Source organism: Engraulis encrasicolus, chromosome 21 (assembly GCF_034702125.1).
Source record: "Engraulis encrasicolus isolate BLACKSEA-1 chromosome 21, IST_EnEncr_1.0, whole genome shotgun sequence".
NCBI classification, from domain to species: domain Eukaryota; kingdom Metazoa; phylum Chordata; class Actinopteri; order Clupeiformes; family Engraulidae; genus Engraulis; species Engraulis encrasicolus.
Genome location: NC_085877.1, coordinates 37,638,928 through 37,707,594, shown reverse-complemented (window position 1 = coordinate 37,707,594; position 68,667 = coordinate 37,638,928). Strand labels below are relative to the sequence as shown.

Genomic DNA, 68,667 nt, shown 5'->3' with positions numbered 1-68,667 from the left:
TGTATGTGTGTGTGTGAGGGAGAGAGAGGGGGTGGTGTTAGAATATGAGTTAGGCTATAAATTGACATTATTTTCGTAAAACCGTAGGCTGAGTGATGCGCAAAACTGACCGCAACGCATTCGTATTGCCATTCCTCAAAGCCACCCAGTCTATAAAACAGTAGCCTAACAGCTTTATGGTAGGCCAACTCACTAATGGTTTGGATGGCTATGGGTTGTCATAAACTCTCCTCGTAAGAGTGTTAGTGTGTCGCTTGTAGCCTAAAGTCCCAATATAGCCTACATTTTAAAAGAATGGATAGGCCCACTTATTGCCAAATCTACCTGTCAACTGGAAAGTGTGTTTTACAGTAGCCTACATTTAGGCCTATTTGAAAACATATACTCATGAACTGCGTGGAAATTATGGGCAACATATTTGCATTGACCAATTGCTTATTCAAACTTCAGAACCAACCTGGACCACTTACGGAGAACACCATTTTGGAGGGAACATGCCGGTGCTATGAAAGTCGGCAATAGCGCATTTTGATTCATGGACGTGGACGTGGACGTGGGCTGGACATGGAACTTTCAATGAATTAGACTAGGCCAACATAACAACATCGAACTCATCAAACATATTTCACTAATCACATTTCCACCTTTGCCCTGTCTTTTTCAGTGACCGGAGAGCAGGTGTGAAGACATGTTGTCCACTCTGAAACTCAGTGGGTAGAGAAAAGATGGCAAGATGTTGGCATAGCTGATGTGATGTGGGACCTGCTATGCCTCCATATTGCCCTCCTTTGCTTCCCTTAGCTGCTCAGACGCGGGAACAAGGCCTCTCACTGTCGTTACACGACCCGACGGACGGAGGAACGACCCGTCAGTAGGCTAACCATGCGGCATTCTTACCTTGAACTTGGTCAATGTGGGAGAATTTGTGACCGTGGACATGGTTGAAAAAAGTGTCTTGTTTTCGTCATATATTTGTCTACACGGAGGTGCCAAACACATGGAAGGATATGGTAGGCCTATGCTAATCTATATTGCACTATGCATACGGTTTATGGTTTACTGTTTATCTACCTGTCGAATGCATAGGCTACCGGTGTCGGTGTGCATCACACTGGGCACTACATGTAGGCCACGGAGATAACGCGCGGGATATTACATAGTCGCCCGCAGGTGAACGTATCAAGTGGTGGGGTAACTGCAGTTCAAAAAGGCTGCTTATCATTAAAAAGCCATTCTTTCCTTTTTCTTTGAAAACTTCTCGTCCGATGTTTTTTTTAATTGGAAATGGCAATAGGATAGCCTACGCGTAACCAGCGGCAGCGCGTTTTCAGAGTTTAAGCCTAATAGGCCTACATTTTTCAGGAAAAGACGTAGTAGGCCTATATAAGAATATTAAAAAGTATAATATTAACGCAATTGACCAATAGGCCTTCCTTTACCATGACTTCATGGATAACATCTAGGAAAATAGCTTAGTGTATAATTGTTGAGTGTCTTCTAATTTACGCATTTGATCATCTTTTCATGAGCCTGGATAATGCATTTACAGTAATTCACTACAGGCTTATAGCAATAGCAACAGATTTTGTATAGCACATTGGCCCAATAGGCCTATTCAATGTGCTAAGATAAAATAAAGATAAGAGAGAAAAGAATTATTATAGAAAGTAGATAGCCTAGGCTGCCTAACTATGACCAAAGGCAGATGGAAAGAAATCTGTTTGTGTGAGCGGTAGTGAAAGATTAGTCTAATGATAAATTTCCAATTGATCAAATTTCAAATTAGCCTAGTTTTTATTTCAGTGATATTCATTCACACTTTCTTGTTTTCTAGCTGTTGACTTAGGGCCTAAAAGCAAGGTGGAGAAACACCAATGACATGAGTTAAGAGGTTGCAAATTAATTGATTAATAATAAAAAAAAGTTCAATGGAAAAATTGTGACGCCAATCTAACCTACGTTAGGGAGCATGTGCATTTGACGTCAATGACGCAATACAACATTCCAGACGCTATCCATCAGAATGCAAAAGGAACAAATAGCTGAAGAATTCGTGTGGGTGGAGAGGAGACCCTGTTCAAGTAGCCTACGAATTAAAACCCAATTGTAGATTAATTATAGGTTATTTATTACTGTATAATTAAAGACTCTAATTCAGAAACAGGTAGGGCTGCACAGCTGATTATATTTTCTGTAATGCTGACATAGAGACTAGTTTTGAGTGTTTTTTGTTCGAAATCAACACATGAAAAATATCTTAACAGAATTGAAATTTCCAGGTGAAATAGTTGTGACGTATCTTAGTGAATTGTGGCCTAATAAACATGATTAATATAAACAAATGTGGCTCTGATGCACTATTTTTATTTTTGATTACGATTTTATCGTTTATGGTTTTATTATCATCATCATGATCATAATAATAATAAGAATGCTAATAATAATAATAATATTATTATTATTATTATTATTATTATTATTATTATTATTATTGAAATTATCAATGGGATTATGATTATGATTATGATTATGGTTATGATTATTATTATTGCTATTATTACTATACTAAAAGGCCTGATGCATAAATTATACTGTTTAATTTAAGTTTTTAATTCTGGTTTTGTGTTTCTAAAAGTGCTTGGCTTCGCTCTGTGTGTGTGTGTGTGTGTGTGTGTGTGTGTGTGTGTGTGTGTGTGTGTGTGTGTGTGTGTGTGTGTGTGTGTGTGTGTGTGTGTTTTAGGATTAATAGTGTTTGTCTCTAGGCCTACTGTGTTCTATGAATATTGTGTGTGTGTGTGTGTGTGTGTGTGTGTGTGTGTGTGTGTGTGTGTGTGTGTGTGTGTGTGTGTGTGTGTGTGTGTGTGTGTCTGTCTGTCTGTGTCTGTGTGTGTGTGTGTGTGTGTGTGAAATGTTGGCATGTCAAATTAGGTTTGATAAACTTTTTTTTTTTTAATGGGTGTAATGTTTAACTCATTCAATTGAAGATCCTCTTGTAGGGTCTAAGGCTTTAGTCACTGTCATATGGCACTCAGTGCAGTAAGTTGTTAGCATATTGTTTTCAGCATAAGGCTGAGGGGATGTTGGTTTGTAACCAGGGCTCTAAATTAACTTTTTTCATCACTAGCCAAAATGGCTAGTAGATGCTAATTTACTAGCCAAACACTCATGGGTCAAAGTGGCTGGTAAGTTGGTCTTTTCTACCAGCCAAACTGAAATTTTACCATCATTTGGCAGGTTGGCTGGTGTTAGTTTAGAGCCCTGTTTAACCATGTGCCCATATTATGTCCAATTGGTCCTCCGATTGATATAAAAAAGGTAGGCCTATCTGTCAAAAAAGCAGTTCAGATGACTTTTGCCAGACATGTATTTATGATTAAAAGCAACACTCTCACCAAGAACCTGGACAGAGGTGTACTGTAAACGTGAAATTTATATAAAAATCATATCAAGAAAAAAAAGAATGCAAAAGATATGAAGGGAAACAAAAAAATTAATGTATATTTGATATCAAAATCATGTGTTTTGTATATTGTGGAACTGGGAAAAACGCAAATAGTGTAAGAAAGCCATCAGACTTTGAACCAAACAAGTCCAGTTTGGACACATCTCACTAGAAATCTGAGTATTGTTACCCATCTGATCAGCCAGAAAAGCATGGAACGTTAATAACTCTTCACAGTGAAAAAACGTGGGTCAATATTTCAGAGAAAACTTATACAGTACCAGATAGAGAATTTACACCACTGTGAAGAGAGTAAAGTTACTAGTCAAAACAAAGTAATTTCTGAATTATAATATTCTTAAACTCTACCGGTCTTACTGTAACATGTACGAGTAGATTTAACGCTGACGTGCTACACTGACCGAAGACTAGAAATAACACTGCGAGTGAGACCAAATGTTATCTGAGATTGAATTCATCTCACCTCTTTAAAGTTATACTGTCCCATTTTTGGAAATAAGCTCATTTTACCCCTCCCCCTGAGTTATATAATGGGGTTTTACTATTCTCCTGTACTTTCAACCGTTCTCTGGGTATGGCAGTGCAAATTTTACCTCCAAGCTAGCAGTTAACATTGAGTCCTATGAGACCAGCTGGCGGCTAACTGGTCTCATAGGAGCCAATGTTAACTGCTAGCTTGGAGGTAAAATTTGCACTGCCGTACTCAGAGAACAGTTAAAAGTACAGGAGACAGGTAAAACTCAATTATTTAACTCAAGGGGAGGTGTAATATGAGCTTATTTCCAAAAATGGGACAGTATCACTTTAAGGGTGCACTGTCTAATTCGTTTTAGTAGTTGCTTTCTAGAATTCATGCTGCCTATTCACAAATGTTACCTTTTCAACGAATACTCTACTCATCAAACTCTTAAGTAGGCCTATTCATTATGGCTGGAAAAATAGCATTGTTCATACCATTGTCTGCCATTTTGAATGTTCAGAAATAAACATTTTCAGCTGCAAAACATTCTAAGCTGTGGTCATACTTGTAAATATTTGTTTATTACTTATATTCATGAAAAGATCAAATTTGACAATAGGCAGCAGTGCACTTTTAAAATCGGACCATGCGAAGTTCCCCCTTTTCATGTATGAAATTTGCGATATTTCCAGTCATAATGAATACTTAGAGTTTGATGGTGGTAGTCAGTATTCATGACAAAGGTAACATTTGTAAATGGACAGCATGAATATGGAAATAAGCTGATAAAGATATTACACAGTAGACATTTAAGAGTTACTATATAACTGTAACACAGTTTTTTTTCTCTTACTGTTTTTAGAAAAAAAACTTCTGATCTACCTTTTGTGCACCAGCCATTCCTTTTTCCTAATTTGGTTTTGGTTTTCGCCCTGAATGTAGGCCCACCTTTTTGCTGATTACTAAAGCCCCTTCTTTTGAATATGATGTTCCTTCATGCAGTGTGGTGATCCGATGGGGTACAACATTATACTTCTAGGTAGAGAAACAGCTGGGTCTGCACCTAAACTAAACTAAACTAAACTAAACTAAACTAAACTAAACTAAACTAAACTATGTTTATATCTTAATGTCATTTCTGAGAAATATTCCAATACATTCTCGTTAGCCTCATACAATTCACCTTGATACTATACAACAAAATGTGTAAGGTGCCTACGACTGAAATTTAAATTGAGCCTGGTAAACCAAGTTGCCTGGCCAGTCGACTTCCACACTGTGCTTTTGAGAGATGTCTACTAAAAACTGTGATCATCTATGCCAATGGTTCTCGTTCCCGTTTCGGCTATCAAGTACCACGCACTGATGAAGGCTTGATAGCCGAAACGCGTTTGCTTTTTGGACATGGTGGTAATATAAATAAATAATGAGACGCAGTTTGTGAGTGCGGATTTTTCTTCCTTAAGTTGATACAATTCATGGCACACCCAAAGACTTTCGTTTTTCCAAGAAGTTGAGCGCGTCCTTTGCCAAAACTTGAGCCAAGGCACCCAACCTCACACTGCACCAGTGAAGATATTATAGGCCTACAATAATGTGTCTGAGTACTGTATACCATGTCGCACCATGACTGTACATCCACCCCATTGCGATCGCCAAATTAGTTGACCTATTTGCTACTCCTAAATGTAATCATTTTAAGTAGGCCTATAGCGACGTGAATGTGGTTATGTGGCAATATACCCAACGTGATCATGATCAAATGCACCCATCTACTGTATTTCATAGCTTGCATGGATTTTTATCCGAAACTACCACGAAAACTATCCATAGATATACTGTATGGGCAGTCATGGGTAAGTGGTTAGGGCGTCAGACTTGTAGCCCAAAGGTTGCTGGTTCGAATCCCGACTCGCCAGGTTGGTGGGGGGAGTAATTAACCAGTGCTCTCCCCCATCCTTCTCCATGACTGAGATACCCTGAGCGTGCTACCGTCCCACTGTACTGCTCCCTTGGGGCACCATTTAGGGCTGCCTCCTTGCAAGGGCAGAAATGCAATTTCGTTGTGTGCAGTGTTCACTTGTGTGCTGTGTCACAATGACCATGGGAGTTGGAGTTGGAGTTTCCCGATGGGCCTTCACTGTAGTGGAATGCAGAGTAACTGTAAGCAAAAACATGTTCAGTCCACTAATTTTAACATTTTCTCATCATGGAATGCTTGGCCTATCTAGGCTACGACACAAACCAGTCTGTACTTGCTCATTTCAAATAAATGCAAATCTGTGTCTGAGGTATGAGTGTGGTTATGAAATTATGCAATAATTTGGCAATCCCACAGCAGGTGGCTTCTCGGACAAAAAAAAAACATAAAATGCTGGTTGATTGTGAGCCGTGGGTGGAGGCAGGCATGTGTTGGTAAATGGCGCCCTCTGCTGGTGAAATGGGGGAACTAAGGAGGATGTATGCTTGTAATGCAATGCCTGACAAAAAGTATGCCAAAAGTGGTGTAGTCTACTTTTTATGGTGGATATATTGTATATTTGAGCATTTTTTGAAGTGGGTATACTGTATATATTTGTGCTATTCAAAACAATGGATCACTCAATTTTAAGTGGGTATACTGATATCTGATATACTATACCTGAAATTTAGAAGTGGGTATACTCCGTATACCTGCTTTCTACTTAGACTACACCACTGATGGTCAAAGAGGTTGGATATATAATAAGAGGAATGGAAACACGCCCACTCAATGCAAAAGCGTGTGCTCAAAATTCGGTCTCCTAAGGGGGCGTTGTCCCTCCTTCTCTTTTCGTGGTGTTTTCACAAGACATCTATAGTGCTAAGGGGACTCTCAACCTCAAGACTCCGAAGGTCTCCTAATCGAAGGTCTCCTAAAGGGGCGTTCACCCGACGTAAAGTGGATACTGGAAAAGAACCCGCCTGCTTTATCTCCCTCTCATATACGATTCTCTGGTATGGTCACCCGCCGTCTTTGAGGATGTCCATTCAGTCGTTTTAAGTTTGTAGAAAAAAGCAGATCACAGACACAACACATTGAAGTCATTTCAAAAGTCAACTGTCTAGATTTAAGAAACACTAAAAGAAATCGAGAAAAACAACTGTTATAGCAAGTAATTGTTACTTTTTAGAGCATATGGGAAAATATGGAATCGCTCAAGTCTGAGCAAAAACAAATGCAATCGTGAAAAACATGGAAAAGAACACTACAAAATCACTTTTTCCTTTTAGAAGAACGCCGGCCTACAATCTCTGAGGCACGGTATTATTAATGAGTGAAAAACATGGTGAAAACGGTAGGCCTACCCTTCATCATTTTTGCACGAACGTTCTCTTAGTTGCCAAATCAGCTACATTGAGTCGCACCTGTGTATGAAGTGCGCTATATAAATAAACTTGCATTGGCTTGCCAGATGTGTCTGATCAAATTCCGCCCAAAAGGTTCTCAAAAAATGCCAAAATGCGCTAAATTCTGCCCAATTTCCACAAATTGTTGATTTCTATGGGCACAAAACTGCAGAAAAAAAAGCCAAATGGCCAATTTTTCCCGTTTTTACCCGCAGACGGCCATCCCTAGTAGCCCACTTGGACAGGTAACCGCCCAACCTGGCAACACTGGCTACAGGTTGCAGCCTTTTAATTTTTTATCACATTTCTACCACAGAGTCTCATTTGCATTAAGGTCCAGACTATGCTGTATGCCATGACGAGACTGACTTTCATGTATAGGACCTATTTTTAATTCAAGGAATGTTTTCACAGATTTTACAGTATGACACGGTATACATTACCATCCCAAGAAAAGACTTCCATCATCCCCAAGAATCCTTCCAATTGACTGGACAAGAAAAATGTTAAAAACGTAAATGTTAATTACCCCCCGGCCCTTTAGCCTCTAGTGGTTTATTACTGCAGGTGCACTGGGCAGCATGCAAATATGACTGGCACTCACCAGGCACACAGGAGAGAGGAGAGGGGGCAAAGAGATAAGAGAGTGTGTGTTTGTTAGAGAAAGAGAAAGAGAGAGAGAGAGAGAGAGAGAGAGAGAGAGAGAGAGAGAGAGAGAGAGAGAGAGATAGGGAGATAGGGAGATAGGGGGGATAGAGAGGGGGCGGGTAACAAATTAACCATGAGAGGTCAGAAATAATACTGCTTTTAATACGACCAGGGCACTAATAATTATATACATTTCATTTGGATTCCAGTGTGCTGTTAGAGTGTCAGCTGTACCTGACAACAGTCCACTGTTACCAGCATTGCTGTAGCCTCTTTGTGATGATGGGCCCAACGACAGGCCCATTCACTCTTTGCTGAACAGACTCAACTACATCATAGCAACATTGCTATGACATTACAGAGACTCTGAAGTAACAGATTGATACTTGATCATTATAATGTTAGTCACAGTTAGGTCATAACATAGGCTCTGCGCTACGGGGTTAAACCACTGACCTATATAGGCCCCTACACCCCCGGCCCTCTAGTGGTGTATTACTGCAGGTGCACTGGGCAGCATGCAAATACGACTGGCACTCACCAGGCACACACAAGAGAGAGAGAGAGAGAGGAGGGGGTAAAGAGAGAGAGAGAGAGAGAGAGAGAGAGTAGGAGAGAGCGAGAGGGGGGGTAAAGAGAGAGAGAGAGAGTAAGAGAGTAAGAGAGAGAGAGAGGGGGGGTAAAGAGAGAGAGAGAGAGAGAGAGAGTAAGAGAGTAAGAGAGAGAGAGAGGGGAGAAGGAGAAAGGGGAGAGGGAAAGCGAGAGACAGAGAGAACAGTACCCTACATGTATCAGGTCCCTTACGGTATGCATATACAGGTGTCTTATACATGAGATGTCTTATACACAGAAGCAGTAGGTCAGGGGTGCTCAACTAGAAACTGAAAAGGTCCACTCGCCAAATTTCGTATGTTTCCAGGGTCCAAAAAAGTCGCTACGGACCGATGCAGAAAATAGCCTCATTCGCTGGCCGCACTGGCCTCTTGATCACTGACTGAGTTGTCATAGTGATGATACTTTTATTTGTCATAAGACTGGCTTCGCAGAAATACAGATCGCATGGCAGCGAAATCTCATGTATAATTTATACATGTTAAATACAGATGGATTTTGTCTTGGTCCGGATGACATTGCGTTTGGGTCCGCATCCGGACCTGGGTCCGCCAGTTGAGCACCCCTGCAGTAGGTGAACCTGTACTGACCTGGGAACAGGAGCATCAGAAGGAGGAAAATCCCCATCTCTGTGGGGACTGGGAAAAAAAATGTGGAAGAGGTCAGAGAAAGGTCAAACCCACATTAAGGATGCGTCACAGCTAATGTGGTGTAATCTTTTATGCACAAATTAAGAGAAATTATGGCCATACTCAAATCATCAGTACACCACAATAGATAATTTGTCCTAATGCCATTACATTGGATTATTTTTTGGGCTATATTTATAAAGCACATGTTGTTGTTTAATGGACATGAAAAGGACTATATAAAAAGTTTACTTGGCTTGGCATGACTTAAATATATAGCTTATGTTCTTCAATATTGTAGTCACTTGACCATTAGTTCATTCTGAGCATCATAAATTCATAATATGTGTTATTTTGCTGATGACCATACAAAACACCACATAATTTAAGCCCTGAAGAGAGCTTGTGCGGAAAAGCGTGGGTCTCTGCTCCCATCCTTTTAAACTTATTAGCCATGTTTCAATAAAGGCTTTTTAATATTTTTCCATAAGAAGAGTGCCTTGAACTCCCTTTTTTGACAAGATATTGTATTTTCCCCAACACCAAAGAGCACCTTCAGATTTTTTTGAACAATTCCCTGAGCACTTCGGATTTTCTCTTCACTTCATGACCACATCATTTAAATGTAACTTTAAGCATTAATAAGTTACCATCTCACCTTAAGAAGTCTGTGGCCAGCTGGAGGTGTGTAGGGATGAGGTCGACCCTGTCAGTTTATGTGTCGCTCCGTCTGACACTTCAACCCAAATGTGCAGCTCTGACGAGCTTTTTGACGTGAAATTCCTCATCGAGGTTACGTCATATATTTATTTTTCCCCTTATCATACAATGTGTGTTCTGTCTGTGTGTAGCTTTGGCCAGAGTGGCATCATATTTCCCATTATATTTGCATAATGCCCAGCAAACCTACTGTAGTCAGACCCCAGTTCTGCAGAAACGCACACGCACATGCACACACAAACACAAACACAAACACACTCTCAGAGACTGGCGTCTGTGACGTATGATGTTTTGGGGAACTGTTTCGTAAAAGCACATCATATGCAAAGGTGCTGCCGTCAATAGCACACAGTGGATTTCTTAGAGTAAATCCAGCATCCAGCATTACCCTTAGCCACAGTAAATCCAGCATTACCCTTCGATAACAATAATCCATGAGAGACCACAGCTAAGGGGGTCCACTTATTATTGTGCCTACCACACCTCCTCCTCCCCCCCCCCTCCCCCTCTCCAGTGGCATGTCCTGCTTCCAGAGAAGGGACGTGAGAACTGTAGCACTGTAACCTGCAGGTGTACTGGGCAGCATGCAAATATGATGAACACTCAGGTCAGACACACAGAGAGAGCGGGAGAGAGAGAGCGGGAGAGAGAGAGAGAGAGAGAGAGAGAGAGAGAGAGAGAGAGAGAGAGAGAAGGAGAGAGAGAGAGGGAGAGAGAGAGAGAGAGAGAGAGAGAGAGAGAGAGAGAGAGAGAGAGAGAGAGAGGGAGAGAGAGAGGGAGGTAGGGCGGAAGTGAGCTGCAACATGAGACTCACAGAATTTCTTGAAATGAACTCTGACCTCTGTGACAAAATCTGTGGCAGTTTCACGGATCTTGCCAATTTGCCGAGATGGGGTCACAGCCCTACAGCTCTATGTCCCCAGAGAGAGAGAGAGAGAGAGAGAGAGAGAGAGACAAAGAGAGAGAGAGAGAGAGAGAGACAAAGAGAGAGGGAGAGAGAGAGAGGTACAGAGACAGAGACAGAGAGCCAAAGAGAGAGAGATTAGTTTAGAGGAAGTGATTCAGGTTGTGCTTGACGTATGTATCTCCGACTGTACAAATGCATTACAGTTCTGGGGAGTGGGGACTGGGGGAGAAATAGGACCCGGGCACTTTTGGCTTAAAGGGGCCCCTCATAATTAGCGGTGCAGAACTGATTCACCGGTGGGCTCCGCACCCTCATGGGCCCCTATTTTCAGAAATGTAAAAAAAATTATGTATATATATTTACATTTCCGAAAATAGGGGCCCATAAGGGTGCAGGGCCCACCGGGAAATGCCCACTATGCCAGATGGCCAGTCCAGCCCTGACACTGGTTACAACAAGGCATTTCATACACAGGTGCAACTCAATGTGCTTCACAAAATTAACAAATGCAAAAATACAACAGAGGCTCTGTGCAGGTTAATATGCTATTGCATATGGATTCCTGCATAGACCCATGGATTCCTGTTCTGGACCGGACTCTAAAGGCGTCTCCATGTTCTGAATATAGGTCTGTATTCCTGTTCTGCGTTTCGGTTCTGCACATTGAGACGCACTGATGAGCTGTGTGTACATTTATAAATACCAATGCTTGAGTGCTTCCGAGACAAGTGCGGTTTGAAACATTTTCGTTATTCAACAATTTCAGAGCTCGCTACATGTAGAACTTGCACATCCTAAAGCTATTCTATTATAATGCAGTAGTATAAGTGCTGCCTGATGCATTTTGCAGGCTTAGCCGTCCTGCACCTGACTCTGACTCCGTGTAGCCTCTCGAGGTATTCAAATGGAGCCCAGACCGCATACGGACACAGCACATCACAGTGTCGGTATAAAGAGGACGTTTGCATAAAGAGCGGGCCTGAGGCCTACTACCAACAAAAGGACACACACACACACACACACACACACACACACACACACACACACACACACACACACACACACACACACACACACACACACACACACACACACACACACACACACACACACACACAGCAACACACAGCAACACACACCTCCTTAAGCATCTTCAACACGACAGGATTTGTCCAAATCAAAATGACTTTATTTAGTAAAAGTGTGAAGAATGTGTGAAAGCAATACAGACCAAATGGAAACATTTAGACTGGAACACCAGTGCAACATGGACCATGGTGTGTGTGTGTGTGTGTGTGTGTGTGTGTGTGTGTGTGTGTGTGTGTGTGTGTGTGTGTGTGTGTGTGTGTGTGTGTGTGTGCGCGCGCGTGCGTGCGTGTGTGTGTTTGAGTGAAAGTAAGAGAAAGTTTGTGTGTGTGTGTGTGTGTGTGTGTGTGTGTGTGTGTGTGTGTGTGTGTGTGTGTGTGTGTGTGTATGTATGTGTGTGTGTGTGTGTGTGTGTATGTGTGTGTGTGTGTGTGTGTGTGTGTGTGTGTGTGTGTGTGTGTGTGTGTGTGTGTGTGTGTGTGTGTTATTGTGTAGTAGAGTAATAATGTCAACGACAACCATTTACAAATAAATGTCAAACACAGCAAACCATGAATTACAAATGCCAAATAACAACAAAACAAAATTTGGACAGCAACAACACCATAATCTGTGGGACGAAAATCTCTATCACAACCAACCGATTAAATCAACAAAAAAAAACCCCACCTCAAACCGTAAAGTTTAAATCCCTACCACATCAAACGTAAAGTTTAAATGCCAAACACATCAAACCGTAAAGTTTAGTGAAGTGAAGTGAAAGCCCAACTGGGAAACTCCAACTCCCATTGTCATTGTGACACAGCACACACATGAACACTGCACACAACAAAATTGCATTTATGCCTCACCCGTGCACGGGGGTAGCCCCCAATGGCACCCAAAAGGGACCAGTGCGGCGGGACGGTACCATGTTCAGGGTACCTTAGTCATGGAGGAGGGTGGGGTAGAGCACTGGTTAATTACTCCCCCCGGTCAGAAGTCGAATCAGCAACCTTTTGGCTACAAGTCTGATGCCATAACCACTTACCAATGACTGCCCAAATCCCTATAGGGCCTATCACACCAAACCACAAAGATAAAATATCAAACACATCAACACAAAAACACATTGAGCCACTTTTCCGAGTTGCCCTCCCCTTTATGTTGCACTTTGTAACACCCTATCACATGGGCGGTGTTGGCTCAGGTGGTAGAGGAGCTGTTCGGCAACGCGGAAGTTGCAGGTACGAGCCCTGCTCTGTCTGACCCCATTGATGTATCCTTAAGCAAGATACTTAACCCCAAGTTGCTCCTGGTGGCAGGACGGGACCCTGCATGGCAGCCACTGCCACCGGTGTGTGAATGCTCGAAGGAGTGGAAAGACGATATATAAATGCAGTCTATTTACCAGTCCATTCACATCAAACAATAAGTAGTTTAATTCTCTATCGCATCAAACCGCAAAGTTTAAATATCAAACACATTACATTACAATGAATTTGGATGCTTGTTAACCAAAGCGACTTACAATCAAGAACATAATCAGATACAAAGCAGATACAAAGTGCACAGTGTTGTGATTATGTCCTTGGTCGTAAGTCGATTTGGTTAAAAAGCGTCTGCCAAATGCAATGTAATGTGTTTGATATTTAATCAAACACATCACCCCTATCACATAAAACCATAAAGATTAAATCACAAACACATCAAACTGTAAAGTTTAAACCACATCACACATGCACAATGTAAGTATCAATTACAATAAACCTTCACTCATGTCAAACACAACAAAGAGTAAAAAGAAATAACATCAAAACAACCGTAATCCATAAACCCTCTTACAACTGTGGGATAAAAATTATGCACAACCCTACTGTTCCTACAAATACAGTACTAAGATTCTACAAGACCTTAATGCCATAACCCATAATTAATGTTTCTGCAATCACTTGAATAAAAAGAATCACCCATATAATGAATCTCCCAAAATAAACTGCAACCTATGGTAACCACCACTAAGATCTTTCAACCAAACCTCCAGAAATATCATTAACAATAAGATCAATTCAATCTCATTACTAGGAATCTATTACTAAACCGAGAAAGACTACATGCTTCCGGGTGACTTGCGAACTCTATTGGGGTTATCAACTTCAATCTGATTGGTTGTTTAAACTGGGCCAGGGGAGTAATACAGGGTACATGAACGAAATCAAGTACATGTGGGAGAGAGGTGTGTTTAACTGGAATGAACTCTGGGAGCATTAGGACCCAGAGGACACAGAGTCTCCATCCCTTGCATCAGCACCGACTCCGGAGTCTCCATCCCTCGCATCAGGACCGACTCCAGAGTATACTGATGGGGTTTCTCCAGGACTCAGTTTCACTGCTCTGCATGAGGACAGGAAAAAAAACACACACACAGTTTAAACAAAGTGGGGACAGGCACACACATGTACATATAACCTCATCCTTCCACACATATCTGTACACACATACTTGTAGGCACACATGCACGCACGCACGCACGCACGCACGCACGCACGCACGCACGCACGCACGCACGCACACACACACACACACACACACACACACACACACACACACACACACACACACACACACACACACACACACACACACAGGGTGACAACAGACTCACCTTCCTTGGTGCAGATGAAGTTGAGTTTCCGAGTTTCTTCAAAGCTGCCCCATTTGCCCCCCTCTCTATTCACTGCCCCCACCTTGTGTGTACAGCCCCGATCTCTCTCTTGATTTGAGACCCAGTTGTCATAGTCGCAGATTATCTCTCCACTGACCCAGAACCAGAAGCCCAAGTTGCAGGAGTAGCGCAGGCCCACCCACACGTAGGGAGTTGAAGCTTCTTTGGCCCACCCCGCCACCCAGCGCTGGATCTTCTCAGAGGGCACAGACACCAGGTCCTCATGGTGCTGTCTGCAGTACTCCAGAGCCTCCTTCCAGGTCTTTTGCTCCTCCACCAGCACCAGCTTGTCTGAGGGGAGGAAAATGGTAAAAAGACATCTTAGTAGACCTCATAAAGATGGTATCGATAACTATAGATGAATAGGAGTGTGGATGAGATGAAATCATTAAACAATAACACACTCACCATTGTTGGTGATGTCAACAGAGCTGCTTACTGAGGATGTCTTTGGGCGATCGTTTCTCTCTCCTCTGCACTGGTACTGATCTGCCTCTAGGGGGAGTGTGATGGTGATGTTCTGGGTGGTCTTACCAGGAGCTGGGTTGTTGTCCTTTAGCCAGACATACTGATGCCAGTCAGAGTACTCTGGTATATCACAGCTGAGGGTGACGACATCTCCAGAGTAAAAGGGACTCTGAGGAGACACCACCTCCACTGTAGCAGCGGGGAAGGCTGAGGAATGAAGACAAACACAGAATGATGACACAAAGAAACAACCAGAAACAACTTGAACAAAACCTTCATGATCTGTTACACTAGCGGTGGCCATAAAAGTGCCCAAAATGGGCATAATACCCTGCCTGTGGTGCTGTGAGTTGCAGGTGTGAATGTGGCCATCCCAACATAACACTGAGTTGAATGGTAGCAATCAGTAGCAATTCACTCTGTTAACAAATGACCATTGATTGAAATATTGACTCACCCTGGTGTATAATGGGCATAGGTGGGCTCGGCTGCGATTGAATTGGGCAACCTTTTCTCCATCCAATACACCGGTACTGGCCTGCGTCTTCTGGGAGTCTGATGTTGATGAACTGACCGGTCTTGTGAGTAATTGGGCGGTAGCTTTTATTCTTATACCAGCCATAAGCCCAGTCTGTAACTGTGCCACAGTAACCCTGTGCTATGTTACACTTCAGAGTGACTTCATCTTCAGCGTAAAATGGACTCTGAGGAGACACCACCTCCACTGTAGCAGCAGGGACATCTGAGGCATGAGGACAAATAAGACAAATACAAAATTCAGAAATGAAGAAGCACTGAAGCATCAGGATGAGTTGTAAACAAAGAGAAACAGCAAAATAAACTTCAATAAAACGTAAATGAAGTGTTGCTGTCAGTAACTATAGGCCTTACCCATAAAGGACACCATAGTTATTTAGCTATTGGCCATAACCAAGACAAGTGTGACATGCCACATGCTTCAGGAACAATTGTTTAATGTTGACTCACCCTGGTATTCAATGGTAACAGGTGTGCTGATGTAGGGTTCCACTGAAGAACCGTCTCTAAGCCTGTGGCACTGGTACCGACCCGCATCCTTTGAGAGTGTGATGGTGCTGGCCTGCATTCCTGGGTATTTCACAGCTGAGGGTGACGACATCTCCATAGTAGAGGGGAGGCAGAGGAGACACCACCTCAACTACAGGGAGAGCTGAGCAATGGAGACCAACACAGAAATCATTTCAGTAAACATGATAAAATTGCACAACAGTGCTGAAATGTATTATCAATAAATACATGGGTGGCAATTACCAGTACAAAAACAACAAACAAATGAATTCTGAAATCAATAACATCATAAATCATCAATAAAAACAGTGCAATTTTCATCATCATCATCATCATCATCATCATCATCATCATCATCATCATCATCATCATCATCATCATCACCATCACCATGAAGAAGAAATGATAGGAAGAGACAGGGAGAGAGAGAGAGAGAGAGAGAGAGAGAGAGGGCTGGGAAATGACCCAGGCCGGATTCGAACCTGGGCATGCAAGCCCATTTGTGACTGAGTGTCTTGGCATGCTGTGCCACAGAACCACCCATATGCTTTTACATGCTGCTGAGCTGCCTGAGGGCTGAAAGACTCACCTTCATAGCAGACAAAGTATCTTTGACTATCACAGGATTTATCATTCCACAGACCAGAGGACCGAATTTCCACACAGAGACCGTGAGAACTGGAGTCGAAGCTGGGTTGATGAGAATCCCAGTGGCGATAGGAGGAGCTGCTGCCATCTGACCACTCCCAGGCATGTCTGAACAGGCCGATCCAGGGAAAGACATTTCCTTTCCCCTTAATTAGGTCTTTGATCTTGTCGTTCTCAGCCTCGTTCTTGATGGTGGCCAGGTCTGTGTGTTTCTCTCTGCAGAATCTCTGAGCATCTTCCCAGGTCTTCTCCTCTTCAACCAGCACATAGGGCTGTGTAGAGCTTGGCCCTGTTGTTATGAACAGTATGTCACTGTATGTGATATGGGTAACTCACGACCCAAGCACAGTCTAATAGTCTGACATAACACGACAAAGGAAGAGGTTTTGTTGCAAAACGGGGTATCCACATTTTTTGACTTTTGCATTTTATTATTGGAAATTACTGTTCAGAAGTCCTGTCACCTATGGTTGAATTCTTGCCATTCAAATATTTTGAGAACATACTTTTTCAGCCTACAAAAAAATGCGTTTTGCAATGCAATGCAATGGAATGCCAAATAAATACAATTTCCCAACATTCTACAAAATGGATATACACCGTTTTGCAACATCACACTTCAAATGCATCTTTATGCATGAGAGAGTAAGGGAATATAGGTGGTGTCTCACCATTGCAAATGAAGTGCCGCCTGTCAGTGCAGTAGTGATCGTGCCACTTCCCCCCCTGGTGAATACACCCACAGTCTTCACCTTCACTGCCTAATTGCTGGCCTCCACCTGTATTCCAATTCCAGAACTCAGCCTCATTGTCTCCATAGAATCCCTCATCAGCCAGAGACCACTGCCACTTAGGACTGTCCCCTCTCTTTAGCCCCATCCAAACCTTCCCCCCCGCCCCAACACTATGGATCCTACTCTTGATCTCCTCCATCTCTGCCATGTTGTCTATGGTGGCCAGGTCAGTGAACTCCTCTCTGCAGTACTGCTGAGCTGCTGTCCAGGTCTTCTCCTCTTTCACCACATGGAACTGACGTGGCACAGAGGAGGAGAGGCCACACACACCTAAAAAGGGAGAGGGAGTATACTTATATATGTGTCATTATTTTGCTATTTTTATGTGTGTGTGCATGTGTGTGTGTGTGTGTGTTTGTGTGTGTGTGTGTGTGTGTGTGTGTGTGTGTGTGTGTGTGTGTGTGTGTGTGTGTGTGTGTGTGATTAAACACAAACAGATACTAAGAAATGCAGCAAGAAACCTAAATAAATAAAACCATACATACATAGGCCTACATTCATACATACATTCATACATACATTCCTACGAGCCCTATCTCACACCTTTCGTAAAGTCTTCACGAAAATAATAGATTAATTTTCACGGTGCATTCACGTTATTGCCCGCCTTTCGTAAAGTCTTCACGAAAATAATAGATTAATTTTCACGCTGCCTATTCACTTGAATTGCCCCACTGCTGCTATGGTTATCCAAACGTCTGCAGGGGCGGGGAGGGAGTGCTGACAGAACACTGCTGATACACTCGGGACTCACTAATTCGACGCCCTTTCGGTACTTATGCCTTATGTCCCCTAAACCTAAACCTAAACCTAAACCTAAACCTAACCCTAACCTTAACCCTACTTAACCCTAAACCTAACCCTAACCCTAACCTTAACCCTAACCTTGACCCTAACCCTAACCCTAAATTGCTTGTTTGAAATGTTTGATTACTATGTGACGGTAGGCTACCGAAAGGGCATCAAACTAGTCTAGGCAACAGTCGGGCAATTCAAGTGAATAGGCAGCGTGAAAATTAATCTATTATTTTCGTGAAGACCTTACGAAAGGCGGGCAATAACGTGAATGCACCACGAAAATTAATCTATTTTTTTCGTGAATACTTCACGAAATGAGTGAGATACGGTTGTTCCTACATACAAACATAGCAGCCTACATAGGCCTACCTGCACATAGGCCTACATAGCCTATATATATAGGCCTGCATACAAACAAACATACATTCATTCACACATACGTACATAGCCTACATTCATACAGTACATAGCCTACATGGATACATACGTAGCATAACACACACACACTGTACCTAGGGTGAGCAGGAGGACACACCACCCGTGAGCCATGTCTGCGAAAAAATGGGAAAAGTACAAAGAAAATCAACGTATTGTCTATATTGCTGCTGTTACACAAAACCTAAAATGTGACTACAGTGTCTTACTAGCCAGCGGCTAAGTCACTCCTTAGTACTGAGGATTAAAATCAGTGTGACCAGATGGAAAATCAGATGGAACATTCCAAAACCTCAAAATGATCATTGTTGGGGGGCTTTTGGGTGGACAATGTCATGCAGAGCCGAATGGTTGTTGGCAACTGAATGAAAGCTCGTACATCATACTTTTTTCCTCATCATTAATTGTTGGCCTACAGGACAACACTATGGTGCAAATAGGCTACAGTAATTATTGCACATTACAGTTTTTGCCTACTGCTTAAACACTATAGGCCGATGCTTAAACCAAGCATATTGTTAAGTTGTTGGTACTATAACTTAAACACATGTTGCTTTACCTTAAACAAAAGTCAAGCATTACACTTTCATACTAGCCTGGGAACTCCCATACTGCCTTTAGTTCTACACAATCGTTTCGATCTGAAAGACAGTCTGGCGAGGATGACTCATGACGTCCAAGATCATGGGCCCTGTGTCATAATGGCCAAGTATTCTGACCTTAACAGTTTCTCTGCCCAATCAGAGAGCAGGGCAGTGTGTCATAATAGCCAAGTATTCTGCCCCCTACGGAATTTACAATAGGCAACTCCCCAGACCTAATCTCACTTGTGATTAGGTCTGGTGTTAACCAGGCAACTTTCATACCAGTTTTGCAAAGCACTTACTCCTTTACGCAACACACAGACTCCAGCTGTCTGCACACCATTTTATACACAAGACACTTCGTTCAAAAGTAAAATCTCAGTGTCATTGTGAAAACACATCTGTTAAAAAAAAAAAAACACACTGATGTATGGCAAGATTTAGACAGAGACACTAAAACACATGCTTTCAAAATTAACTATTCTGCCAGTTACAAAGTTGCATTCTTTATATTACATTGCACTTATTTTATTTTGCATTGATTTGTTTTACTTTGATTGCTTCTATGCTAAATTCACACCTACCTAAATGATGATCTGATTTGTTTTCTCATTTGGTGCTATTGTCTCTCTTTTGACATGAAAGTGAGGTTTTGACAAAAGATTGATGAGTTTTTATGGCAATGTTAAGGTTTTGATACCAGTGTTTCATGTTGGCATATGTGAAGGGTTTATCTCCAAGTGTTGAGAGTAATTGGCTTGTGTGTAGAGTTAACTCTATGAGCCAAATTTTGCTAATTGTGTGCAAGCAGTAGGCAAAAACAGTAATTGAAATGTTACCTTGCTTCTTTAAACTGTGTTGGAGCTCATCTAAAACACTTACTTTGATTGTCTAGTAAGTAGTAACTGTATTATTTTTTTTATTTGTGTTCATCCACTCCATCTGTAATAGGCCTAAACTACACTCTCCCCTCCCCCCTACAAGCTAAACTACTTAACAGTCACACAGCGCTGTCACACACCGGGACCCACTAGTTCCACGCCACCTCGGTACGGCCGTGGGCTGTACAACTTGTGTCTTACGTCTTAGCCTACACTATCTATCAAATTATGATAGGCCTATGCCATACCATGCTGATAAGTTAGCCATTTCATTTTTTCAATATATGCATAAACAGTATGCTTCTAATAGCCTTGATAACGGAAGCCGACTACCAGCAAAGTGGTGACTAATTAGGAGCTGTTATTTTATATATATATATATAAAATATATTGAATAAATTAATATATAATATTATATATAATATATATAATATATTTATATATAATATATAATATATATATATATATATATTATATATAAATAACAGCTATATTATATATTGAATATATATAAATAACAGCTCCTATTTAGTCATTTCTATTTAGTCAGTCTCTATATAATTTATAGCACATTTAAACAATAAGAACTGACCTAAGTGCTGAAGAGTGTTAAACTAAAATACTAAAATTAAACACTAACAAAAATTACATTAAAAGCAAGACAAGGTCAAACAGCAAGAATAAAACACAAGATACAGAAGAAGGCATTCCACAATGTAATAACAAGTAAGTAAGTAAGTTTAGTAAAAAAAAATAAAAAATACTTCAACTGAAAACACGTAGCCTACCGGCTACCAGCATTCATCTGCACCGTGGGATAGCTGTCATTTTGAATGACGTAAGACAAAAGTATAGCCCCCCGTAACGAGGTGGCGTGGAACCCGTCACACAAACACACACACCTTCTCCCTCCCAAAACACACACCCTCTCTCCTCCCAACACACACACCCTCTCCCTCCCAACACACGCACCCTATCTCCTCCCAACAGACACACCCTCTCCCTCCCAAAACACACACCCTCTCTCCCTCCCAAAAAACACACCCTCTCCCTCCCAACACACGCACCCTCTCTCCTCCCAACAGACACACGCCCTCTCTCCTTCCAACACACACGCCCTCTCTCCGCCGAACAAACACCCTCTCCCTCCCAAAACACACACCCTCTCTCCCAACACACACCCTCTCCCTCCCAACACACGCACCCTCTCTCCTCCCAACAGACACACGCCCTCTCTCCTCCGAACAAACACCCTCTCCCTCCCAACACACACACCCTCTCTCCTCCGAACAAACACCCTCTCCCTCTCTCAACACACACCCTCTCTCTACCAAAACACACACACCCTCACCCTCCCAACACACACACGCCCTCTCTCCTCCCAACACACACACCCTCACCCTCCCAACACACACGCCCTCTCTCTCTCCCAAAAGACACACCCTCTCTCCTCCCAACACACACGCCCTCTCTCCTTCCAACACACACGCCCTCTCTCTCTCCCAAAAGACACACCCTCTCTCCTCCCAACACACACGCCCTCTCTCCCAACACACACGTCCTCTCTCTCTCTCATACGCTCTCTATGTCTGTCCGTCTGTCTGTCTCGTATGCACATACCCCCAGGTGTTGACATGTCATAACTTCGCTATGTCTTACTAACCAATAAGCAACTCTGCAGAGCTGAGTCTATACGTAACCTATTGTCACCAAAATGGAAATGACCGAATAGAAGTTTAAATGTCATTTAAAACTCTCAGTAATGTCATAGCGATGGTGTAGTTGTCATAGCGATGCTGTTGTGGTGTAGTTGAGACAGCAAAGAGTGCGTGGGCCCTCTCTAGTCCATGGGAGAAAACACAACAACTTGACATTTGAGTATGTGTAACTAACTAACCAACCAGGTCTCAGTCATTACAACAGCTGGTAATGACACCTAATTTACATTTGACTCAGTGAGACTAACTAACTAGCTCTCAGACATACCCAACAGCTATTAATGCTAATTTAGTTAGTTTGAATTTACATCATTCGTCAAAGTCTTTCTGGAATCGCCCTTACCTGGCCAGGTGGGTAAAGTGTCCTTTATTGGAGAACACCTGCAGTACGATGGAGGGTCTGTGGTCAGTGGAGGATGTTGTTTCCAGGAGAGCTTGCGTGTTAAAGGGTGAGGAGAAGTCTTCTCTTTGCCACCACTGCTACCTACTGTCCTGTGTCCCGTCCCCTCTCTTTGTTTAAAGGCTGATCTTTTCCTGTTGCCCCCCTCCCCCCAAAAAGCTACCTCCCATCCAGCAGGCAGGGGCTTTGACATTGCACGCGATGGTGGAATATGTGATTTGCCTGTCGTCTGCTCTCTGTTTTTTGGGATTTGCATACACATATCAGGCCTGAAGAGCACGTCACCGATGACGAATGCACAACATCATTGGCAACAACAGTTATGAATGCCCCTATACAAACACAAACACATACACACGTACACACGTACACACGTACACACACACACACACACACACACACACACACACACACACACACACACACACACACACACACACACACACACACACACACACACACTCATACAGAGACAGGGATCCCTGTTTGTCATTTTCCAGTGAAACTCATCTACATGTAGGTTGCTGTTACCTGAGTGGGCATCTTTGTTGTTGATATTTTGCATCATTTGGTGTAAACTTCCTTAATTGTGATCTTGAGCCTCCTATGCAAATAGTGTGTGTGCTTCACACACGTCATACACACACAGACACGGCGGCCATTTCTCAATGTCAAGTGTATAAGCCTTGGAAGTGTGTCAGTCTAATTGGCTGTCTAATTCAGTGATTGGATACTCCGCAGAGTTCACCAAAGAGCATCCAATCACTGGACGTAAATATGAAGACTGATACACTTGGAGGGGGGGGGGGGGGGGGGGGGGGGGGTGGGGGGCGGGGGGGGGGGGTGTTGGGTGGGCACTAGACTTTGAGAAATGGCCAGAGTCTCACACACTAGGCTGCTTGGTGCTCCACCCCTTCTCCCCTCTCTCTCTCTCTCTCTCTCTCTCTCTCTCTCTCTCTCTCTCTCTCTCTCTCTCTCTCTCTCTCTCCCCCCCCCAAACACACACACACACACACACACACACACACACACACACACACACACACACACACACACACACACACACAAAGCTTTCACTGGGTCCACGACATGGGGAATCGGTCAGTTCTAGGTCCTCCCTTCTTTGAACCATTATTTTTTTCCAAACGTTCCGTTCCGAACAGAAACGGAATTATAACGTTTCCGGTTATGCGTTCCACCAATAAATTGACGTTCCCAAACCGGTTAGAACAGAAAAATACTGTTCCCGGAACGGTTAATTTCGTTCCTGTCAGCTGATTACTCCCATAGGCCTAACTGACGTTAATTAACCAAGAAAGACGGAAGTGCAAATGAGTCAGCCTACATTCCAAACTGTTTATTCAAGCAGATGAAAAGAATATCCTCCAGAATTTTGTCATTTAGGGACGACCTAAGCGGAGAAGCGGAGAATAAACCTCAATGATGAAAATGCACGCTCCACGCTGACTTGGGTCACGGGGAGCGCTATGATGGACATTGTGAGTTTGTGCATATTTAAAGCGGCCATGGATGCCCAATAACGTCGAACATATGTTGGTGCGCTTTACACGCGCTTCTCTGCAATGTCTTACAATGATGCAATGGAAACTTTGCCCTTTTGTATGACAGTGGTTTCTCTTATTTAAGATGTGGAGTGGAGACTTTGTAGTCCACAGCTCTCTCTCCATTCAGTCAGAGAATGTCTGATGTCACACAGGACGTGAACCTCAGCCGCCATGGTAACATGCGCAGGAAAATAATTACTTTTTTGTTTGTTTGAGGAACGGTATTAACCGGTATTAACCGGTTACCATTATTTTTAAATAAGTGTTCCTGTTCCAGAACATAAAAAATAATAACGTTTCCGGTTTCGTTTCTGTTCCCTGTAAAATACAAAAAGTTCCCGGTTTTCGTTTTCGTTCCTTGAACCGGTTCAAAGCCCTGCCTGGGGACAACTGACCCTTTTGGGCCGGCACAGCCGCGTACACACAGTCCCGAACATAGCTCTCTCCCTCTCTCTCTCTCCCTCTCTCTCTCTCCCTCTCTCTCTCTCCCTCTCTCTCTATCTCTCTCTTTGTCTCTCTCTGACACCATCGATTTGCATCTTTCTATGACAGTGTTATCTGTGTGATGCTTCGAGGAACTAGAACGAATATCATATGCAAAGGTGCTGGCATCAGTAGCACACAAATTACTTCTCTCTCTCTCTCTCTCTCTCTCTCTCTCTCTCTCTCTCTCTCTCTCTCTCTCCCTCTCCCTCTCTCTCTCTCTCTGAAGTTTAAGATATCTTCTCTGTGCTTTAAGGAAGGACACAAGGTCTGTGTTGTCATGCTTTGGTCAGTTCTGCACAGTCAAACACACCTGCAATGATGTCAAATTTGGCCCGTGGAGCAATTTTATTTGGCCCGCCAGATCATTTCAAATGTGTATTACAGTTGCCCGACATACACCATTAATGTATAGCGCAATGACTTGAACATGAAATTTGCTGTGTCACAGGATGTGCAGATACATTTTAACTTACAAACATGATGGGAAAGAGTGTATGTGAAATTTAAACATTAGTATGAAGTGCATGCATGCACTATTTTAGTCAATTTAAAAAAAATAATTGTTGAGTTCGGCCCGCGACTTCGTACCAGATTTTGATTTTGGCCCTCGGTCAATTTGAGTTTGACACCCCTGACTTAGACACACACACATATGGCAGCCTATTTCATTTTAAATATTTATTTAATAGACCAGTGTTTCTCAACCTTTTTTTAGGTGAGGCACCCTTTCAATTCATTTCAAGGTACATTTCAATTTCATTTCAAGGTACCCCAAACCAACAAGCCGTAACATGGCATCGCATCCGATACCACACAAGCTTAGAAAAGTAACACATTTGAAGGAGTCACACGACCTACGTTTGAAGTTGCAGCTGACAGGGGCGACCTATATTCACTTTATTGTGCATAAATGGCAGATGAAAGATTCTACTGACTAGCATTAACTTATCAATTTAGACAAATATGCCTATTGAGAAAAACTGTAATACACAAATGTATGGATCTAACAACAACACTGTCATTGATCAGCATAAACAAATCGATCAAATCATCTCTGTTGTGTTGATATACGTACAGTATCCTCTTCATTAATCAGTGTAATATTAATCATATAGTCAGTATTAATCATATAATCTTTATTGCATTGCTATTACATAGGCCAGAGATGGGCAACTTTTATGATGAGGAGGGCCACATTTTTTCATCGCCACCATCGGAGGGCCACAAGAGCTCACATCTGACTGCCACTCGAGTTTGAGGTGCTGTTGGTTGCTCACTGACTGGTGACAGCCCATATAGTTTGGAGGGAATAGAAATGTACTCTATTTGGCGAACAGTAAAATTACAAAGGATGTCTTATCTACGGGCCGCACTGAGTGGTGATGTGGGCCGCATGTGGCCCTCGGGTCTCCAGCTGCCCATCCCTGACATAGGCTATTTATTCCATCAGCATAAACAAAACTGCCCTCTGTATTAAATCATTCTGAAATTTTAGGACTCAAGTGTAAATCACTCTGAAATCTAAGGCACTCAAGTGCAAATCATTTTGAAATCTAAGGCAAACAAGTTTTAATCATTCTGAAATCTAAGGCACTCAAGTTTTTATCACTCTGAAATCTGAGACACTCAAGTCGTTCTATGATACATTCAGACAAATGCAAACCATAATGCCAATTTAAAAGCAAAAAAACAATGTAACATAGCATATTAGGTAGGATATAGTGCTGCAGTGTACACGTGATTTTAACAGTGTTTATAACTTTATGGAAAGAAAGGCAGGAAGAAAGAGACATGGACGATTGTTTAAACTTCCTGTACATCGTCTCCACTGCCTCCATCATGAAGTATCCTGAAAGAGGAGAAACACACACACACACACACACACACACACACACACACACACACACACACACACACACACACACACACACACACACACACACACACACACACACACACACACACACACACACAGTCTGTCAGGCATTGATACTGTAACCCTATACATTTACACACACCTCACTCACTCACACACACACACACACACACACACACACACACACACACACACACACACACACACACACACACACACACACACACACACACACACACACACACACACACACACACACACACACACACACACACGCACACACACCACTGTTACACAGAAACACACTTACACTCATCTTTGGTGCAGATGAAATTGAGTGCCTGAGTCTCTTCTAGGCTGAACCACTGGCCACCATCTTTGTCGACTGCTGCCACAGTTTTGTCACATCCTGGCATTCTGTCCCCATCTGAGGCAAAGTTGTCGTAGCAGATTGTGTCTCCACTCACCCAGAACCAGAAGCCAAAAGTGCAGGAATGGCGCAGGCCAAGCCACACGTAAGTAGTTGAGGCTCCTTTGGCCCACCCCTCCACCCAGCGCTGGATCTTCTCAGAGGACACAGACACCAGGTCCACATGGTGCTCTCTGCAGTACTGCAGAGCATTCATCCAGGTCATACTCTCATTAACCAGAACCAGCTTGTCTGGGGAGAAAGAGAACAGCCATGATGTCAGTAAACAGCCATAGCTAAACAAGAGTACAAACAACACAAATATTGGGGCAGTCAAGAAGAAAAGACAGGGGGGGGGGATAACAGAAGAAGCAGTAACAACAGACGTTTTTAGATGCGTCCCACGCATCTCTATAAGAGGCTTTGGTGTCCGTCCGTCCGTCCGTCCGCCGTCCGTCCGTCCGCCCTCCCGTGATGCGTTTCTGAATTGTGATTCCCTCTTGTGATTCCCTCTTGTGTCCACAAGGTGGCAGTCGCTCAGTTTTGGCCTGGAGCTCATGCGTGCAAACCAAAACGTCTACCATAATGGTTAGCAAACCGGCTACGCAGCTGATTGATTGCATTATCTGACACAACTGCAGAAGCACAGAAGTCTGTATGCATATTCCATCCATGTGTGCCATGAAATAGGAAGGCATGAGACATTTGCAGATAGCGTTTCCTATGTACACATCTATGGCCAAGAGACCGTGCTCTTTGCCAGTGAGAAAAACATAGCGGCACTTCCTGTTGATTTTCACATGAAAGTTTTGCTTAATTTAAAGTCCCTAAGCGACTATAAATGTTGTGGCTTCCATATATTGATGTAAAAGTGCCCCACGAAGTAATGAAGCACAACAAAGTTACTCCACATTTATTACCATTTGACCACTCGTTTTTCTATGCTAACAGGGTAGCTAATGTAGCATTGTAAATGATCCAGGGAGAAAGGGGGAAATGTTGTGATTTCAGTCCGCCTGAGGCAACGATTTTCGTGGGGAAGATGACCTGCATCTCGGTGGCATTGAACCACGCCCCCGTGCCTTATTTGGCTCGCTCAGCACGTGCGTCCTCAGTCCAATCGCAATGCTTTATTTTCCCCAGACGTTTAATCGCATTTAAGTGAAAGTGCCATGTATACACATCGCAAAATAACTCTTAATCCGATCTATTTAAATCGCATTTATTAAATCGGACTTAAAAACATCATGTACACGTAGCCAATGTCTCATTGATTAGTTTATGGAACTTACGGTTTGTCTGTTACGGTCCACGAAGACAATATCCACGTGAAAACGCAAACGCCTGCAAACCACTGTTTTGACAGAAAGACAGTTCACCTGTCGCCTACTCTGTTTTCTTCCCAAAGCGGCATTTAAAAGTATTCCATGAAATCCAACATCAACGTCACTTCAAATAGCCTAGGTGACAGCATCATGCACACACATGAAATAATACTTCAGTGAGGGGGGGACATCACTGCTGTCATATTAAAGTGAAAAGAGAATTTCACATTTTAGTTTATTTAATGTAGGCCTATGCAAAATTGCAAATAGCCTATTCATTGAAATCTGTCCAGAAAGGGTTGTAATGTTTGCCTGTTTTTTATGTTTGTAATTATTATTTTTTTAAAATAAAAAATCGTGATTAAAAAAAAAAAATAGCCTAACAAAAATAGAGATTTTATGTTAAAAAAAAAATGTGATATGGGATGGACCGATGGCCCCCCTAGCTAAATTCGCCTTAGGTCCCCACATTGCTAAATGTAGTGTAAGGGATTATTTTGAAAAGACAGTAACATGTAATCAGCAATGCATTACAGTTTTTCAGTAAATTGCCCAACACTGTTGAAATCCTATGGTACTTTTTCAAATCCATGCTTATACAGTACATGGTAGGCTTATTGATAAATTGCCTTGACAGGTTATGAGGAGGCCAAGGGGGCGTTTGGGCAAAAAAGGTTCAGAACGGGCATAGACGGACGCATCTGTTGTCCGCCTGTCGGACTTGTTCTTTCAACTTTCAGGATATTAATCACTCACCATTGTTGGTAATGTTAACAGAGCTGCTTATTGAAGATGTGTTTGGGCGATCTCGTCTCTCTCCCTTGCACTGGTATCGACCTGCCTCAAGTGTGATGGTGATGGACTGGCTGGTCTTACCAGGAACTGGGGTGTCGTCCTTCAACCAGACATACTCCCAGTCAGTGTGGTTGGTTATGTCACACCTGAGGGTGACGACATCTCCAGAGTAGAAGGGACCCTGAGGAGACACCACCACCACTGTAGCAGTAGGGAGAGCTAAGGAATGAAGACAAATACACCAACATGATGTGTAGCTTCAGAAGTTGCCATAAGATAGCATCACCACCATTGTAGCAGGGGAACTGAGATCTTTATCATGAAGACAATAACAAAACCAAGGACAAAACAAACAACAACTGGCCAGAGATAAATAAACATGCATTTACAGATATCCACTCATATTATGTAAGGGTTAACGTTCGGCGAGAAGGTCGCTACCGTGGAATAGCAGCACGACAGAGAGAATCTTTAGACCCCGACACGGAGCGGAGGGGTCTTGTTCTCTCTGAAGTGCTGCTATTCCACAAAGCGACCGACTCGCCGAAAGTTAACCCGCTTATTATATGGATATACTTAAATGATTCACACATGGCGGGGACATTTCTTTAGGCCTATTTAATGTTAAGATTGTTGCTGCGCAAAACAAAACAGTGCCGTTGTGGAACACCGCTAGGCAACAGCTAGGTAGCCAGGACAACAGGTGTTGTCTATCACAGCAGCTGATTAGAGTCTTGTTGAAAAGTCGCTTTAGCAGTGAAAAGTCTTGTTGCCATTGACAGCGGTCTGTTATAGACCAACCCGTCCGTTATCGAAAAATAACTGACGTGCGAACGTTGGGAAGCCCCGTTGAAATGAATGGAGCATTCGACCGATGACGTCACAACCATATAATAATCATAATTAATACTGGGTTAACTTCGGCATGGAAGAAGCGTTTTCACAATAGGCCTATAGAAAGCGGAGATTTCTCAGCTTTTAAACAAGCTCAGCTTTTAAACAAATGTGTCTGTAGGTCTAACACAGAATATTCTGTGGCTGTTCAAAAAATGCTTAAAATTGACAAAACTGTAGCGCTGAAATTCCAAACATAGTCTGGGATTCAATGTGTTATATGATCACTGTATTGGTGCAGGCGGGGGGACACGGAGGCATCCAGACCCTCTGAGTGGGGGATGATGGAAAAAGTTTGAGAACCACTGTCCAAACTCTCATTTCATGTCCTACCCTATGCTATCAAACCAAGGCGCAAAAACTCTAAAAGTACCGAAGGCAAAAACTGAAAGAAGAGCCTCTCATTGATTTAAGGCCCAATGACTCACCCTCATAGCAGATAAAGGCATGTGATGTGTCACAGCTATGATCATTCCACTGACCGGAGCGAGATTTAATTTTAACACAGAACTCTTTTGGATTGTCGTCGCCATAGTTGGGCTCTCCATGTTCCCAGTGGCGAAAGGAGGAGTTGCTGCCATCTGACCACTCCCAGGCATCTCTGAAGAGGCCGATCCAGACCTCTCCAGGATTTGGAAATCCTTCGATTTTGGTGATCAGATCGTTCTCTCTCTGGTTCTTCACGCTGGCCAGGTCTGTGTGCTGCTCTCTGCAGTGTCCCTGAGCTTCTGTCCAGTTCTTGGCTTCTTTAACAAGCACAAAGTAGTGTGTGGAGTCTGTCTCTGTAATGCATGCACATTATCACATCACATACTAGAACAGCTCCACAGTCTAAACCAATGAGTCTGTATGGTCTTATAATAATAATAATAATAATAATAATAATAATAATAATAATAATATTAATAATAATATTTTTGTTTAATATAGCGCCTTTCAAAACACCCAACAACATAACAACAACAGTTTATATAGAATCATCAATAGGTTAACAAATGAGATTTTGAATGAATAAAATTAATAAAAATAAAAGAAAATAATTTCTCACCATCGGCATCATAGCAGAGGAAGGGATATGTTCTTTTGCATGGGTCATTGTGCCATTGACCATTCTTATCAATGTAGACACAATCCTCGCCATCCCTCTCATCTTCATTTCCTGATGTTGGCTGGCCTCCAGCCCAGTTCCGGAACTCAGCCTCATTCTCTCCATAGAATCCCTCGTCAGCCAGAGACCACTGCCACCTGCCCTGTGTCAGCCCAATCCAGGCCAAATCTCCAACACCTGTATCATTCATCTTTCTCTTGATCTCATCTATGTCTGCCATATTGTCTATGGTGGCCAGGTCAGTGAACTCCTCTCTGCAGTACTGCTGAGCTTCTGTCCAGTTCTTCAGCTGTTTCACCACATGGAACTGATGTGGCACAGAGGAGGAGAGTCCACACACACCTTGGAAGAGAGAGAAAGAGAGAGAGAGAGAGAGAGAGAGAGAGAGAGAGAGAGAGAGAGAGAGAGAGAGAGAGAGAGAGAGAGAGAGAGAAAGAGAGAGAGATTGAGAAAGAGGTAATAAATCAACCATGAGAGGTCATGAGTAATACTATAATAACTGTATTTGTATTTTGTATAGCACAGTTGGCATGCAGCTCAAAGTCCTTAACAAATAGATAGAGAACACTTAAAACTAAAAATAATGTTGTTATACAACCAGGGGGCAAATAATGATATGTATTTCATCTAGATTTCAATGTACAGTTGGGGTGTAAGCTTTGCCTGACAACAGCCCATTATTATCAGAATTGTGCAGATGGGCCCACCAGCAGGCGAGTTCACTCTTTGCTGAATAAACTCAGCTACATCATAACAGCATTGCTATGACATTACAGAGAGTGAGAGCCTCAAGTAGCAGATTAATACTTGATCATACAGTTTTGGCGACAGTAAGGCTACAAAAGATTCAGTGGGCGCTGGGCAGCATGCAAACACGACTGACACTCACCAAGCACACAGGAGAGAGAGAGAGAGCGAGAGAGAGAGAGAGAGAGAGAGAGAGAGAGAGAGAGAGAGAGAGAGAGAGAGAGAGATTGTGGGGATAGAGAGCGAAAGAGGGGTAGGGGTTAACAAATTAACGCGGTCAGGAGTAATACTGCTTTTAACACAGCCAGGTGACTAATAATTAACATCTCATTTGAATCGGAGTGTCAGCTTTACCTAGCGATAGACCAACATTGTAGCCTAGCTATAGCCTCTTAGTGCAGACGGGCCGGCAAGCCCGTTCACTCTGCTGAAAAGACTCAGATACATTGCTATGCCATTACAGAGCAAGAGCCTTACTTGATCATTGCCGTTTTGGTGACAGTAAGGTAACAACAGAGGCTCTGCACTAAGGGGTTAATTTCCCTGGCCCTCTTGCCTCTAGTGGTTTATTACTGCAGGTGCACTGGGCAGCATGCAAATATGACTGGCACTCACCAGGCACACAGGAGAGAGAGAGAGAGAGAGAGGGGGGGCAGAGAGAGACAGAGAGGGAGGGAGAGAGAAAGTGTGTAAACGAGTGAGAGTGAGAGAGAGAGAGAGAGAGAGAGAGAGAGAGAGAGAGAGAGAGAGAGAGAGAGAGAGAGAGAGAGAGAGAGAGAGAGAGAGAGAGAGAGAGAGAGAGAGAGAATTAGCGGACATGCAGCAGATGTCTTGTGCATTAGGTGTCTTATACAGAAACAGTAAGTGGACCTGCACTGACCTGGGAACAGGAGCATCAGCAGGAGGAAAATCCCCATCTCTGTGGAGGCAGACAAAGGTCAAACACACATTAGGGATATATCACAGCTATGCACAAATGAAAAAATATGGCTAGCTACGCTTAGACCAAGGGAGGGGAACCTATGCCATTTGCGGCCCTTGAGGACTTTTAATCCGGCCCCTGATATAATTTTAATGTTATGCAGCTTCACATGAAATATGACATATTTTGTAAACGAATCTTAGAAATCACATTTGCAATACAATTAAATTATATTCAGGGGATTTAGAGAAGGTGGGATCTGTTTTAAAGCTGCCTTCAATATAAGCCTGAAATGCTCCGGGGAATCTTGGTTTGTGTTCATAGTGCGGCCATCGGAGCACTTTTATGGCCCTCGGATGAATTTGAAGTGGCCCCTCGAATGAAAAAGGTTCCCCACCCCTGGCTTAGGGCCAAAACATACCAAGGCGGAACGGAACGGTCGCGGGACAAACCCGGTCTTTCTGCTTAGTTTCGTTCGGTGTGTTTTTCTCTGCCTTTCACACTGACAGCTTCGGGGTGCGCACCGCGGCCAGTCCTGTTAAAAAAAACCCCACAGCTAAAGCTAGCATGCTACTTTGCCATTCATTTGAATGAGACACCACCGGTCACCAGCGTGAAAAATACGCTCGAGTTCTATTTTCCAAATGCAGCACGGCGCGGAGCAGGCTCCCGCGCCGCTGACGCCCGACTACCGCCGGTTGGTGTGTAAGGACAGATATGTTTCAATGTATTTTCACCGACGCCGATAAAAAAAGCGTTCCGCGACACTTTACCGCCCCGGTGTGTAAGACCCCTTAGACCATGCACATATACAGTACAGTAGACAACAATAGATGATTTGTCTGAATGCCATATTTACATTGGATTATTTTCTCGCTGTCATTTATAAAGCACATTGGGCTACCTTGTTGTGGAATGGACATGAAATGAACTATATAAATGAAGTTGGCTTGACTTGTCATTATTTAAACGTACAGTACAGTATATCCTTCATGACTGTAGCCACTTGACCATTAGCTCATTCTGAACATCATGAATTCATAATATTTCACAAACATCACATAGTTTATAACTTTAAGCATTAATATTAAGTGTTATCATCTCACCTTAAGGAGTCTGTGGCCAGTAGCTGGAGGTGTATGGTGATGAGGTCGACCCTGTCAGTCTGTAGTTACGAGTTCGACCCTGTCAGTCTGTATAGTGATGAAGTCGACCCTGTCAGTCTGTGTAGGGATCAGCTCTGCCGAGCTCTTTGACGTTTAATTCCTCATTGAGGATTAGTCACATTTTTTTCTTCCCCTTTTTATAATGGCGTGTTCTGTCTGTGTGTGGCTCTGGCCTGAGTGGCATTGGTCGGTCATATTTCCGATTTGCCTGCTGCCCAGCACACCTGCAGTTTACAATCCTACTGTAGTCAGACCCCAGTTCTGCAGAAACGCACACACGTACGCACACGTACACTCTCTCTCTCTCTCTCTCTCTCTCTCTCTCTCTCTCTCTCTCTCTCTCTCTGCTCTCTCTCTCTCTCTCTCTCTCTCTCTCTCTCTCTCTCTCTCTCTCTCTCTCTCTCTCTCTCTCTCTCTCTCGTGTACACACACACACACACACACACACAGGCAAGTTAGGAAGTGAAGCTTGAGTCATGGTACCCTATTGTTCCCCATATTCCTCCAGATGCCGTAAAAGCACATCCTATGCAAAGGTGCTGCCGTCAATAGCACACAGTGGATTTCTTAGAGTAAATCCAGCATCCAGCATTACCCTTAGCCACAGTAAATCCAGCATTACCCTTAGCCACAGTAAATCCAGCATTACCCTTAGCCACAGTAAATCCAGCATTACCCTTAACCACAGTAAATCCAGCATCACCCTTAACCACTGTAAATCCAGCATTACCCTTAGCCACAGTAAATCCAGCATTACCCTTAGCCACAGTAAATCCAGCATTACCCTTAGCCACTGTAAATCTAGCATTACCCTTCGATAACAATAATCCATGAGACACCACAGCTAAGGGGATCCAAGTATTATTGTGCCTACAACCCCCCCACCCTCGTTGCCTTGCCACAGTTAACTATCATTAACCTTGCTGCATGGTTTATTGCTTACAGTGAACAGAGGGCAGTGGCATTTATTGCTTATAGAGAAGAGTGGTGAGAACTGTAGCACTGTAACCTGCAGGTGTACTGGGCAGCATGCAAATATGATGAACACTCAGGTCAGACACACAGCAGAGAGAGAGAGAGAGAGAGAGAGAGAGAGAGAGAGAGAGAGAGAGAGAGAGAGAGAGAGAGAGAGAGAGAGAGAGAGAGAGAGAGAGAGAGAGAGAGAGAGAGAGAGAGAGAGAGAGAGGGAGGTAGGGCGGAAGTGAGCTGCAACATGAGACTCACAGAATGTCTTCAAATGAACTTTGACCTCTGTGACAAAATCTGTGGCAGTTTCACGGATTTTGCCAATTTGCAGAGATGGGGTCACAGCCCTACAGCTCTATGTCCCCAGAGAGAGAGAGAGAGATAAAGAGAGAGAGAGAGAGACACAGAGAGAGAGAGAGAGAGAGAGAGAGAGACACAAAGAGAGACACAGAGACAGAGACAGTGAGCCAAAGAGAGAGAGAGATTAGTCTAGAGGAAGTGATTCAGGTTGTGCTTGACGTACTATATCTCTAATTGTATATCTACAAATGCATTACAGTACTGGGGAGTGGGGACTGGGGGAGAAATAGGGCCCGGGCACTTTTGGCTGAAAGGGGCCCCTCATAATTAGCGGTGCAGAACTGATTCACCTGTGGGCTCTGCACCCTCATGGGCCCCTATTTTCAGAAATGTAAAAAAATTATACATATATATTTACATTTCTGGAAAATAGGGCCCCACAAGGGTGCAGGGCCCACCGGGAAATGCCCACTATGCCAGATGGCCAGTCCAGCCCTGACACTGGTTACAACAAGGCAAGGCAAGGCAAGGCAAGTTTATTTGTATAGCGCATTTCATACACAGGTGCAACTCAATGTGCTTCACAAAATTAACAAATGCAAAAATACAACAGAGGCTCTGTGCAGGTTAATATGCTATCGCATATGGATTCCTGCATAGACCCATGGATTCCTGTTCTGGACCAGACTCTAAAGGCGTCTCCATGTTCTGAATATAGGTCTGTATTCCTGTTCTGCGTTTCGGTTCTGCACATTGAGGAGCACTGATGAGCCGTGTGTGCATTTATAAATACCAATGCCTGAGTGCTTCCGAGACAAGTGTGGTTTGAAACATTTTTGTTGGTTAACATTTTCGGAGCTCGCTACCTGTAGAACTTGCACATCCTAAAGCTATTCTATTATAATGTAGTACAAGTGCTGCCTGATGCATTTTGCAGGCTTAGCCGTCCTGCACCTGGTTGTGACTCCGTGTAGCCTCTCGAGGTATTCAAATGGAGCCCAGACCGCATACTGACACAGCACATCACAGTGTCGGTATAAAGAGGCCGTTTGCATAAAGAGCGGGCCTGAGCCCTATTACCAACAAAAGGACACACACACACACACACACACACACACACACACACACACACACACACACACACACACACACACACACACACACACACACACACACACACACACACACACACACACACCTCCTTAAGCACCTCCAACACGACAGGATTTGTCCAAATCAAAATGACTTTATTTAGTAAATGTGTGAAAAATGTGTGAAAGCAATACAGACCAGATGGAAACATTTAGACTGGAACACCAGTGCAACATGGACCATGGTGTGTGTGTGTGTGTGTGTGTGTGTGTGTGTGTGTGTGTGTGTGTGTGTGTGTGTGTGTGTGTGTGCGTGTGTGTGTTTGAGTGAAAGTAAGAGAAAGTGTGTGTGTGTGTGTGTGTGTGTGTGTGTGTGTGTGTGTGTGTGTGTGTGTGTGTGTGTGTGTGTGTGTGTGTGTGTGTGTGTGTGTGTGTTATTGAGAAGTAGAGTAATAATGTCAATAACAACAAACATTTACCCATAAATGTCAAACACAGCAAACCATGAATTGTAAATGCCAAATAACAACAAAACAAAATGTGAACAGCAACAACACCATAATCTGTGAGACAGAAATCTGTATTACATCCAACTGATTAAACCAAACCCTATCACATCAAAACCGTTAAGAGTTAATCCCAAACATATAAAACTGAAAAAAACCCTCAAAAAAAACTGAAAAAACCTCAAACCGTAAAGTTTAAATCCCTACCACATCAAACCGTAAAGATTAAATGCCAAACACATCAAACTGTAAAGTTTAGTGAAGTGAAGTGTAAGCCCAACTGGGACACTCCAACTCCATTGTCATTGTGACACAGCACTCCACAGCACACACATGAACACTGCACACAACAAAATTGCCTTTATGCCTCACCCGTGCAAGGGGGCAGCCCCCAATGGCGCCCGAAAGGGACCAGTGCGGCGGGACGGTACCATGTTCAGGGCACCTCAGTCATGGAGGAGGGTGGGGTAGAGCACTGGTTAATTACTCCCCCCGGTTGGAAGTCGAATCGGCAACCTTTTGGCTAGTCTGATGACATAACCACTTACCAATGACTGCCCAAATCCCTATAGGGCCTATCACACCAAACCATAAAGATTAAATATCAAACACATCACTGAACACAAAAACACATTGAGACGTTTTTTTGAGTTTCTCTCCCCTTTATGCTGCACTTTGTAGCACCCCATCACATGGGCAGTGTTGGCAGAGGAGCCATTCGGCAACGCGGAAGTTGCAGGTACGAGTCCTGCTCTGTCTGAACCCATCGATGTATCCTTGAGCGCGATACTTAACCCCAAGTTGCTCCTGGTGGCAGGATGGGACCCTGCATGGCAGCCACTGCCACCGGTGTGTGAATGCTCGAAGGAGTGGAAAGACGATATATAAATGCAGTGTATTTACCAGTCCATTCACATCAAACAATAAGTAGTTTAATTCTCTATCGCATCAAACCGCAAAGTTTAAGTATCAAACACATTACATTACAATGCATTTCAATCAAGAACATAATCAGATACAAAGCAGATACAAAGTGCACATTGTTGTGATTATGTCCTCGATTGTAAGTCGATTTGGTTAAAAAGGGTCTGCCAAATGCAATGTAATGTGTTTGATATTTAACCAAACCTTTAACTTTGAACCTCTATCATATCAAACCATAAAGATTAAATCACAAACACATCAAACTGTAAAGTTTAAACCACATCACACATGTAAAATGTAAGCATCAAGTACAATAAACCACTCATGTCAAACAAAACAAAGAGTAAAAAGAAATAACATCAAAACAGCCGTAACCCATAAACCCTCTTAAAACTGTGGGATAAAATTAAGCACAACCCTACTGTTCCTAAAACACAGTACTAAGATTCTACAAGACCTTAATGCCATAACCCATAATTAATGTTTCTGCAATCACTTGAATAAAAAGAATCACCCATATAATCAATCTCCCAAAATAAACTGCAACCTATGGTAACCACCACTAAGATCTTTCAACCAAACCTCCAGAAATATCATTAACAATAAGATCAATTCAATCTCGTTACTAGGAATCTATTACTAAAACGAGAAAGACTACATGCGTCCGGGTGACTTGCGAACTCTATTGGGGTTATCAACTTCAATCTGATTGGTTGTTTGAACTAGGCAAGGGGAGTAGTAGAGGGTTCATAAACAAAATCAAGTACATGTGGAATAGTGGGGCGTTTGGAATGAACTCTGGGAGCATTAGGACCCAGAGGACACAGAGTCTCCATCCCTCGCATCAGGACCGACTCCAGAGTCTTCATCCCTCTCATCAGGACCGACTCCAGCCTCTACTGATGAAGTTTCTCCAGGACTCTTCATGACTAAGAAGAATTCAGTTCCACTGGCCTGCATGAGGACAGGAAAACACACACACACACACACACACACACACACACACACACACAGACACACACAGACACAGACACAGACACACACACACACACACACACACACACACACACACACACACACACACACACACACACACACACACACACACACACACACACACACACACACACACACACACACACACACAGTTTAAACAAAGTGGAAACAGGCACACAAATGTGCATACCGGTATAACACACACAGAGGGTGACAACAGACTCACCTTCCTTGGTGCAGATGAAGTTGAGTTTCCGAGTTTCTTCAAAGCTGCCCCACCTGCCCCCCTCTCTAATCACTGCCCCCACCTTGTGTGTACAGCCCTGATCTCTCTCGTCATTTGAGGCCCAGTTGTCATAGTCGCAGATTATTTCTCCACTGACCCAGAACCAGAAGCCCAAGTTGCAGGAGTAGCGCAGGCCCACCCACACGTGGGGAGTCGAGGCTCCTTTGGCCCACCCCTCCACCCAGCGCTGGATCTTCTCAGAGGTCACAGACACCAGGTCCTCATGGTGCTGTCTGCAGTACTCCAGAGCCTCCTTCCAGGTCTTATTCTGATTAACCAGGACCAGCTTGTCTGGGGGTTAGAAGAAATGACAGTATAAGTAGGATACATTAAAGAAATAATGTACTAAGCCAGGTTGAGATGAGAATGAGAGTCACCAGAGAATCTCAGAGATATGAATATTTTCTGTATGGAAATATCACATTTGGCAATAGGCCGAAGCATTACAGCGAGCAGCAGAGTTGCAATACCTACTCTGGCCACCATCCTACACAGTGCACATCTAAGAGCAAAGACAGCACAAGTAGCCCGATGGTGGGCTCGAAGATCAAGCAAACGTATGCAGAGAGTATGCTAAGCGCGTGCGTGCCCATGGGGACCCCGGTTCGAGTCCAGACAGGGTCATTTCCCAGCCCTGCCCCATATCTCTCTCCAGCTCATTTCCTGTCATCTCTCACACTATCCTGTCATAATTAAGGCACAAAACCCCCCAAAACATACAAAAGCAAACGTATACAGAGAAAACAAGGCCAGACGTGAAACATGGCTAAAGCCTCTGTGTCCTGGCTTGCTATGTTAGCATTGGTCATACGTACCTCATACAGCATTACACATGTTTTCACTGATCAATCAATATTGCAACGGATCAACAGATAATCAATCAGTCAACCAAACAATCAATGACAATGTATTTAATGTTGACTCACCCTGGTTTTCGACAGCAACAGGTGTGCTGATGTAGGGTGCCACTGAAGAATCTTCTCCCTGCCTGTGGCACTGGTACTGACCCACATCTTCTGGGAGGGTGATGGTGATGGTCTGGTTGGTCTTACCACGAAGTGGGCTGCCATCCCTTCGCCAGCCATATTGGTGCTGGCCTGTATACTTGGGTATGTCACATCTGAGGGCGACTGCATCTCCAGAGTAAAAGGGACTCTGAGAAACCACCACCACTGTAGGGCGAGCTGAGACAAATGGAGATGATTTATTTTTGTGAAGCACATTGAGTTGCACCTGTGTATGATGAAATGTGCTATACAAATAAACTTGCCTTGCCTTGATTTAAAAAATGTTAGAAAACAAACTATCCATTATAGTCATTGTCTGACTGTATATGCTGGAGGACTCACCTTCATAGCAGACAAAGTGTCTACGTTCCTCACAGTTATGATCATTCCAACGACCAGAAGACCAGATTTCCACACAGACCGGGGGCTGCTGATTGGAATCTACGTTGGGTTCATTAGGGGCCCAGTGTCGGAAGAAGGAGCTGCTGCCATCTGACCACTCCCAGCCATCTCTGAACCCAAACCAGAAGAACCCCACATTACCAGTGGCCGTGTTTTCTATCAGGTCTTTGATCTTGTCGTTCTCTGTTTGGTTCCTGATGGTGGCCAGGTCTGTGTGTTTCTCTCTGCAGTATCTCTGAGCTTCAGTCCAGTTCTTCCCGTCTACAACCAGCACAAAGGGATGTGTGGAGTTTCTCCCTGTAGTAAAGTATGCATCATGGTTAACTGAGAAACAGCGCTGTCTAACTGTGTGATGCAATGTGACACACATATGCATAGGTTTAAACAATCTACTACAGTATACAGTATGTATTCATGAGTGAATAGGGGAATTAGGATGGCATCTCACCATTGTAGCAGTGACTAATGTGCGTAGGTTTACAGAAAGAGTCTGTGATATGTTCATGAGTGAAATGGTAATAGTTTGTTAAGAGATGTCTTACCATTGTAGCAGATGGAGCCATATTCTTTAGTGCAGTAGTCGTCGTGCCACTTTCCATTTTCCTTCCTAAATGACACACACTGCTTTCTTGTCTTATCTGGCTCGTGTGGCTCTTCTGCCTGTGTATCCCAGTTTCTGTACTCACTCCCATGCCTCAGCCCAATCCAGACGTCACCAACACCTGCTTTCTGAAGCTCACCGTTGATCGTCCCCAACTCTGCGTCGTCGTCTATGGTGGCCAGGTCAGTGAACTCCTCTCTGCAGTACTGCTGAGCTACTGTCCAGGTCATCTTCTCTTCCACCACATGGAACCGACGTGGCAAAGAGGAGGAGAGACCACACACACCTGAGAGAGAGGGGGGGAGGAAGACAGAGTGAGAGAGAGAGAGAGAGAGAGAGAGAGAGAGAGAGAGAGAGAGAGAGAGAGAGAGAGAGAGAGAGAGAGAGAGAGAGAGAGAGAGAGAGAGAGAGAGAGCAAGAGACAGACAGACAGCTAGACAGGTGGCATCCACTATGGTATTGGTGAGACAGAAAGTGAGAGGTAACCAAATGTGCTACATACAGAATACAGACAGAGACAGTTTCTGTACAAATGACTTGAGGCAATTGAGCCAAATCACTTTACAAACACATTCTGTACGTACGGTAGAGAAACTAAGAGACAGAGACATTCACAGACATACAAAGTACACACACATGCAGTGAGGACGATATTATTAGCCACCCTCCTGAAATTAGACATCTCTCTTGATTTCTCAGTGAGAAGGACCATTATGAACCGTTTCTGTTATTCTGGAAACAATGGTCATTCTCACTGAGAAATCAAGAAATGTCTAATTTCAGGAGGGAAGCTAATAATATCGTTCTCAACTGTAAATGGGTCAGTGATGTTTTTGTTTGTTTGTTTGTTTGTTTGTTATTAGTGGGCCATCTAAGAACCATATTCATTGCAGCATTTCAGCCACCAATCACTAATTGATTTATAGGCATTAGATGCCGTTGCACAACCTGACATCTGAGCCCAAAAACCCATATATTGGCAGACGCTCAGAGACACCCCCCCCACACACACACACACACACACACACGCACACACGTCTGCACGCGTGCGTATACTGTAGCTTACCAAGGGTGAGCAGGAGGAAACACCACCCGTTAGCCATCACTGGAACAAAAAATAGAGAAAAAAATATATGTCATATTTTTAGTCCTGTACTCTAAATCAGTGTTTCCCAACCTTTTTTGTCTCGCATACCCCCTAAACCTCTTTGTTGTGCTATTAGTACCCCCTAATTCATGTTCTATATCACTTTCTCTGTCCTGATGTGACTGCTCCATACATTTGTTATAATAATAACATCTTTCCAAGTACCCCCTGCAGTGTGCTCGCGTACCCCTAGTGGTACACGTACCCCTGGTTGGGAAACACTGTACTCTAAATGGAGTATTTCTTTTGGATGAAAGCCTCTAAACGGACTACTACACTGTATGTCTAAATAACCAGTTGGTCAGTCATTATTGTGGTAATTCACTCACCTGTCCTGTCAATGGGGAGCTCTTTGACTCTGACTCTCTCGCTCTCTCTCTCTCTGTCACACACACAGTAGTGCACGCACACACAGCAGAGCACATGCACGCATGCAGGCACACACTACAGGCACCTTACGAATATAGACCATGGTGAACCATGATTTCATGTTTTTTTGAGCATGGTTTGGTACGGTTTTTGGTTTGACTATGGATTAACTATAACATTTACCATGGTTTATAATCCATAGAATTACACTTAGTTGCCAATTTTCTATCCAATGCACATATTGGTGACAGTCCCTGGAGCAATGTGGGGTTGGGTGCCTTGCTCAAGGGCACTTCAGCCATGGATGGAGGTGTAGGGAGAGGTAAGGGTGGGATTTGAACCTGCAACTCTGTGGTCTACAGACCAACGCCTTAACCACTACACTACGGCTGTGAACAAGTTTTCGTTAGTTTTTGGGTGACCATGAACCCCACAATTAACCATGGTTTTTTGAGCATGGTTTTTGACCATGATTAAACCAAACACAAACTATGCTGAAAAAAACTTGAAAATCATGAATAACCATGATCCATGGTTATTCAGGAACCACGGTTTTCATGGTTACCCAAAAATATGGATAAGCCATAGTATTACTATGGTTGGTTCAGAGTACTTTGAGAAACCATGGTTACTACAGTAAATCCATGGTCGATAAGACACACACATACACACACACACACACAACTAAGTCCTCGGCTACTTTAAATATTAATCACAATAAAGTTAGCAGAGGTAACAACAGTTATTATCATTCATATTTATTTTAAAGAAACAAATCAATTCATTAACTAATCACCTTTTTAAATATGCATTGCCTGTGAAACGTAATGTTCATTGTTCATTTCAAAGGAGCAAGACTTCTGAGAAATTCTTACCTGGTCTGCTGAGCACAGTGTCCCTGCCAAGAATGGTCGTGTCTTCGAGGGTCTGTTGTTTTTAGAGGATGTCGTTTCCAGGAGAGGCCGCTTGCCTTTTCTCCGCTATGAAAGATGTCCTTTACAGGAGAAGTCGTCTCTCTGCCACCGCTGCTACCTACTGTCCTGTGTCCCGTCCTCTCTCTGTGTTTAAAGGCGGATCTTTTCCTGGTGGCTCCACCAAAAGCTCCCTCGAGCGATGGCGGAATACGTCATTCAACTGATGGTTTCTGCTGCAGGATTTGCATAGACCCATCAGGCCTGATGAGCAAGTCATTGACGATGAATGCAGTACAGTCTCAAGCATTGGCAACAGTTATGATGAATGCACCTATACAAACACAAACACAAACACAAACACAAACACATACACACACACACACACACACACACACACACACACACACACACACACACACACACACACACACACACACACACACACACACACACACACACACACACACACACACACACACACACACACACATACACACACGGCAAGAGTTTTCCTGTGTGCGCGTGTTCGTGCGTGTTTGTGGCTATTTTGCATCATTTTTGGTGGAAACTTCCTCAACTGGGATCTAAGGCCTATGTATATTCAAACAGTGCGAACATTTGTCTTTTGTCACACACACACACACACACACACACACACACACACACACACACACACAGACACACACAGACACACACACACACACACACACACACACACACACACACACACACACACACACACACACACACACACACACACACACACACACACACACACACACTCACACACACACACACACACACGCACACACACGGCAAGAGTTTTCCTGTGTGCGCGTGTTCGTGCGTGTTTGTGGCTATTTTGCATCATTTTTGGTGGAAACTTCCTCAACTGGGATCTGAGGCCTATGTATATTCAAACAGTGTGAACATTTGTCTTCACACACACACACACACATACACACATACACACACACAGTCACACACACACACACACACACACACACACACACACACACACACACACACACACACACACACACACACACACACACACACACACACAGTCACACACACACACACAGTCACACACACAGTCACACACACACACACACACACACACACACACACACACACACACACACACACACACACACACACACACACACACACACACACACACACACACACACACACACACTGCTTGCAGTGGCCCCTTGCAGCAGCCACCATCATGCTGTACCTCATGCCCTCCCCTCTGCTCTGCTCTGCTCTGCTCTCCTCTCCTCTGCTCCTCTCCTCTCCTCCCCTCTCCTCTGCTGCTCTCCTCACCTCCCCTCTCCTCTCCTCTCCTCCCCTCTCCTCTCCTCTCCTGTCCTCTCCTTCCCTCTCCTCTCCTCCCCTCCCCTCCCCTCTCTTCTGCTCTGCTCTCCTCTCCTCTCCTCCCCTCCCCTCCCCTCTCCTCTCCTCTCTTCCCCTCCTCTCCCCTCTTCTCTCCTCCCTCTCTCCTCTCCTCTCCTCTGCTCTCCTCTGCTCCCCTCCCCTCTCCTCTGCTCTGATCTGCTCCTCTCCTCTCCTCTGCTCTCCTGTCCTCTTCTCTGCTCTCCTGTCCTCTTCTCTCCTCCCTCTCTCCTCTCCTCTCCTCTCCTCTCCTCCCTCTCTCCTCTCCTCTCCTCTCCTCTCCTCCCTCTCTCCTCTCCTCTCCTCCCCTCCCTGTCTTCCGCTCTCCTCTTCTCTCCTCCCCTCCCTGTCTTCCTGTCTCCTCCCTCTCTCCTCTCCTATCCTTTCCTCTCCTCTTCTCTCCTCCCTCTCTCCACTCCTCTCCTCTCCTCTCCTCTACTGCTCTCCTCTCCACTCCTCTCCTTTCCTCTCCTCTTCTCATCTCCTCTCCTCTCCTCTCCTCTCCTCTCCTCTCCTCTTCTCTCCTCCCTTCTCCTCTCCTGCGCTCCTCACCCCTAAACAGACTACATCACAACAACATCGTAGTAATATTACATTAAGACTTGGTCATTGCAATTTTGGTGACAGTAANGTTATAACAGACTCTGCACAAACGGGTTAATTACCCCAGTAATGTTATAACAGAACCACTAAGGGGTCGATTACCCCAGTAAGGTTATAACAGAGGCTACAAGGGGTTAATTACCCCAGTAATGTTATAACAGAACCACTTAGGGGTTAATTACCCCAGTAATGTTATAACAGAACCACTAAGGGGTCGATTACCCCAGTAAGGTTATAACAGAGGCTACAAGGGGTTAATTACCCCAGAAGGGTTATAATAGAGGCACTAAGGGGTTAATTACCCCAGTAATGTTATAACAGAACCACTAAGGGGTCGATTACCCCAGTAAGGTCATAATAGAGGCACTTAGGGGTTAATTACCCCAGTAATGTTATAACAGAGGCTACAAGGGGTTAATTACCCCAGTAAGGTCATAATAGAGGCACTTAGGGGTTAATTACCCCAGTAATGTTATAACAGAACCACTAAGGGGTCGATTACCCCAGTAAGGTTATAACAGAGGCTACAAGGGGTTAATTACCCCTCATAGGCCTCTCATGGATTATTACTGCAGGTGCACTGGGCAGCTGACACTCACCAGGTACACAGGAGAGAGAGAGAGAGAGAGAGAGAGAGAGAGAGAGAGAGAGAGAGAGAGAGAGAGAGAGAGAGAGAGAGAGAGAGAGAGAGAGAGAGAGAGAGAGAGAGAGAGAGAGAGAGAGAGAGAGAGAATGTAAGACTATTGTGTGTCTTTCTGTATGTGTATGTACATGGAGAGAAAGAAGACTTTGGAGGAGGGGTACTAGAAGGTGGCTCTGTGTATGCATATGAAGGAGGGTGTGTGTGTGGATGATTGATCGCAGAGATGATTGATCAAATCAACAGAAAGCGAGGCACACACACTTGATTACTTTTATTTGGATCCAAGAGACAAGCAACAGGGTACAAGATCCAAATATTTTTGAAAAGGTATTTGACATGTTGATAGATCTTAAGGGCTACACACTTTTACATATAGTACCAGTGTTCTTATTGTTGTAGCATTCAAAATTCATGGATAAACAAAACATCTATGTCTCCATATCTGCATACTACCAATAATAGCTGAAACAGAGCAAAACTGCGAAATTCTTTGCTCCTCTTTTTTGCATTCCTCCTAACTGCAGTCTAACACACACACACACACACACACACACACACACACACACACACACACACACACACACACACACACACACACACACACACACACACACACACACACACACACACACACACACACACACACACACACACACACACACACACACACACACACACACACACACACACTTACACCACAACACACCCATGCTGCAATGGAGAGGACTGGCAGAAGTTGTACTATGCAAACGTAAACACAACAGTGAAGATGACAATTACTTCATCACAAAACAAGAATATGACCCATAAACACTAATAGTAGTAGTACCAATATTTAGGCTGACACAAAGTAATGTCTCCAGCAAAAACAAATGACTCTTTACAAAGACTAGGTTAAGAGTAATTTATTTATTTAATAATTTCAAAAACATAAGTATTGATGTAAAACAGCACACATAAGCCAAACATGTCACATTTGGCAGTCTAAATGGAGTATCCCTGTTCTGTTCTGCATGCTTCATAGTGTGTAGTTATAGAGGGTCCTCCCTAGGTCTAGCCTATTGTGGCAGTCAGTCCTTGGCTTTTAACCCATTTTAGCCTAAGCCCTTTTAGGGAAAGGGTGCCCTCTGCCTATTAAAACCTAAATATCTCAGCCTGCGAAGTACATAAACACATGAAACAAGTTGCCTTTAAATGCTAAGACACTCATTTTGCATTAGATAGTGTTCATTCAACACTAACATACCCACATTTGTAATAAAAAATAAATACATTTCAAGATCCTGAATGCAGTGTATATGTCACTCCAGGCTAAAATGGGTTAATGGAGCTTCCCTGCTCTGCATGCTTCATAGTGTTTACAGGTGTTTGTGGTGGTTATTGGGAGTCCTCCATGGATCTTGCCTACTGTGGCAGCAAGTCATTGGCTTCTAATGGAGCATCCATGCTCTGCATGCTTCATAGTGTTTATAGGCCTAGGTGTTTTACTGTATAGTGGTTATATGGTCCTCACTAGATCTAGCCTACTCTGGGAGCAAGTCATTGACTTCAGGGAGCACCCAACCGCAGAAATACACCTACCGCGACAAGAGCGAGGCAAGCGACGGAAGTAATTGACTTTGTATTGAGTCGCGCGACAAAAGCGATTCTGGAGACAAGAGCGATTTGCGCGACGAGCGCGACAGTTTGAAGTTGAAATCCTTTCAACTTTCTATGACGCGGTTCGGCGACAAGCCGCGACAGCCAATGACTGTATAGAGGTCAGTGACCACAGCCAATGGGAATGCTTGAATGCTTTGCCTTCTGCCTGTACGGACATACTCTAGTCTCTTCAATCGCTCGTATCGCTTGCTGCTGCACTCTGTCGCTTGAATCGCATCGCGCCTGGTCTATTTGTTCAGTTACTCTGCATGCTTCATAGTGTGTGGTTATGGAGGAGTCTCCCTAAATCTAGTCTACTGTTTGTGGCCATCACTCGTTTGTGGAATGGGACAGCACTAGCCTGCAGAGAACTTCTCTGGTCACCTAGCAACAATCGAACTCAGTTCTGCAGTGCACAGTTTGGGGGTATTCCAAGAACATTAACTGATGAACCTGGCTAAGTTAACCTACAGGAAGTGGTAATAAAATGCTAATAGCCTAGATAGTGTCAGGGGCTGTTCACTCACGGAACTTGCTACTAGCCACAACTGGCTAACCCTAACCACGGGACAGTGCAAAATGAATGGGTGTCAATGGAGTTTTTTACCATTATAATTTTTGTGATTTTTTATATTTTTTGTCCTGAAATATTAATATTAAGTTCGAAGCTAGAAATAATAAGACCCCATTTGAGTAGCGTTTCGATTATTTTGCGCCACTAGATTATTATATACTGGGTCACAAAGCTCAATTTTTATGGGGCCAAACCCATAAACATTAGCACGACGCTAGCTAGTACAGGTTGAAATCTTCTAACCTGCTGTAAAACTACACACCTGAACGATTTGTCAATACAGCCTATTGTTAAACAACAGTCATAGTGCTTACCAGGAATGTTTTGTTGATAATATTTGTGACTAGAAATGGCAGTAGCAATGTATTTAGCATGGGTTCCCCTTTCCATTCCATACATTTTCCCACATGAAGGACTGGCCTACGCTCGTTACTGCAGTATGCATGCAAAGCTAACTGGCTACAATGGGAACTAATGAGACTGAGCCTTCTCTCTGTGTTCTAATTTCTCTGATAGTGCATGGGTGTCATTTAGTTATGAACATGATAACTCTGGGCTCCTCTATGACATGATTTACCACCAGTGTTGGGCAGTAATGCATTAGAAAAGTTTTTAAGTAACTTGCCCAACACTGTTTACCACTACCTCAAGGTCAACTTAACCTGGCTTAACTTAGCTACGGAGCCAGGTTCTTGGAATACCCCCCCTGTCACATCAAATCTCCATAAACGAACACACCAAAATAAAGCCGGCAACCTCTCAGATATCGATTGTAACTATGAATTGGAGGCTTAATTCCCCACTATACTTTTAAAACCGTACTTGGATAACAGTAATGTTGTGTCGTGTTGACTAAAATTAACTCTTGGGGAAACGTGGCCATGGAGGATTCACCTTGCTTGGTGTGTGACTGTGGCATGTAACTCTCACACTCTGAAGCATGTATGGACAGCCTAGAGTCTTCTCAATGATTACTGTATGAAGAAGAGTACTCTCACTCAACCGATCCAAAGCCAACAAGAAGACAGAACATTTAATATAACAATGACATGATCTGAAATATTCTAAAATAATATTCTGTGAAACAACAAATATATTTTTTTCTCATTTCAGCAAAACCATCACCATACAGAACTGAATATCAACACCCAAAAGACATACCGAATGAATATTAAAACAATTAACCTAGTGTGTGTGTGTGTGTGTGTGTGTGTGTGTGTGTGTGTGTGTGTGTGTGTGTGTGTGTGTGTGTGTGTGTGTGTGTGTGTGTGTGTGTGTGTGTGTGTGTGTGTGTGTGTGTGTGTGTTCATTTGTGATGATTAGATGCAATCGTGATTAGGAATGAATAAGGTAATAAAGTTGGCCTACTACATAATGGAAGGCAGTGCCCTAAATTAACTTTCATCACCAGCCAAAATGGCTAACAGATGTTAATCTTACTAGCCAAACACACACTTACTAATGGGTCAAAGTGGCTAGTAAGTTGGTCTTTGCTACCAGCCAAACTGAAATTTCACCAGCATTTGGCCAATTGGCTGATGTTAATTTAGAGCCCTGATGGAAGGTATTTCAAATTGGTTTAATCTGAGCTCAGAAATGGATCGTAATTCTACACAAAGGGAGAACCCAAATAAACTCTCAATCCTGTCTAGTGTGTGCTGCCAGTGTTGACTTCCCCACATAAACTCAGAGTGTGTTTTTAGAGCTCATCTCTCTTCTCCTTCTTCTTGTCGTTCTTCTTCTTGTGGAACACCTTTCCATCTGGCTGCTTCCTCCAGGACAGCTTCACATCTCCTCGAACCCCCTTGGCCTTCAGCCTGGCCCCAATCTGAAGAAGAAAGCCAGAGGTCATTTACAGAACCAGAGGTGTGTGTGCGTGTGCGTGTGCGTGTGCGTGTGCGTGTGCGTGCGTGCGTGCGTGCGTGCGTGCGTGCGTGCGTGCGTGCGTGTGTGTGTGTGTGTGTGTGTGTGTGTGTGTGTGTGGTATGTGCTGGGCTCACCTGCTGAAGGAAGGCTTTCTGCAGGTCAGGATCTTCCATGTCCATATCATCAGATACCTCCATCTCCACCCTCACCAGTTGAGTCCTTTTCACTACAGCTGCATAAGGACAGTAAAGAGAGAGACAGAGAGACAGAGACAGAAAGACAGAGAGCTTTCATTAAGTTACATTTTAAATCTATTGACAAAACAAGCAGGTGAGATGTTGTGAGGTCATGGTGTGGTGAGTGGGGTAAGTGGTGTATTAGGTTTGGTCAGTGTTTCTCAACCTTTTTTTAGGCGAGGCACCCTTTCAATTCATGACAAATTTCAAGGCACCCCAAACCAACAAGCCATAACATGGCATCTCATCCGATACCACACAAGCTTAGAAAAGTAACACATTTGGAGACGTCACACAACCTACGTTTGAAGTTGCAGCTTACTGGCACGACCTAAATGTACTTAATTGTACGTAAATGGCAGATGAAAGATTCCACTGACTAAACATTAATTTATTCATTTAGAAAAATATGTATCATAGTTCATAATTTATTTATCAGCCATGTTTCCGCGGCACCCCGATTGAGGAACACTGGGTTAGGTGACTAAAGTGAGGTAAAGATATGGTGAGCTACTCTATGGTAAAGTGATGATGATGTCTCTGAGGTAGGTAAGCTGAGGTTTGGCAAGGCAAGGTAAGCTAAAGCTGAGGTGAGGGGAGATGTGAGGAACAGTAAGCTTGGTGAGGTGACTGGGGCAAGGTAAGATGTGGTGAGGTTTGGTAATCTAGATGAGCCAAGTGGGTAGGCTACAGCCTGGTCCTCCTGACCAGCCCATAATATTACCATTTCATTTCGTATTTTCATGATCTGGAGGTTGTTTGATCTGATGCGATTGCAGGAAGCGGGAAGGACATTTTCGGGGGGAAAAATCCCAAAAAAACAGGATACATTGTTGAACAAACATGTCTGACGTCTATCTTTGGCGATGTAGGACCGTTTAACAGACATGTCTGACAGAACATCCTACCGTAGGATAAAATTACAATGTAGGACCGTTTGTCAGAACACCGGCCAAATCCTGCCACTCAACATCGCTCCACAGAAAACAGGTACCAGACGTAGTGAGGAGCCAAGTCTCTTGGCGGAAGTACGTAGGATGGTGCGGGAGGCTAGGTATGCTACATGGTAAGATATGATGCGGTACATGGTAAGATGTGAGGAACGGTTAGCTTGGTGAGGTAATGTGACTGTGGTAAGGTACGATGCTAATAATGCGTTTTACTCATAATCGCCTTTCAAAACACTCAAGGACACTATACAAAGATAAGCAATAGTGAAACAACCCAAACAAACCCATATGTGGTGCAATACAAGACTTACCATTGCTGATGATGTCAACAGAGCTGCTTACTGTGGATGCCATTGGGCGGCTGTTTCTCTCTCCTCTGCACTGATACTGACCTGCATCTTGGGGGAGGGTGATGGTGATGGTCTCACTGGTCATACCAGGAATTGGGGTGCCGTCCTTTAGCCAGCCATGCTGATGCCAGTCTGAGTACTCTGGTATGTCACACCTGAGGGTGACTACATCTCCAGAGTAGAAGGGAGGAGGAGGGGACACCACCTCCACTGTAGCATTGGGGAGATCTGAACAAAATTAAACAACTGGTCAGACATAAAAAAGACTGCACACATTATTATCCCATCATGGAAAAAAATCTAAGTGTGGTTTTTGTCACATAAAATGAACTTCTTAAGACATTTTTGCAATTTTTTTCAAAAAAAGTTTTTTGGGGGGGTACTTTTAGGTTTGTTGCCATATGGCAACATTGTGCAGTTACGGAAAGGATCCAGTGTACATTTTCCCTCCAAGACCAAACAAGGGTCATAAAACATTATGGCTTATTTTATAGAAATATAATTGTTTTATCTCAGAAAAACATTGAAAGTTTACCCACAAGTTCAAGGGAGTTATTTAACACATTTTTGCCACTGAGAGAACAAGTGAATACTGTTTATTATATCCCCGAAAAACAGTATTTCAGTGGTATTACTTTGACCAACCACCAATGAATATATTTGCTGTCAACATAAAATTTGTGCATAGATTTGCACAAAAATGTGTATGGTAACTGTCTATAGTATGTACATGGACTGATTTATGTTTGGAAGCAAACACTTTCAAGATGGCCGATTTGCGAGCCAGGCATCTTTCAACATAACCGACAGTTTATTTGTCATAACTTTTGAATGGATGCTTGGATTTACACTAAACCTTGTGTGATAACACTCTATAATGAGTAAATAAGCCATGTAAAATTGTGAGGCCAGTGCTTTCAAGATAGCTGAATTTCAAGATGGCTGACTTTGAAGTTGGCAATCTTTCGAGACGGCCTACCTTTTGTTTACGCCACAACTTTTCAATGGGTGCTTGGATTTGCAGTAAATCCTGTGTGTTAATAATATAATTGGTTTATGGGCTGTTTGAAATTTTGAAATTATGCTTTTAAAATGGCTGAATTTCAAAATGGTTGACTTTGTACAATAATTTTTGATCAGGTTGACAGATTTGCACAAACGTGTGCTAATTAGCCTAATTATAACATACACATGAAGTCAAAACATTTTGGAGGCTTCAAATGGTCAAGATGACAATAGCTTTATGCTCTAATCTGGGGTTTGGGGATTTTTGTGGTATACCTCTGGCAGTCTGGGGAGGCTGCATAGGCCTTGTTCGCTTTTCTGCATGTACTCAGAGTGAAAGCTCATAAAACAGTTCTGTACACCTATTATAACATTTTTAATGTTCATTACAGACTGCCATTTACACTAATTATATAAATATTATCAGTTATCAATCATTCAATCAATAAATAAATCAATTAATCAATCAATTAGAATTGGGTATTTGTATCAATACACTTTCCCTATTGACTGTCTTGTTCCATTACCGCACAATGTTGCCGTATGGCAACATACCTATTTTTCAACATAAAATGGAAATAATTTTAGTTGAAAACAAAACAAATGGTGAAAACAGATCATGACTAACTGTAGATCATCCCAATATTTTTTTAAATTTTGTAAATATTGCAAAAAGTGTGAAAAATCTTGGCCAATGCCAGAGCAATCTGTCAAGGACACACGCTCATGTACAGTGAGGGAAAGAGCGAGCCTGGGGCAGTGTGTGGTGTCATGTGATGTCAAGAAACCACATAATTGGATAAAACAAGGCCACAGTTTCAATATGAAAACCAATCAGTGTATATTATTTATATTTAAATACCAGGAAATGCCAAAAGAATGGTATGTTGCCATATGGCAACACCGTGCAGTATAGGGTTAACACCGGAGAATAATAGCGGAATCTTACAATCTCTGACAACTCTGTTCACCGACTGTAGCAGCAAAAGAAAGGGTCCATAAGCAATAACTGCATGCCCGAACTTTTAATTGAGTACCCTGCTCTATAGCCTTATAAGGTAGTAGGCCTACCACATGCCCCCCACATGCCATCTGGGGTAAAGAGAGTGGCCATGTTGTCAGTAAATAGCTGTAGCCAAATAGAAGTGTGGATGAGATCATAATAAACAACAATAACAACAACAACAACAACAACACTGAGGCAGTCAAGAAGAAAAGACAAAATGTTCTGTTAGCAATAACAACAGACAATTCGGTAACACTTTACTTTACGGATCACTAATAAGGTGGAAATTTTGTGTTAATTTCAAAGTTATTTCATAGTTATTTCAGGGTAATAACTGTTTGTTTTTAGTAACAACAGCAAAATAACCATACAGTTTCCAGTGCATTGTGTGTGTGTGTGTGTGTGTGTGTGTGTGTGTGTGTGTGTGTGTGTGTGTGTGTGTGTGTGTGTGTGTGTGTGTGTGTGTGTGTGTGTGTGTGTGTGTGTGTGTGTGTGTGTGTCAACAAAGTGTCACCGTGCTGCGAGTCATCAGGGTGTCACCACAATGCACTGGAAACTGTATGGTTATTTTGCTGTTGTTACTAAAAACAAACAGGTATTACCCTGAAATAACTATGAAATAACTATGAAATTAACATGAAATTACCACCTTATTAGCGATCCGTAAAGTAAAGTGTTACCGACAATTCTTTCAATTTTCAGGATATTAATTACTCACCATTGCTGATGATGTCAACAGAGCTGCTTACTGAAGATACGGTTGGGGGAGCTTGTCTCTCTCCTCTGCACTGGTACTGACCAGCCTCTAGGGGGAGTGTGATGTTGATGGTCAGACTGGTCTGATCAGGAACTGGGGTGCTGTCCTTTAGCCAGACATACTGAAGCCAGTCTCTGTAGTCTGTTATGTCACACCTGAGGGTGACGACATCTCCAGCATAGAAGGGACTCTGAGGAGAGACCACTTGCACTGTAGCAAGAGGGTTGAGATCTAAGGAATGAACACAACAACAAAATTAAACAACTGCACTTTCTGTGGGCCACAGACTGTTATGAAACGTTTTTTTAATGGTTAATTATTTATTTATACGTTTTTTGTTCAATCATGCTGTCCACTCTTATTTTGAAATTGCGCCCCTCAAAACGAGGTCTCGAGATTGCCGCCATGGCAACGATAACCATATAGATAGCAAAGCCCTCGCCAACACAACTCGAGAGTAGGGTGGTGCGGTGGTGCGGGTAGGTGGTACGGTTCACAAAATTCACGGTTCGGTTCATATCACGGTGTCAAGGTCACGGTTTTCGGTTCTCTACGGTTCTTTTTTTTAGTTCATGATAAATGGTGCACTGGGAATATGAAACAATATTTATATGACTGCAGCTATAAAGTGATGATGCACAAGTTGAATTTGACCTTTTGCATGTGTCTGAGAACTGCCTCTTGTGCTAACCTGCGCTTGCACTTAAACTGTCGTCAGCTGATGTGCGCTGTCTGAGCGTTCCAAATGCCCTCTTTCAATTGGCTAATTGATTGGTCTTATAAGCTAATGTGCTAATCAGAGAGACTGGATAAGATACTCCTAGAATCTCTGTTTTACATATTTTTCTGGGCAGTACATGAATTGCAGTTTGTGATGGATTGCACGGTTCGGTTCGGTATGTGTGTGAATTGTACGGTTTCGGTTTTCGGTGCGGTTTGTGCCATCCCAACTCGAGAGATAGCAACACTGGAGAATAATACAGGAATCTGACAACGCTGTTCATCGACTGTAGCAACAAAAGAAAGGGTCCATAAATGTTGTTTATACATAAACATGGTTCGGGAGGAAGCCTGCAAGTGATTGACAGCTGTCATTACTTGCTTCTGCCTTTGCAGATATTTAAACCCCTCCTTTCCCTTTCACCTGTCTTGCGCTAAGGCTTTCCGGATTGTTCCACCACCTCCCCCTACTCCTCCTATTCACTAGAGCACCCAGCTACACTCCTCTACATAATGGGGGTAGAAGCGGATCTCATCCCGCATGATCTCTGCTTTACCGAGGCCAGCCAGCGTGCCACACACGCATATTGCAATCCAAGCACTCAAGGGCAAACTAGCGAAACAATAATGGCATGCCCAAACTTATAAGTGAGTACCCTGCTCTATAGCCTTGTTCCACAAGCCCCCACATGCCCCCCCCCCCCCACCCCCCCACCCCCACTCCCAGGGACACATGCCCTTCAAAATGTCTGTGCACGCTACAAACACACACACACACACACACACACACACACACACAACACACACACACACACACACACACACACACACACACACACACACACACACACACACACACACACACACACACACACACACACACACACACAATAAAATAAAATGCTGACTCTTCCCATCACCCATCACCTCAGCAATGACACATGGATAACAAATGTTACATTCACAAGTAGTTACACAGAAACACACTACCCTCATCGGTGCAGATGAAGTTGAGTTGCTTGGTCTCTTGAAAGCTAACCCACTGGCCCCCGTCTCTTCTGACTGCCCCCCCTGCTGTGTCCCAGCCCGGCATTCTGTCTGCATTGGAGGCAAAGTTGTCGTAGCTGACAGAGTATCCGTTGACCCAGGACCAAAAGCCAAGGCTGCGGTGGTAGCTCAGGCCCAGCCACACGTGGGGAGATGTGGCTGCTTTGGCCCACCCCTCCACCCAGCGCTGGATCTTCTCAGAGGTCACAGACACCAGGTCCACATGGTGCTGTCTGCAGTACTGCATAGCATCCATCCAGGTCTTGTTCTCACGAACCAGGACCAGCTTGTCTGGGGAGAATGAGAACAACCATGATGTCAGTAAATAGCTGTAGCCATATAGTGTGGATGAGATCATAATAAACAACACATCAAAAAAAAAACATTCGTAAGCAGTAACAAACATTTTTCTTTCAACTTTCAGCACCTAACCCCCAGACAGCAGCCCTCAACTGCCTTGCACATTCGACACCCTCCACTCAGCACCGTCGCCGCCCCAGCAACCAACGCACCCTAGCATAGCTGCTAGGAAGTGGTGAAAGCCAGCAGCCAACGAATGCCAAACATCTCAACTGCCTCACAAACAACTCGTCAGTAAGCCTCTGCCTCAACTGCTGCACACACTTGGCATTTATATGCATTCGTCAGTTTCTATTTTTATCAAATGCATGGAACGCATGTATGATTGGAGTAAGACGGAGGAGGAAAGCTAGAAGCCAGGAGCAGACGGGCAGTGAGCTGGCCACTCACTGCAGGCCCACCAACTGGAGGGTGTTGTGGTTCAGGGCTGAAACACCCAGAAAAGGTTGGACACCACCTGATGACATCTGCTCCTGGCGCAAGGCTACAGCTACCTGCTAAGGTGATTGAGGAAGGCACCTCATGTGCATTCAGCAAGTAGTTTATGAATGTGTATTCCCTATGTTTGCCTGTTATTGATACAATAAAGTTGAATGTTTGTTTCAAGTCTTTATTTCTCTCGCTGACCCATGGGCACCGGAGGAGGTGCGACAGGCAGCAATGCACAGCCGGTTTTAACAGCTATCTGTATAATCCTGACTAACCATTGCGGATGATGTCAACACACAGAGCTGCTGCATACTGAAGATGTGATTGGGCAATCTTGTCTCTCTGCACTGCATGTACTAGGCTTCTCTTCCTTATGCTTTCAAACCAAGGCACAAAAACTCAAAAAGTACAGAAGGCAAACATTGAAATAAGAGCACAAAACCACTAGGTCACCAACGTGATTGCTTGAGGGAGGTCATAGACCGAAACGTCGCAAATAAAGACTCTGCGAATGTGAACCGTGTGCGGGAGCTTTTTTGTCTCTGCAATACAAGACTTACCATTGCTGATGATGTCAACAGAGCTGCTTACTGTGGATGCCATTGGGCGGCCGTTTCTCTCTCCTCTGCACTGGTACTGACCTGCCTCTAGGGGGAGTGTGATGGTGATGGTCTGGTTGGTCTTACCAGGAACTGGGCTGTAGTTGTCCTTCAACCAGATATACTGCCAGTCAGTGTAGTTGGTTATGTCACACCTGAGGGTGACGACATCTCCAGAGTAGAAGGGAGTCTGAGGGGACACCACCACCACTGTAGCAGTAGGGAGAGCTGAGGAATGAAGACAAATACACCAACATGATGTGTAGTTTCAGAAGTTGCCATAAGATAGTGCCACCACCACTGTAGCAGGAGGACTGAGATCTTTATCATGAAGACAATAACAAAACCAAGGACAAAACAAACAACAACTGGCCAGAGATAAATAAACATGTGCATTTACAGATATCCACTCATATTATTTATAAATAGGGTCAGAGTAAATAAAAGCACAAAAACAAAGAGCATGACAGGATTCATTGTATTTATATTATGCTGCTGATTTTAAGGCCAAATATCTCACCCTCATAGCAGATAAAGCCTTTCTGTTGGTCACAGCTGTGATCATTCCACTGACCAGAGCGAGATTTCATTTCAACACAGAACCCTTGTGGATTGTCGCCACCATAGTTGGGCTCTCCACGTTCCCAATGGCGAAAGGAGGAGCTGCTGCCATCTGACCACTCCCAGGCATCTCTGAACAGGCCAATCCAGACATGGACACCTCGTAGTCCACTAATTAGATATCTGATTTGGTCGTTCTCTGTCTGGTTCCTCACACTGGCCAGGTCTGTGTGTTTCTCTCTGCAGTATTTCTGAGCTTCTGTCCAGTTCTTAGCTTCGTTAATCAGCACAAGTGAGGAGTCTGCCCCTGTTGTAATGCACGTCATGGTTATTGCATATGGAAAAATATCTATAAATAGCCAACAAAATGATTGATAGCCTATATGGACTATACAATTTTTTGGATAGGAATCCAGTCACATTTTTATATGGCACATGGAACAAAAGTGGGCCTTGTTTTCCTCCCATGTACTTACACATTCTAACATGCATGTACAGTATTTGTGTGTGAGTGTGCATGTATGGTGCTTGATCTCCTTGTGCTGTCCTTGTGTACATGTATTGTGTATTGGGTTGTGTATTTTGTGTCTTCATGCTGTTCGTTAACACGTTATGATGTTGGTGAAAGTCAATTTCCCTTTGGGGACAATAAATAAATCTATCTGTCTATCTATGCAATATAGACAGTGAGCATGGAATGTGTATTGAGACGTTTACTGCACCTGTATGGAAAAAAATTGCCCCACACAAGGTTTTCACAACCGTCTAAGTTTTATACATCTTTTCCCTATGGTGAACTGAGACATGGCACTGTCTAACGGTCTGAAATAATGTAAATAGTGCATCTGTGTGCAATCACGAGTGAATAAGGGGTGCATTCCTATATGCGGACTCCCGTCCTCCCTTGCTCACTTATGACCTCATGATGACGTCACGTGTCGACAACAGAATTGTATTTCAATTTCTCACAAAAGCTTGATTGTAACGTCATTTTCTCATTTGCAAACGGGATGGTGAATGAAGAATAGTCCCCCAAAAATTGTTGTGGCTATAGGCTGAAAGCGGGGGAAACTGAATTGTTTTCTCCACGGAGGCGGGGCGTCAGCAAAACACGAGGCCAAATGCACAGACTGAGGACGGAGTCCGCATATTGGAATCCACCCCTGAGAAATCAAAATGGAGTCTCACCATTGTAGCAAATGAAGGGCAAGGTTGCAGGGCACCGAAGGTCATGCCACTGTCCCCCGCCCTCCTTCTCAGTGCCCACACATTCCTGCCCCATTGACCAGCCGTTTGGTTCGCCATCATTCCAGTTCCTGAACTCAGCCTCATTCCCTTCATAGAAATTTGTGTCGGCCAGAGACCACTGCCAGCTCCTTCCCTGCTTCAGTCCAATCCAACCCCTCCACCCCGCCCCAACACCTGCATCCTGCATCTCTCTCTTGATCTCATCTATCTGTGCCATGTTGTCTATGGTGGCCAGGTCAGTGAACTCCTCTCTGCAGTACTGCTGAGCTGCTGCCCAGGTCTTCCCCTCCTTCACCACATGGAACTGACGTGGCACAGAGGAGGAGAGACCACACACACCTAGGAGAGAGAGAGAGAGAGAGAGAGAGAGACTTTATTAATCCCCAAGGGGGAAATTGAGTGCCACCTGGTCATACACACAACACATAACAGGAAGACAGGACAAATACATAATAAATAAGAGCTAAGAAATAAATAAAAAAACAGTCCATCATAAAAGCACAAGGAATCTCAACAACATTATAAAACCACCAAAAAGCCACTCAGCAGCTGTTGTTAAAAATTCTGATAGCGGCAGGAATAAAAGATCTTCTAAACCTTTCCATGGAGCATCTAGAGGACCCTTTGGCCTCTGCCCCTTTTTGTGATCAAGCTGAACAATGGGTGGTCGTCCATGCTCAGTACACTTTTCATCTTCCTCATTGTCCTCTCCTCTAAAAATCTGCTCCACCAAATTAAAACATACAGCCGTGATGGACCCCGCTTTCCTGATGAGCTTATTCAGCCTGTTCCTGTCCTCAAGTGACATCCCTCCACCCCAGCACACAACAGCATAAAATAAAACACTTGCCACAATCCCATGGTAAAATGTGTTTAAAATAGGTCTCCCCAAGTCAAAAGACCTCAATTTCCTTAATGGTACACTGTGTAAGATTTTTAGTTGTTTATTCCCAGAACTCATGCTACCTATTCTCGAATGTTACCTTTTTCATGAATACTTACCACCACCATCAAATTCTAAGTATTCATTATGACTGGGAAAATTTCAATTCTCATGAATGAAAAGTTCGATCTTCTCCATGGTCCGCCATTTTGAGTTTCAAAAAATAGACATTTTTAGCTGCAAAAATGACCAGGCCAAATGAAAGGCCATACTAGAAAATATTAGTTTACTGTTACTGGGTAAATGTTCGTGTAAAGATCACATTTGGCAATAGGCAGCCCAATTTCAATGAGCAGCACAGTTACAGTACCCTTTTTAAACCATTTCCTGCACAGTGTACCTTTAATAAGAAAAATCTTGACTGGGCTTTCTTAAAAATGACCCTGCTGTTTTCCCTCCAGTCGTGCTTGTTGTCTAGGTGGACGCCTAGGTATTTGTTGGAGGGAACAGCTGCTACTGGATGAGCTTTAATTAAATTAGGAACTGGTACATTTATATGTTTTCTAAAATCAATGATCAGTTCCTTTGTCTTCTCAACATTTAAAATCAGATGGGCATCTGCGCACCAGCTAACAAAATTATTTACCTCATCCTGATATGTAGCACAATTATCATTATTAATTTAGCCCACTAATGCAGAGTCATCTGAAAACTTCTGCAGATGACAGGAGGAGCTACCATGTCTGCAGTCACAGGTCTGTACTAAAAAAGGAGATAAAACGGTTCTCTGTGTTTGTTATAATGGAGTCTGATATGCTATTGTGAATTCTTACTGGGGTCTTTTTGTGAGGTAGTCTGTGATCCAGCTATGTTATGAAGTTTGTGTGTGTGTGTGTGTGTGTGAGGGTGAGAGAGAGAGAGAGAGAGAGAGAGAGAGAGAGAGAGAGAGAGAGAGAGAGAGAGAGAGAGAGAGAGAGAGAGAGAGAGAGAGAGAGAGAGAGAGAGAGAGAGAGAGAGAGAGGAAGTCAGCCATGGGAGGTCAGCAGTAATGCTGTAGTAGGCCTACATTTGAATTCTAATACCCAGTTGAGGTGTTAGCTTTGCAATACAACAATATGAATTCCAGTGTACAGTTAAGCTACAGTGTCAGCTTTTCCTATCGACAGCCCTACACACACACCTACACCTACACACTTGGGTGCATCAAACACCCCTCGCCTCCCCCCTAGCATCAAACGCATGCTCTTGCAGCAGGCTATTGTTCCTTTACACTATCATAACTCCCTTGTAAATTTCTAGCAAATTTGATTGATGTTAAAAGGTACATTTTGAATGGGCATTTTTAGCTAAATCTGTGCAAAGTGTATTTTGAGACTGTTTAGTCAGGAAGTCATTTGGAAGAATGCTCCAAGTGCTTTTCCAGGTGCTCCCATATTTCTGTGAATTCAAATGTAGGCCCTATGACCCATGGCAAGGAGAAAAGCATGTTCTCTTAAGCCGGCCATACACTGTGCAATATTTTCAGTTGTGGGCATTAAGCTCCTGCCCACACTGCACGAGGAAATTTCGCGATTTAAAAGTTCATATCTCACGTCCTCACACTATACGAGCGGTCGGATGTGAGCAGAATGGTCCGACTGTGCGACAGGGCACGCGTGTTTCCCGGGGCTGCAGAGGAGGGAACATGCGCATCTGAGGTGGAAATGAGGTCGCGCTTAACAGCGAATCGCACGGCAGTATTAATTAGTACATGTGAAGTGTCAAATCGGGTCGTAGCACTGCATTAACTGTGCAATTTATGCACGAGGCACAACCAGGATTTCAAACAGTTTTGATTTTCTTGCGACCCTGCGATTGAACGATCGCGAGGTGAAATCGCTTGTCGTTACCCCATGTACACTGCACGATGCGAGACTCACGATTGACCTGCGATTGAACAAGAAATCGACCCATCTCTCAAAAAGTCGTGCGAGTGCCAAATCGGGGCAAAAGTCGCACAGTGTAAGCCCAGCTTTAGTTTACTTGGAAATGCGGGAACATGAGTTTGTAGACCATAAGGCCTATTTTTGAATAATTTCTTTAAAATGTGGGAACATGGAGCAGCAAGTGTAAGCTGTGGGAGCAACTGGCTGTGGGACCAATGGGCTGTGGGAACAGAGCTGACCCCACATGTGACAATTCTGTAAAAGCGGAGGATTTTCAAACGTTGGGGCGTTTGATGCTCCCTACTACACACACACGCACACGCACACGCGCACGCACACACACACACACACACACACACACACACACACACACACACACACACACACACACACACAAATTCAGTGTATCTCTCATGGTTTCTAATAATGCTAGTGTTCACAGTTCTCTGTAAGCAATAGAAATGCGAACAGCAGCATTCAAATATGGGCAGCATGCAAATATGACTGGACACTCACTAAGACAGCCACACACGACAGAGAGACAGAGACAGAGAGAGGGAGAGACACAGACAGAGAGAAAGAAAAAGACAGACAGACAGACAGACAGACGGACAGCCAGACAGCACATGCATCAGATGCCGATCTATGCCGATGACACACATTATTATATATCTCTGTTGAGCCTAGCCAAACCACTGCCATTCATGCCTTGACTAAATGCATGTCTGATGTAGGCTGGTGCGCTAAGCGCTGGGGGTGGGGCTCCGCCGCGCTGGCTTCCATGGGTGTACCTGAACTCGTTTGATGCAATTGGCAGGCGCACCTGTGGTGGTTGGCGGCGGATGAGCAGGGTAGTCTATGGTTTTAAAATGGCGTTTTGCTCATTGTTCGAGAGAGCAGGGTCAGAGCAGGGCTGCTGAGCTGTCTGCCACAAGCTGTCGTGCCGGGACGTGGGCTGTAGCTGTGTCCATTGCGTGCGGCCGGTCGCTTTGGGAACTGTGGGTAAGTTGCATTTGGGTATTGCCTGTGTTATAGTTGAATTAAGACATTAAGGAGCCCACGTCCGGCAGCAATGGCTGAGAGGCCAGCAGCAGCACGGGAAATTGGTTTGGTACATTTCGGGGGATTGACTATTTCTCCGACGCTGTTAAACTGTGTGTGTGTGTGTGTGTGTGTGTGTGTGTGTGTGTGTGTGTGACCCAGCGGTACTGTGTAGTGACATTTGGGTACCTCCGCTGAGTAGGCTACATAGGAGGACTGTAGGCCTACAACAGTTAGACCTACTTTATGGGTGTAGTGAATCCTAGGCTACTGTAATTGGTGTGGCCCAGTGTGCAACGTGATGTTCTCGGGCATTAATGAGTGTCAGTTATTATGGTTTGCCGTGGTTGCCTTTCGTGCACTGATGAGATTAAATGACAATGAATTGTTGTGATTTTCCCTATTTATAGATTGCAGTGGTGTGACTTGTGAAACTTAACTTAACTTTTGTACGGTCCTCTTGTTACCTCCAGATTGTGATTTTATTTATGCAAAAACGCACACAGCACTTTATATCGCTGCTGGTTGAATGAAACTTTTTGTATTTTATTTCTATTGTCTACATTGTATTTTAAATCATGACATTGTGAAAAATAAACTATCCTAACCTTTATTCCTTTTGTCTGTCTTTCCTGAATCGTGTAGAACCTGTGGTCTAAATTTCACCTCTTACACTGCCATCACAGATTGGATGAACAGTAACTTCCGAAAATTAAATGAGGATAAAACTGTGTGGATAAATGAGGATAAAAAGTGTTGCTCATTGCCCCTAAGGAAAAACGTGCAAAACTCCACTCAAGCCAAGATGACTTAAGCATGCACATTAAAGATAAGGTAACTAGCCTAGGTGTGGTCATAGACTCGGATTTGAGCTTTGAGCCTCACATCAACAAGATAACAAAATCTGCTTTTTTCCATCTTAGAAATGTCAACAAACTGCGCAGCTTGGCCCCCCAACAAGACGCTGAAAAACGTATTCATGCCTTTGTCACCAGTAGGCTAGACTACTCTAATGCTCTCTTCTCTGGTCTGCCAAAAAAGTTAATTGACAACTTGCAACTGATTCAAAATTCTGCAGCAAGAATAGTAACAAGAACCAGAAGGGGAGGGCACATCACTCCTGTCTTGGCAGACCTGCACTGGTTACCTGTCTTATACAGAATTGACTTTAAGATTCTGCCGACAGTATTTAAAGCATTAAATGAACTTGCCCCTAGTTACATGCACCCCCCCCAAAAGAAGATTAGCGACGCCGCGTTCGTTTGCTATGCGCCCAAGAGATGGAACACCCTCCCCATCGAGATCCGATCAGCCAGCTCCGTCGACTCCTTCAAGAAGCAGCTGAAGACCCACCTTTTCACCCTTGCCCACTCCTAGCTGCCAAGGCGTCACAGTGTCCCAGCTGCCGCAGCATCCTTACTGTTCACAACCAGCCCTGGCAGGGGGCTCCCCTAGGTGGCCGCTGGTCTCTGCCTGAGGTTTCTTCCTGGCTATAGGGTTTTTTTTCAGACCTCATTGAGCTTTTCCCCCTACAAACTATGAATCAAGCGAAAGGGAGTTTTTCCTCACCCCTGATGCCACCAGGGGCTGCATCTGAGTGTGACTATCTATGACTTATGCTAGACCCAGTCAGTATGGACCTTACGCGTATAAGAATCCTGGTCCTAACCTACGTTGACCTTATGACTTCTACAATCTCTATCTATCTCTTCTTCCTCTGCCTTCTTGCTATTTCTGCCTCTCCTCTCTACCTCTCCTTTTAAATCCATCTCTAACAATGATGTTTTTCCCATTTGTTAAGCACTTTGAGTTGCATGCCTTGTATGATACAGTGCTATACAAATACAATTATTATTATTATTATTATTATTATTGTTGTTGTTATTATAGAAGCAGTAAGTGGACCTGCACTGACCTGGGAACAGGAGCATCAGCAGGAGGAAAATCCCCATCTCTGTGGAGGCTGAGAAGAGAATGTGGAAGAGGTCAGACAAAGGTCAAACACACATTAGGGATATATCACAGCTACTTTGATGTGATGTAATGTATGCACAAATGAAAAAATGGCCATACTCAAGCTATAAATACAGTAGACAACAATAGATAATTTGTCCATATTTAGATTGTTTTATTGTTTCGTTATTATTTATAAAGCACATTGGGTTACCTTATGTATTAAATGGGCTATATCTATACATACACATAACTCACACCTGATGTTCAATGAAAAAAACCCAGCTAAAACTATAACAACTGATTTATGGTTTTGTGGTGCTGACCATGTTTTGTGTGTGTGTGTGTGTGTGTGTGTGTGTGTGTGTGTGTGTGTGTGTGTGTGTGTGTGTGTGTGTGTGTGTGTGTGTGTGTGTGTGTGTGTGTGTGTGTGTGTGTGTGTGTGTGTGTGTGTGTTATTTTTTGTGTGTGTGTGTGTTATTTTTGTGTGTGTGTGTGTGTGTGTGTGTGTGTGTGTGTGTGTGTGTGTGTGTGTGTGTGTGTGTGTGTGTGTGTGTGTGTGTGTGTGTGTGTGTGTGTGTGTGTGTGTGTGTGTGTGTGTGTGTGTGTGTGTGTGTGTGTGTGTGTGTGTGTGTGTGTGTGTGTGTGTGTGTGTGTGTGTGTGTGTGTGTGTGTGGAGGGGGGGTGACACATACAATTTGTTTATTTTATATTACTGCAGATGTAGGAAATGGATATCACTCAATTTGCGATCCATTTCCTACTACTAGATTACTTCAGATACGCACCAACAAGACGGAAGAGCGCGGTGTGTGGAAGATAACCATATTACTGAAGATATAAATCAGCCTGAGACTTAGTATAATGCATGAAATGGAGACATGTATATTTTTATTGTACATGGTTCCTAATAATAAACTGAATTGGGTCATTTAATGTGAAATCAGACACTTTGGGACCCGCCCGACACAGATTTCAATCATACTTGCTGTGCCTGTTAAGTAGCAAGGTAGCACCCAGAACTGCATTTGTGTGAATCTGACGCCAATATTAAGGGAGAAACAGACTAGCAAATGTTTAACATTTAATGTTTACATATGAGAGTAGGACACTATACATTCAGCCTTGATCATATCAGTCAGTGTAAGTCACAAAAAGATGTCTGTGGTGTTACTTGAAAGCTCTTATTTTCATTTAAAAAAAACCAAAAAAAACTTGAAAGCTCTTTTCTGGCTCTACAAATTACACAAACAGCATGGAATACAACAACCCTCGGAATATGAATTATGATCAATTGAAAAATTAAAAATTGAATAAAAAAAATAATCTATTTTAAAATGGCCAGTTCCTTGTCTGAGCTGCATGAGTCCATGGTGAGCTGCATTAATTCATGTTATATCTCTATAATTACCTTTGCTGAAATGATTACAAGATATATAAAACATGACCTAATATACTGTATGTCTGAACAATAGTAGTATTAAGTGCCTCTCACCTTAAGGAGTCTGTGTCCAGTCAGTGTGTAGTGGTGAGGTCAACCCTGTGGTCAGTGTGTGTGTCGCTCCGTCTGACACTTCAGCCCAAATGATCGGCTCTGCCGAGCTCTTTGACGTTAAATTCCTCATCATGGTTACGTCACATATTGATTTTTCCCCTTTTCAAACAATGTGTGTTCTGTCTGTGTGTGTCTCTGATCAGAATCATATTTCCCATTTGCATGCTGCCCAGCAAACCTGCAGTTTACAAGCCTACTGTAGTCAGCCCCCAGTTCTACACACACACACACACACACACACACACACACACACACACACACACACACACACACACACACACACACACACACACACACACACACACACACACACACACACACACACACACACACAGGCAAGTTAGAGAGTGAGGTACCCTGAGCATGGTATTGTCTCCCCCATTCTCCTCCATGACTGAGGTACCCTGAGCATGGTACTCTACTGTCCCCCATCCTCCTCCATGACTGAGGTACCCTGAGCATGGTACTCTACTGTCCTCCATCCTCCTCCATGACTGAGGTACCCTGAGCATGGTACTCTACTGTCCCCCATCCTCCTCCATGACTGAGGTACCCTGAGTATGGTACTCTACTGTCCCCCATCCTCCTCCAAGACTGAGGTCCCCTGAGCTTGGCACTCTACTGTCATCCATTCTCCTCCATGACTGAGGTACCCTGAGCATGGTACTCTACTGTCCCCCATCCTCCTTCATGACTAAGGTCCCCTGAGCATGGCTCACTACTGTCCCCCATCCTCCATGACACTCTGAGCATGGTACTCTACTGTCCCCCATCCTACTACCTTGCATGGAAAGGGGGGGGGGGGGGCACGACGACAAAGGGGTCACTTGTCCTGGGCCCAGGGTGAGAGGGGGCCCAGAATTGGATGCTCATTACATTGCATTGACTGGGTTTGGGGCCGTTTCAGATGTCTTTGTCCCGGGCCCAGCCAAAGCTGTCAGCGTCCCTGCTTACGGTGAACTGAGAAGAGTGGCATTGTAAACGGCAGGTGTACTGGGCAGCATGCAAATATGACTGCACACCCACTCAGTAGAGCCTAGGCCAAGCACACAGGAGAGAGGGAGAGGGAGAGAGAGAGAGAGAGAGAGAGAGAGAGAGAGAGAGAGAGAGAGAGAGAGAGAGAGAGAGAGAGAGAGAGAGAGTGAGTGAGTGAGTGAGACAGACAGACAGACAGACAGACAAACAGAGACAGCGAGACAAACAGACAGACAGACAGACAGACAGAGACAGCGAGACAAACAGACAGACAGAGACAGTGAGACAAACAAACAGACAGACAGAGACAGACAGACAAACAAACAGACAGACAGAAAAACAGACAGACAATAAGAGAGAGGCGTCCTCCATGAATGAGGTACCCTCAGCATACTGTCCCCCATCCTCCTCCATGACTGTGGTACCCTGAGCATGGTACTCTACTGTCCCCCATCCTCCTCCATGACTGAGGTACCCTGAGCATGGTACTCTACTGTCCCCTATCCTCCTCCATGACTGAGGTACCCTGAGCATGGTACTCTACTGTCCCCTATCCTCCTCCATGACTGAGGTACCCTGAGCATGATACTCTACTGTCCCCCATCCTCCATGACTGAGGTACCCTGAGCATGGTACTCTACTGTCCCCCATCCTCCATGACACCCTGAGCATGGTACTCTACTGTCCCCCATCCTCTACCCCTATTACCTTGCATGGATGTGGGGGGACGGGGGGCTGCTTACGGTGAACTGAGAAGAGTGGCATTGTAAACGGCAGGTGTATTGGGCAGCATGCAAATATGACTGCACACCCACTCAGTAGAGCCTAGGCCAAGCACACAGGAGAGAGGGAGAGAGAGAGAGAGAGAGAGAGAGAGAGAGAGAGAGAGAGAGGAGAGAGAGAGAGAGACAGGAGAGAGAGAGAGAGAGAGAGAGAGAGAGAGAGAGAGAGAGAGAGAGAGAGAGAGAGAGAGAGAGAGAGACAGACAGACAGACAGACAGACAGAGAGGACGGAGAGAGATGCAATCTACAACACAAAATTCATTGAAATTAACAGATATATGGGGTCGCGCTAAGCCCCCCACATTTGGGCTTACATGCCCACGAGGACCCTGGTTTGAGTCCGGCCAGGGTCATTTTCCGGCCCTGCCTCATCTCTCTCCCAC

The 68,667-nt window shown here is 43.8% G+C and overlaps 2 protein-coding genes across 2 annotated transcripts; both read right to left on the bottom strand.

The window, feature by feature from the left end:
* Positions 1–14,259: 14,259 nt before the first annotated feature.
* Positions 14,260–40,973, bottom strand: LOC134437394 (macrophage mannose receptor 1-like). The gene is made up of 10 exons (XM_063186887.1): positions 40,685–40,973; positions 40,083–40,403; positions 39,660–39,905; positions 38,831–39,024; positions 30,770–31,136; positions 30,150–30,503; positions 26,609–26,959; positions 16,703–17,050; positions 14,539–14,889; positions 14,260–14,267 (listed from the first exon to the last, which is right to left on the bottom strand). The coding sequence occupies exons 1-10, from the start codon at positions 40,971–40,973 to the stop codon at positions 14,260–14,262; spliced, it is 2,829 nt and encodes a 942-aa protein (XP_063042957.1).
* An 8,761-nt stretch (positions 40,974–49,734) lies between these two features.
* Positions 49,735–64,970, bottom strand: LOC134437393 (C-type mannose receptor 2-like). Its single transcript, XM_063186885.1, has 9 exons — positions 64,934–64,970; positions 61,653–61,720; positions 59,110–59,473; positions 57,881–58,228; positions 55,916–56,263; positions 54,248–54,436; positions 51,480–51,665; positions 50,036–50,133; positions 49,735–49,863 (listed from the first exon to the last, which is right to left on the bottom strand). The coding sequence occupies exons 1-9, from the start codon at positions 64,968–64,970 to the stop codon at positions 49,735–49,737; spliced, it is 1,767 nt and encodes a 588-aa protein (XP_063042955.1).
* Positions 64,971–68,667: the final 3,697 nt, after the last annotated feature.

What these genes read in the sequence shown, in the direction of transcription:
- LOC134437393 (XM_063186885.1), bottom strand. Translation starts at nt 64,970, where the DNA reads ATGGGGATTTTCCTCCTGCTGATGCTCCTGTTCCCAG. An exon ending in GCTGATGCTCCTGTTCCCAG is followed by an intron (nt 61,721 to 64,933) that starts GTCAGTGCAGGT and finishes CCTCCTCTGCAG; the next exon opens with CCCCGGGAAACACGCGTGCC. An exon ending in CATCCGACCGCTCGTATAGT is followed by an intron (nt 59,474 to 61,652) that starts GTGAGGACGTGA and finishes GTGCCACGTCAG; the next exon opens with TTCCATGTGGTGAAGGAGGG.
- LOC134437394 (XM_063186887.1), bottom strand. Translation starts at nt 40,973, where the DNA reads ATGACCTGGACAGTAGCTCAGCAGTACTGCAGAGAGGAGTTCACTGAC. An exon ending in ACACTTTGTCTGCTATGAAG is followed by an intron (nt 39,906 to 40,082) that starts GTGAGTCCTCCA and finishes CTCGCCCTACAG; the next exon opens with TGGTGGTGGTTTCTCAGAGT. An exon ending in ACTTGGGCTTCTGGTTCTGG is followed by an intron (nt 31,137 to 38,830) that starts GTCAGTGGAGAA and finishes GTGCCACATCAG; the next exon opens with TTCCATGTGGTGAAACAGCT.